Raw genomic sequence first — 72,089 nt, 5'->3', positions numbered from 1 at the left:
AAGTTTCTAGTGGACCTATTTTGAGTTCCTTCTAAAGAATTTCTATATTATTGACTTGCAGATCTTGTACCCTCCCCCTTTTTCCCTGTTGTGCCTAATTTTTAAAAGCAATAATTCCTACAGGAGGTAGAGAAGATAGAAGAATTGCCCATGGTAAAAAACTGTTCCTGTGTTTTCGATCATAAGGTTCATTTCTACCCTCTGCCCTACCTGTGATAATTTTCTTTCTCTTTTGCCATGAGCTCTCCTCTCAGGGTCCATGGCCTCCTACCATCTAGATGCCAGTTGCCCCATTCTCATAAGGCAGATGCTGTCCATGGAAGTACAACAGTCTCTCAGAGGTAGTGGTTTCTCTGAGCAACAACCCCCCTGCACAGTAAACCCATTTTAAGGACCTCATCTGCCATGACAGATTCTCTCTCTCCCTCCATGGTAGTGTTCTTCCATGGGATCTCCATCCATTAATGAATAATAGACATTTTCCCTTTTATTTACCCCATTTCAAACCTTCCCTTCACCACCTCACTTATTTTCCCATGCCTCTCTTCTTCCCAAGAGACCATACCAGTTCTTTTCCTTCCTTGTTTACCATTGATTTGATTAGAAAATAATCATGTTCTCCTCTGTGTATCCTGAGTGGGATGTGCAAGGTTTACCTGCAGGACAGTTAGTCACTTTTTCCTAATCACCAGTGGAGTGAAGCAGGGCTGTGTGCTTCCTCCCATGCTTTTTAACATGATGTTTTCTCTGATGTTGTCACACACCTTTAACAAGGATGAAAATGGCAACAAGGTCAGCTATTACACTGATGATAAACTATTTAACTTGAAAAGGCTACAAGCCAAGACTAAAGTGGAGGGAGACTTGGTGATGATTGTGCACTCGTTGCAGCCTCTGAGGCTGAGATGTAAAAAAGTATGCCACTTGTGTTAATTTTAGCCTGATAACCAACACTAAGAAAACAAATGTTCTCTACCAGCCAGCACTACACCATCCATACGTGGAACTATTAGTTACAGCAATGGAGAAAAAATTGAATGCTATGGATACATTCACTTATCTTGGCAGTATACTTTCCAGGGATGTTCACATAGACGATGAGGTTGACACACACATTGCCAGAGCTAGTGTAGCATTTGGGAGGCTCCAAAAGAAAATGCGGGAGAGAAGAGGTATTAGGCTTCATATCAAACTGCAGGTCTACAGAGCCATGGTGTATGCTTGAGAAACCTGGACAGTCTACTAGGGCCCGTGCCAGAAAATTGAACCATGCCCATTTGAATTGTCTTAGGAAGGTTCTGAAGGTTACCTGGCAAGAAAAGGTACTGGACACTTGAGGTCCTCTCTTGAGGTGAACTGACAAGCATTCAAACTCTACTACAGAGAGCGCAAATCCAGGCTGGCCATGTTAGCCCAAATACCAAATGTATATTTACCTGAAAGACTATTTTATGGAGAACTTGCACAAGGCAAGTACTCACACAGAAGTCAGAAGAAGTGATACAAGGGCACTCTTCAAGGTTTTTCTGGAGAATTTTAGTATCGACTGTGACACATGGAAGACACTAGTACATGACTGCCTAGAATGGCATGCCTGCATCAAAGAAGGAAGTGTTCTCGCTGAGCAAAGTAGAATGGCAGTAGCACAAAGGAGAGATGACACATACAGGTCTAGAGACCTCTCCGTCCTGAATGTTCAAATGGCCTATTTCATGTATATGGGACTGATCAGCCATAATAGAACGCACTGTACCTTGACCCCAATATTGTGATGTCTTGGTTCTCTTCCAGTCTGAAGGATGAACAATAACACGTTCTTTTCCCTTCCTTATTTACCATTGATTTGGTTAGGATGTAACACACGTTCCCCCGATCTTCTTTTTGTCCTCTCTTTTTTTTTTGGATAGTCACTTCCTTAGTTTCTTTTTTATTGTCATTTTGAATTTAACAAACACCAAATAAAACGAGCACTTCCATATCCAAAGTAGAACACTACATATATTTTTCCTTTTTTTTTAGCTATTGTTACTATTTTATTATTATTGTAGGAAACAATAAATATGACAAAGAAACACATGGAAATACTCATATGAACCCATGCAATTGAAATAAACAATTACTGAAACAATTTAAATGGAAAGACCACCAACAACAAAAGATTAGAAACCATGCTGAAAAATTATAATCACAAAGGCTCCAAAGAAGAGAGATGAAAAGACACTTCTTCCTGCTTCTTTGCAGAGAGAAGAAACTAGGGTGTCAAAGTTTTTCTATATGTTGGTTAGTTTTGCTGATTTTTTTTTCTTACTCTTTTAAAAATTCATTGTTATGAGGAATGGCTTTCTTTTCTTCTTTTTTTAATATAAATTTATTTGTTTTCAGTTTTCAATATTCACTTCCACAAGATTCCAAGTTCGAAATTTTCACCCCATCTCACCCCTCCCCCACCTCAAGATGGCATGCATTCTGAGTACCCCTTCCCCTAGTCTGTCCTCTCTTCTATCTCTTCCCCCCTTCTCTTATATGTATGCAGACCTATAAACATAGACATAGATATCTATAAACATATACATATACATATATATATACATATATACTCATACACATATATGTAAGACCATACTATGCTTATTTCCACTTGTAATCTATTTCTCTGAAGGTAGATAGCATCTTCCTTTATAAGTCCAAGTCATTCCATGTTTTTCTAAATCAACCTGTTCATCATTTCCTACACCTCAGCAATATTCCAACCTAATCACATCCTTTCTGAAAGATTGTCTACAAAAGTTTTCTCCCCAATTTTCTGCATTCCTTCTATTCTTGGCTGCATAGGTTTTATTTATGTAAGAAAATTTTAATTTAAGGTAATCAAAATTATCCATTTTACACTTCAACAATATTCTCACCTTATAATATAGTTTAAGGTCTAATACGACTGAGTTTGCTTCCTTTACATCTTTTTTCCCCAGGTTTCTTTGAAGTTCCTTACCTTTTGTTCTTCCAAATGAACTTTGTATTATTTTTTCTAACTCAGTAAAATATTTTTTTACTAATTTAATTGGGATAGTATTATAGAAATAGATTAGTTAGGTAAAATTGTCATTTTTTATTATATTGGCTTTACCTACTCATGAAGAACAAATATTACTTCAATTACTTAGACCTGGCTTTATTTGTATAAAAAGTGTTTTATGTTTATGTTCACATAGTTCCTGTGTCTATTTTGGCAGGTATCCTCTCAGGAATTTTATACTAAGTGGTTATTTTAAATGGTCTAAAACAGTATTGAACAATATTGCTGACACATAGTATAGTTTCCCTATTTTTCTGTTTTGATTAAATCTAATTTATCATTAGAGATCATGATTACTAATCTTGCTTTTTTACATAATAAATTATACTCCTGACCTTTATTTTATCTTTGTGTGTATCTCTCACTTTTAAAGCATTGCCTTAAAGCAACATATTGTTGAATTCAAATTTTTAGTCTGCTATCAGTTTCCATTTTATGGGTAAATTCATCCCATTCACATTCTAATGTACAATTACTTATTGTGTATTCTTCTCTTTCCTATTTTTCCTCATTATCCTTCTCACCTTATTCTTATCCTTCTTCACTCCTTTACTTCTTCAGGGTACCTTGCCGTCCTATTCCTTAACCTACCCACCGCTCTAAGAGTACCTCCCTTATCCTCTCCACCCCCCCCCACCCTATCCCCTTGTCCTCTTATTTCTTTCTGAATTTAGAAGACCTTTTTATCCTTTCAGATAAATATGTTGTTCCCTTTTTAACCCATTCCTACTGAGAGTAAGGTTTCAGCATTACCTGCGCTCCCCTGCCACTAGCTTCTTCTGTATCAATTTTTCCTTTTATGCTTCATTTGCATGAGATAATTATTCCTTTTTATCTCTCCCTACAGTTTTATTTTTTAGAATCACCCTCAGCTCAGCTGAAGACTTTCTTTCAAACTACTCAAATAATAATGACAGTCATAAAGGAAATGATAATATTTTCACATATAAGAATTAAACAATTTGACCTCATTGAGTCCCTTATAATTGGTCTTTAATGTTTACCTTATGTTTCTCCTGGATAGTATATTGCAAATTTTTCCTTAAGTTCTGTTTTAGTCACAAATACCTGAAAGTCTTTCAGTTTGTTAAATGTCCATTTTTTTTTTCATTCAGAATTATACTTAATTTTGCTGAGTAAGTTACCCTTGGTTGTAACCCCAGTTCTTTTGCTCTACAAAATATAGTATTCCAAATCCTATGGTCCTTCAACATAGTAGCTGCTAGGTCTTGTGTAATCCTTATTGTAGCTCCATGATATTTAAATTGTTTTTTTTTTCTTGTTGCCTCCAATATTTTCTCCGTAACCTGGGAGCTTTGAAACTTGCCTATGATATTCCTGTAAGTCTTTACTTCTGGAATCTCTTTCAGGTAGTGATTGGTGGATTTTTTGTTTGTTTGTTTCTGCTTTGACTTATTGTTCTAGAACTTTGTGGCAATTTCCTTGATAATTTCTTGTAATATTATATCAAGATTCCTTTTTTATTGTAATTTTCAGGTAGTCTGACTATTCTTATATTATTTCCTTGATCTATTCTCTAGATCAATGGTTTTAATGATGAGATGTTTCACATTCTCTTCTATTTTTTCATTCTTTTGATTTTATTTTATTATTTCTTGGCGTCTTAGAACATCATTAGCTTCCCTTTGCCCAATTCTAGTTTTCAAGCAATTATTTTCTTCCTTAAGTTTTTGAGTTGCTATTTCAAGTTGGTTGACTTTATTTTCATAACGTTCTTGACTCTCTTGCATTGCTATTTTTCCTATTTTTCCTCAATCTCTCTTATTTGATTTTTTAAATCCTTTTTAAGTTCTTACAAGAACTCTTTTTTGTGTGTGGGACCATTTGACATTTCTCATTGAAAAAGGAGTGGCTTTATTTTAGCTCCATTATCTTCCTCTGAATATGAATGAACCCAGATCTTCTCTATCCCTATAACAGCTACCTATGATTGGGCTTTTTCTCCTTTGCTTACTTACTTTCATTCATTCATTCATTTATAGCAGCCATTAGTGTAATTAAATTCTAATCGTGAGGTATGGGGAATAATGCCCCAAGCCTCAGGTCCTTCTTACTGTTATTTTCTCAGGTCTGTCTCAGGGCCCAATCTTGAGTTCTCCTCTCCACCCCTAAGCCACGAGTGGGGCCCCCAGCCACGATGTCCCACAATTGACCTTACTACCCTGGTGGCTATAAACTACATCTGTCTTCTCTGCCCTGGAACTGAAACCAGGGACTCTGCTCTCCTGCCAATGCCCACAGCCAGCAGGGTCCCTGCCCTGCCCTGCTACTGTACTCACCAGGTGTTTGCTAATTCCTTTTCCACAGTGGCAGCCCAGCCCAGGATGCATCTAGTCAGCACAGCTGTGCTCCGAGTCCCTCAACAGTGGAAGGTCCTTCAACCTTCTCCTTCTTACCTTCAGATCCCCACACTATACATGAAGTGAAAGTTTCTAAGGCTGAGCTTGCCCCTCCCCAACCCCAGCTGTCCCCAGGGCTTGATTTTGTTGATTCTGTAGAGTTGGCCTGGAGTTGTTTGCACTTCACTCAGGCAGAACCTCTGACCCTGAAGGTCAGGTCTTTCCTGGGGGTCTTCTCAAGTTATCTTAGGAGAACAACTGCTTTACCCTGACTTTTATTTCCACTGCTCTATGTTCCCTCTGAGGTGATATTGTCTTTTTTATGGAGGAAATTTAGACAGCTGAAAGTTTTCTGATCTACTCTGCCATTTTCCTAGAATCCTCTTAAACATCAGAGTTTCTATGCAGCTCTGGTTTTTCCATAAGGGATTCTTGGAAATCTTCTATTTCATTAAAATGCTTATTTTCCCCCCACCCAGCATAATGCTGACTCAGTAACATTACACTTAGTTTTACTGGGTAAATTATGTTTGGCCATAAACCCATCCTTTGCCTTCTGGAATACTGTTTTCCAAGTTCTCTTCTCCTTTATTTTGGTGGCTGCTAAATTTTGTGTGATCCTGACAGTGGCTTCTTGGTGCTTGAATTCTTCATTTTTTTTTTTTTCTGGCTGCTTGCAGTATTTTTCCTTTGACCTGGAAACTCTAGATTTGTCTGAGAGTTTTTTGTTTGGGGCTTCTTTCATGGACACCAGCGAATTCCTTCTATTTCCTTTTTGCTCTCTGGTTCTAAGAGATCTGGATGGCTTTCTTTTAAAATTTCCTGAAATATGATGTTGAGGCTTTTTTTTTCCCAGTCATGGTATTCAGATAGTCCAACGATTTGTAATTTTTTTCCCCTTGATTTCCAGGTCATTTGTTTTTGTTTTGAGATACTTTACCCTTTCTTCCATTTTTTAGCCTTTTGACTTTGTTTTAGCATTTCTTTCTTTTTTTTTTTTTTTAAAGATTTTTGTTTTGTTTTGTTTTGTTTTTATTGGTGAGCAATTGGGGTTAAGTGACTTGCCCAGAGTCACACAGCTAGTGTTATGTGTCTGAGGTTGGATTTGAACTTAGGTCATGACTCCAGGGCCAGTGCCCTATCCACTGTGCTACCTAGCTGCCCCTGTTTCAATATTTCTTGTTGTGTTATGAAGTTATTGGCTTCTCTTTGGTCTATTCAAATTTTCAGGGAATTTGTTCCTTGAATAAGGTTTTGTTCCTCTTCTGCCAAGTTGTTAATTCCCTTTCCAATTCTTTCTTCCATAATTATGATTTCTTTTCCAGTTTTTTTCTCAAGCACTCTCATTCCATTTGTAAAAATTAACTTAAAAAAATTCTTGTCTTATCTCTTCCAGAAGTTCTAGTCGAGTTTACATGTCCAAGCTGAGTTTTTCTTTGAGGTTTTACTTGTACATTTTTTTAAGAATCATTCTCTTCTGCGTTTGTGTCTTGGGCATCCCTGCCACCATAACGCTTAATGGTGGGATTCTTTTTTTGTTTGCTCATTTTTCCAGCCTATGTCCTGAGTAGGGCTGGGCTCTTTGGCACTTTCGGGGGAAGGTCTGTGCTAGTTCTGTGGCTGCTTTCTTGTGGTATTGAATGTTGTGCTATTCGAGGGTCTCAGGAATAGGCTGGGGATCTGCAAGCTTTCAGTGTTCCAAAAGTGGTCTGATCTATGGTAAACTCTGATTTCTACTCCCCTGGTCTGAGTTTTATAATTTCCTGACTTGGGTTTGTTTCTGGTGCCAGTCCGGGTATGCCACTTTTTCATGATTGGGTGAGGGTGGAGTAGATTTTCTGGGCAGAGTTCTACCACCTTGAGGTCCCTAACCTACCTCTCACCCTGGTCATGTTCCATTCCTGCCTATTGGACTTCTCCCTCCTTTTGTATGTACCTGAGCAGAGTTGAGATCCACTACTTGTTATAACAGAATGTTGAAGTAAAGACAGGTGATATTTGTTGGAACAGGTTGCAGTAGCAGGAAAATTTCTGACAGGGTCCCAGAATGTCTGACTGTGGGTCAGTATTTGTGCCCTGCTAGAATGTGGAGGCTGGTGGGGGTGTGGCACTGAGTAAGCACAAGAGGGATTATAATTCACCACTATTAATTCCTAAGGCTGTTACCTTGTTGGGTATCTTGATTTCTTGGCCTATGGTGACAGCTGCAATTTATCTTGTTAGTCACATTGGAAATAACTCTTAATCTTACATATTTATGTCAATTCCCTACAGATTCTTGATGTTAGACTTTTATCAGTTCTCCCTAATCTATATCTTTTCTTCTGATTTTACATGTATTGATTTTATTTCTACAATATTTTAATTTTGTATGATCAAAGTAGTCTATTTTGTCTTTCATGATGTTTTCTGTCTCTTGACTGGTTTCAAGTTTTCCCTCATCCATAATTGTAAAAGACATAATGTTCCATTCTCTAATGTTTTATGGAATAACTTTATATTTAGAAAGTTCTCCTAGCAATTATACTTGAAAAAATATTCTCAGATAAATATTCTCAGAAGTTTATCCTTTTTGGATTATACAATGCAATGTTGCTATGTACATTTGTTTTTAAATCTTGTTAATCTAATCTCTTTCTCTGACCTACTTTTTAAAAAAACAATCAGTACCAGGTAGTTTTGATTATTACTGCTCTGTGTATAGGTTAAGATTTCATAGTGCCATTTCTCCTTTTCACCTCCTTTTCCATTATATTGTTTGACATTGTTTATCTTCTATTTCTCCCAAAGTAATTTATAATTATCTCACTTAATTTTATAAAGTATCCTTTTGTTAATTTGATTAATATAACATGAAATCTGTGGAATAATTCAAATACTATCATCTTTTTTTGGGGGGGAGGGTGAGAAGGGCATCAGCATGATCCAGTGGAGAAAAGGCCAGTTTTTGAGTCAGGATGATGCTGGCTCAAATCCTGCCTCTGGCACATACTAGCTATATAATTCCAGGTAATTCACGTGTCAGTTCCCCTGGCCCCTCTCTATGACTGTAAGTTAAATTACCAATCTGTGCTGATGGGAGGAGTTTGCACATCTGGAAATCCACTACACTGATATCATAGTGCCTGACATGGGAAAAGTCATTTTTATTACATTGGCTTGACCTAGCCATGAGCATTGAATATTATTCCAAAAACTTAGTTTTAAAAAAATTTTTTGTAAATATTGTTTGAAGTTTTATAAATCCAGATGAATCTATAAGTAATTCTATCAAATCTTTAAAGAACTGATAATTCCTATGTAAATAAACTGATTAAAAAAATAGAGTCCAAAAAGGACCAAAATGAACAATTTTGTTGTTATTGTAAATTGGATTTCTTTTCCTGTATCCAACTGTTAGATTTTGTTCCTTTTTGGAATTATATAAACAACAAAAAAATTAAAATTGCACGATTATTTAATGACATAGAAAAGGCCTTTAACAATGCTAGCACTTATTTACATTACAAATATAAAGAATAAGGAAAAATTGTCTTTTCTTAATTTGATTAAAAGCATATTTCTATAAACAATATCTAGGATTCTTTGTTAACAGAGAAATATTAGAAGCTTTCTTGGTAAGAACGGTAGTAAATCATGGATTCCTAATGTTTTCCCAATTATTTGACATAGTGATGGAAATTCTAGCCATAGCAATAAAACAAGAAAAATAATTGAAAAGGCAAAGAAGAAGAAAAATGATCTCTTTTCAAATGATATGGTAATTGGCTTTAAAGCCTTAGAAAATGAATGAAAAAACTTGAAATAATTAATAGTAAGAATAATAGCAAAGTAGTAGGGTACCAAAAAAATACTTCAAAATTATCAGCCTTTCTCTATGTCATTAAATAATCATGCAATTTTATTTTTTTTGTTGTTTATATAATTTATTATGTTTATATTTTTTCCTAATGAGGAATTATTCTTGAATTCCTAGTTTAAATTAAATCTAGCCATAGTGAACAATTCTAGATATGTTGCTATAATTTCTTTGTTAATATATTATTTAATATTTTTGGACATTATTTGCTAGTGATACTGGTCTGTAAGTTTTTTTCTTCCTTATCCCTTCCTATTTGGGGCAGCAGAACCATATTTGTCTCACACAAGGAGTTTGGTAAGGTACCTTCTTTCTCTATATTGGTGATCAGTTTATTCACCAATTCTTTAAATATTTGATAGAACTATTTGTAAATCCAGATATGCCAACTTTTTTTTTTCTTTGGGAGTTTACTTCATTAGCTTTATACAATGATCATTGTTACAGCTCCTTCTCCATAGGTGAAGAAACAAAATTGCAGAGTCTTATAGCCAAGACCTATTCCAATCCCATTGTTTGAATGGGAGAAATGAAGTTCAGAGAGATTCTATTTGTCTGAAGTCACACAGCTAGTCGGTGACACAGACTAGAATTTATGACGTCCAACTCGCAGTCCAATATCTCTGAAAGCCAACAAGTCAATAACAGTTTACATTTCTAATATTTTAACATACATTCAATTCAACTGAATTCAACAAAAATTCATCAAGCTTCTATTTACTGCAAGGGTCTGTGTTATATACTTGAGAAATAAGGACAAATACAAAACAGTCCCTACTCCCAAGGAGTTTATTTTCCATCAGGAATACAACCCATACACAGCTAAGTAAATACAAGGTAATTTCTGGAGTGAGAGAACAAGGATACCTGGGGAGAAGAGTAAGGGGATCTAGGATGAATTCTGAAGGAATCTAAGGATTCTAAGAAGTGGAGATGATGCAGATGTACATTCAAGAAACTGGGAACACCTTATGCAGAGACTAAGAGACAAAAGATAGAATTATCTTGTTTGAGCCTTACAATAGCCCTCTTGGGTAGAGATGCAGAGGAATTATTAAACCCATTTTACACATGATATAACTGAGGGTCAGACATAGGTCTTGTCCGCCACCTCACACCTGATGATCCCTAATTTAAAATTGAAGGCTTTTGACCATAAGGCACTAGTACTAGATATTGGGGATACATAGATAAACAGAGCATCTCTCACTCATCTGTCTCTTCACTAACACTGATTCCTCCTCAGCTGCAAAAGACAGGAAACTTAAAAGGCAGAAGACAGCAATTCTCTCCGCACCTGAGTTTTCTCCCTCATATCCTTTAACTCAAGGTGAGGGAGTAGAACGAAATGCTTCCTAAGGTCCCTCTCAACTCCAAATCTTGTAATTTGAACATTGGCACAAGGGACAACAGAATCTCCCTTTCCTACCTCATTTCTTTCTGTCCATACCCAATAATTCTAGGCTTTCCTTGGTCCGGGACACTACATGATTGGGGAAATCCTGTTTGGGACATGGGATCATCCAAAGGGAGTGTGTTAGCAGGGTGTCAAAATGACTTGGGCAAAACTACTCTGGACAAACTCTCTAAACTTATCAATTGCAGAGCAGGTGGCAATCTGCCTTGATATTCATCCAGAATAGATAAAATTCCCAAAATACAATCAACAACCTTCTCTTTACATCATAAAAGGTGTCATTAAAGGAACTTGCTTAGAAACCAGCTCCTTTGGGGGTAATTGCCTTCTTAGGGTTATTTTGAGGCACATTGGTGAGTGCTTATAAATATTGCAGGAACACCCGCTGTGCACTTCACATGCCAGGGAAAATAACAGCTGTGGACTCTTTTGAACACCTCTGATAACACTGAAAGCCCCACAGGAGCACCGTGAACATTTGTTTCTCAGCAACGTGTACCTACTGGGTGTTGGCTCTGAAGGGATAGGGCGGGTATTTAGTGTGAGGAGGATTTAGTTTCAGACTACATTTAGGATTTAGTAAGCACCTAGACTTCCACTGTCCTAAGAACAGGTGGTCTGTAGTCTTGAGGGGAATGGGGGTAGGATAAGATAGGGCCTAGGTCTGGGATTTCATTGGTATAGCCATATGACACCTAAAAACCTTAAGCTCAACTTCATTGGTCAAGCACTCAGGAATCAAAATTTTAGAGTTGTAAGGGACTTAAAGACTAGTCAGCCAGGCCTCTTGGTTTTACAGATGGGGAAACTGAGGCCCATAGAGATAAGCTAACTTGCCCCAAATCACACAGGGTTGTAAGGGCTGGATCCTGGATTCAGAGATTGAGGCACAGAGACCAGAGCCAGAGAGACAGAGAGAGAAAGAAACAGAGATGGAAATACAGAGACATAGAGACAAAAAGGCAGACACAGAAAGAGACAGAAAGAAAAAGAGACAGAAACACTGAAAGAAGAGGTGGCCTTAATAGGTTTGGTGGGATTCATTCAAACTCAGTAGGTTGACTATAATTTTGGGGCTGTGGGCTGCAATAAGAAATGTCATTCTATTGAATTAGAACCAGCTAATGTAGTAACCAGGATATTCTACATTAGTGTTTAAAGGTATAGATAGATCTGCTTCCAAAGAATCAAAATACCTATTAAGCTTTTTCATTTATTAGAACACATGTAGAATAAGTCCAGGAAGAGGGCATGGAAGCTACTATACTCCCAAGGTCAGTTTTCAAGCTATGGACGCAAGGGAAGGAGGGAGATTAGCATTGATTACCCAACAACCTGAACAAGTTACACTGTCTGGGAAAGCTGGCTCCTTGATTCTCATAGTCTTGACCTTAGTTCATTTAAGCTAATCTATAGTATGTGGCTGTGATTAAAGATGAGGTGATCATAACACCACAGTAAGAGAAAAAATCAGTGGATAGCTTGTAGGTTCTCTTTCCTGTTGGTAGTCTCTTGAAATCAAGAGAATGTGAAGAAGGCCTTCAATACATTGGGAAGATTTCCTTTGGTGGACTCATAGGAGGACACAGATGGAAATTACACAGAATAGACAGACATGAGTGGGTTGCAACCTGCCTCAGTGGGAGTAATAGTCATGTGGATAAGATCACAGATCTACTGGAGTATAGGAATGCAGTGTGTTACTTTGATTAATCAATCACTAAACATTTGCCAGGCACTTTGCTAACCTCTGGGTATACAGAAAGAGACAAAAGATAGTTCCTACCCTCAAGGAGCTTACAATCTCACGGGGAAACAACACGCAAACACATATATACAAACAAGCTATATGAACAATATAAATGGGAAATACTTTACGAAGGGGAAGGCACTAGGATTGAGAGGCACTGGGAAAGTCTTCTTGTAAAAACTGGGATTTTAGTTGGGACTTAAGGGAAGCTATTACTTCCTCCGTTCTTAGCTTTGACATCTTGATGGTCCCTCTTTTCTTAGTTGTTGCCACATCGGAGTAGACCACTCCTTGCTTCGCTGATGCTGAGCAGTATTAAGGCCTCCATCCTATGGAGTCACATATATGTGACTTGTACCATTCAGTCTTGTACTTAGTTAAATACCATTGGCAACAATAGCCATGATCTTAAGGCAATAATAATCACAGAAGCCTATGCTTAGAGAATTTTAGAGCTAGAAACGCCTATAGTGTTAACTCCTTCCCTTTACAGATGAGGAAACTGAGGTCCAGAGTAGTTTTAACTTGCCCAAAAGTCACACAGTTGATGTCTCTGATCAATGCTTTTCAGTTTACTGTGTAAACATATTGGGTTACTTAGAATATCTATCTATCTATCATGGACCATTAAAGAGATGGTTTTTTAATATCTAGAAAGAGAAGGGGTAATAACAAAACCCACTTGGCCTTGTCAAGAACAGCTTATGTCAGACTGATGTTATTTCCATTTTTGACAAGGTTACTAAACTGGTAGATGAGGGAAATGTGGAAGATGTATTTTACCTAGATTTCAGCAAAGTTTTTGATAAAAAAATCTTATACTATTCTTATGGAGAAGATAGAAGGGGAATAGATGATAATATAATTAGATAGAGATTCTTAGCTTTTTTTTTTTTGTCAGGGATCTCTTTGGAAATTTATTTCCCACCAGCTATTATTTCCCACTACCAGACTAGTTCCCACCAATCCTTGCACACGACACAACCACGGGCCTAAGAAACCTTATCACCAGGAAATGCAGCATCCTTTGAGTTGCACTGGCTTTGTTACTCACACCTCATCAGTATCCTTAGTAGCTCTGCAATTCTAATTGGAAGCTTGAAGGGAAGAACAAAGAACTCCTTGGAAAGCATCTATATAAAGAGGGCTCTCAGGCTAGGCTTTGACCAAATGTACTCCTCTGGGTTGGACTCCCTCATTTTGCTACACTAGGTACCTCTTCTTCCCCCACTCTTCAGCTTTCTTTAGTGTGTTATCTTCACCCATTAGATTGTAAGTGCCTTGAAAGAAGGACCTTTCTTTTTTTCATATTTGTATTCCCAGGGCTTAGCACTGTGCCTAGCACATAGAAAGTACTTAATGAATGTCTCTTGACTGACTGAATGACTGGAAATCTGGCAAAGCCTGTGAACTCTTTCTCACAAGAATATTTTTAAAATCATAAAATAAACTACATAGGGTTACAAAGGAAACTAATTATATTGAAATAAAGATGCAATTTTTTTGCCCATCTAAGTTTGTGGATCACCTGAAATCTACCCAAGGACTCCTTGGCAGTCCATGGACCCCAGTTAAGAACCCCTAAATTAAATGGATTTAGAATTGATTAGGTGACTGGTCTCAAAAAGTATTCGCTCAATGTCAAATTGGCAGGAGGCCTCCAGTGGAGTTCCTAAGAGGTCTGTGCTTGGCCTTGTGCTTTATAACATACGGGATGATGGAGTTAGGATCCGAAAAGATCTTGATAAGCTAGAACAACGGGCTGAATCTAATGAAATGAAGAGTACAGATAAATGTGAAGTTTTGAACTTAGGTACAAAAAGTCAGCTTCGCATATATAAGATGGAGGTGGCATGGTTAGATAGCAGCTTGTGTGAAAAATATCTAGGCATTTTAGTGGACTGAAAACTCAATAAGAATGATCAATATAATATGGCAGACAAACAAAATTATGTGATCTCAGGTCGTATTAAGAGAGACATAGCTTCAAGGAATGGTAAGTCCCACTCTTACCAGCCTTTGTCTGGTATATTATGTTCATATATTATGGACACCACAGTTTAAGAAGGCCATTGATAAGCTGAAGAACTTCCAGATGAGGGCAACCAAGAGGGTGAAGTGTCTCAGATCCATGTCATAAAATAATCACTGGAAGGAACTGGGTATGGTTAGCCTGGAGAAGAGAAGACATAAGCAATGAGGTGGGAGTGAGGAATGGAAAGGGAAGTAGGATAACCGTGCTCAAATATTTGAAGGGATGTGTCATATGGAAGATGGCTCAATTTTGTTCTACTGGACCCCAGAGGACAGAACCAAGAAATGAATGGAAGCAGCAAAGAAGGAAATCTAGATCTGATGTTAGCAAAAACTTTCTAACAATTAGAGTCTGTGCATGTTGGACTGGATGACTTCTGAGCTACCTTCCAACTCACAGATTCTGAGATTCTGAATTTCTTTCAGCAAATACTTGTTCTCTAGCTTCCTCTTAGGTTTTCTTGCCTGAGGTAGGGGAAGATCTACAGTAAAAAGTCTCTTTTATGCTTTTCTGGACATTGAGTTGGGGTGGAAGCAATATAACAAAAATTGGAAAAGTATGAATTATAGGAAATTGAATTATCTAAGATTTAAGCAGCTAGGTGGCACAGTGGATACAGCACTGGGCTTGGGAGTCATGAAGACCTGAATTCAAGCCTGGCCTCAGACATTTATTAGCTGTGTGACCTTGGGCAAGTCACTTAACCTCTGTCTGCCTCAGTGTCCTCAACTGGAAAATGGGGAGTACGTAGCTCCCCAGAGTTGTGGTAAGGATCAAATGACATGAAATTTATAAAGTTACTTGTTCTGGTGCTTGATAGTTAGTTTATACATACATACATATACATGTACATGTATATGTATATGTATATGTATGTATATATGTATGCACATATACACACATATATGTACACTGACACACATAGCATATACATATGTATATACATATGTGTATGTGTATATGTCTGCATGTGTATACACACACACATATACATTTGCTTTAATATCAACAGTAGTAAAGCATTTACAAAAACTAATATTAGCAGCATTCCATGGTAGAAGAATTCTGGACTTGAAGTCAGGAAGAACAGAGTTCAAATCCTGTCTCTGACACCTAATATCTGATATGGGTATCATGATAACATCATGGGCAAATCATTTCCCTCTCTAAGTCTCAGACAGCTATCTGAGACTACACATTTTAGCTTGGTTTCAAGCTGCCATAGCTGAATTGATGACATATGGGATCCCTTTAGCAAGACAACAAATGGGGCTTTCTTTTTTTAAGGTATTGCTTGTCATAGGACACATTTAAAGATGTTAATCATTTATTAATTAACGTCTTGTCTTGGGAACTCTTTCTGAGATTGCTATAGGGAAATCCTAAATATTTACTGGTAAACTTGTTTCTCTGAAGATATATATTTGTTTAATTTAAAAAATTATTTCTCCCAATTACAATTATAAACAATTTTTAACATTCATTTGAAAAAAGTTGCCCCAAATTCTCTTCCTCTCTCCCTATCCTTCCCCCTCATGGAGAAGACAAACAATCTGATGTTATATATGTGCAGTAATGCAAAACATTTCTATATTAGTCATGTTGTAAAAGAAAACAGAGACCACAAAAAACCCCCAAAACAAACCAAGAAAAATAAAGTTTAAGAAGCATGCTTTGATCTTCCTTCAGAGTCCATCAGTTCCTTCTCTGGAGGTAGACAGCATTTTCATTGTAAGTTCTCCAAAATTGTCTTGGACCATGGCATTGCTGAGAACAGCCAAGTCATTCATAGCTGATCATCATATAGTATTACTGTTACTACGTATGCTCTTCTCCTGGTTCTACTCTCTTTACTCTGTATCAGTTCACGTAAGTCTTTCCAGGTTTTTCTGAAATCATCCTGCTCATCATTTCTTTTTCTTTTTTTCTTTTTCTGTGGCTAGGTAATGGGGTTAAGTGACTTTCCCAGGGTCACACAGTTAGAAAGTGTTATGTGTCTGAGGCTGGATTTGAACTCAGGTCCTGCTGAATCCAGGGCCAGTGCTCTATCCACTGTGCCACCTCACTGCCCCGTGTTCATCATTTCTTTTTTTCCCCCCACTTTTAATATAATTTATTTTTAGTTTTCAACATTCACTTCCACAAGTTTTTGAGTTCCAAATTTTCACCCCATCTCACCCCTCCCCCCACCCCAAGATGGCATGCATTCTGAATATCCCTTCCCCTAGTCTGTCCTCTCTTCTATATTTCCACACCCTTCCTTCTTATCACCTTCCCCTTCTATTTTCCTGTAGGGCAGGATAGACTTCTGTACCCCATTTCCTGTATTTCTTATTTCCCAGTAGCATGTGAAAACATTTTTTTTAAACATATGCTTTTAAAACTTTAGGTTTTAGATTTTCTCTCTTCCTCCCTCCCCACCCACCCTCATTGAAAAGGCAAGCAACTCAATATAGGTTGTGCAAGTGCAGTTATGCAAAACACTTCCATAGTAGACATGTTGTGAAAAACTAACTCTATTTCCCTTAATCCTATCCTGCCCTCCCATTTATTCTATTCTTTCTTTTGACCCTGTCCCTCCTCAGAAGTATTTACTTCTGATTGCCCCCTTTCCCAATCTGCCCTCCTCTCTATCATCCCCCTGCTCTCTTGTCCCCTTCTCCCCCTATTTTCCTGTAGGGTAAGACAGATTTCCATACCCAATTGAATGTGTATGTTATTCCCTCCTTAAGCCAAATCCTATGAGAATAAGATTCACTCATTCCCTCTTACCTTCCCCAATTTCCCCTCCACTGTAAGAGACTTTTCTTTTCCTTTTTTTTGTGAGATAATTTACCCCATTCTACCTCTCCCTTTCTTCTTCTCCGAGTATAATCCACCCTCATCCCTTAATTTTATTCTCCAGATAAGACCCTTAATCTTCAACTCACCCTGTGCCCTCTATCTATCTATCTATACATACATATAATTTTTTTCCTCCAACTACCCTAATACTGACAAAGGTCTCATGAGTTATAAATATCATCTTTCCATGCAGGAATGTAAACAGTTCAACCTTAATAAGTCTCTTATGATTTCTCTTTCCTGTTTACCTCTTCATGTTCCACTTGAGTCATGTATTTGAAAGTCAAATTTTCTATTCAGCTCTGGTCTTTTCATCAGGAATGCTTGAAAGTCCTCTATTTCACTGAATGACTATTTTTTCCCCTGAAGGATTATACTCAGTTTTGCTGGGTAGCTGATTCTTGGTTGCAATCCTATCTCCTTCGCCCTCTGGAATATTATATTCCATGCCTTGCAGTCCCTTAATGTAGAAGCTGCTAAATCTTGTGTTATCCTGATTGTGTTTCCACAGTACTTGAATTGTTTCCTTCTGGCAGCTTGTAATATTTTCTCCTTGACCTGGGAAGTCTGGAATTTGGCTATAATATTCCTAGGAGTTTTCCTTTGGGGATCTCTTTCAGGAGGAGATCTGTGGATTCTTTCAATTTCTATTTTGGCCTCTGGTTCTAATATATTAGGGCAATTTTCCTTGATGATTTCTTGAAAGATGATGTCTAGGCTCTTTTTTTGATCATGGCTTTCAGATAGTCCAATAATTTTTAAATGCTCTCTCCTGGATCTATTTTCCAGGTCAGTTGTTTTTCCAATGAGATATTTCACATTGTTTTCTAATTTTTCATTCTTTTGGATTTGTTTTACAATGTCTTGATGTCTCATAAAGTCATCGGCTTCCAATTGCTCTATTCTAATTTTTTTTAGTTTTTATTTTATTTTATTTTATTTTATTTTATTTTATTTTATTTTATTTTTTTAATTTTTTTTCCCATATGCTTTTGAGTTGAAAATTTTTTCTCCCTTTTTCTCCTGCCCCCACCCTCCCCAAGACAGCGCACAATCTGACATAGGCTTTACATTTACATACCCATTAAACATATTTTCACATTAGTGAAGTTGTAAGTAAAAATTAAAACCAATAGGAGGAACCATCAGAAAGATGAAACAAAATTCAACTTAAGGTAAAAATAAGTGAGAGCGATTCGACTTCCATAGTTCTTTCTTTGGATGTGGACAGCATTTTCCATCCCGAGGCCTCTGGAGATGTCTTAGATCCTCGTAATGCTGAGAAGGGTTCAGTTTAACATTCTTAGTCATTGCATAATGTGGCTGTTATTGTGTACAAAGTCCTCTTGGTTCTGCTCACTTCACTCAGCATCAGACCATATAAGTCTTTCCAGGTTTTTCTGAAGTCAGCCTGTTCATCATTTCTTATAGCACAATAGTATTCCATTACATTCATATACCACAACTTGCTCAGCCATTCCCCAATTGATGGGCATCCTCTCAATTTCCAATTCTTTGCCACCACAAAAAGAGCTGCTATGAATATTTTTGTACATGTGGGTCCTTTTCCCATTTGTTTGATCTCTTTGGGATATAGCCCTAGAAGTGCTATTGCTGGATCAAAGGGTATGCACATTTTTGTAGCCCTTTGGGCATAGTTCCAAATTGTTCTCCAAAATGGTTGGATCATTTCACAACTCCACCAACAATGTATTAGCGTTCCAATTTTCCCACATCTCTCCAACATTTATCATTTTCCTGTTTTGTCATGTTGGCCAATCTGATAGGTGTGATGTGGTACCTCAGAGTTGTTTTGATTTGCATTTCTCTAATCAATAATGATTTAGACCATTTTTTCCTATCACTATAGATGTCTTTAATTTCTTCATCTGAGAACTGTCTGTTCATATCCTTTGACCATTTATCAATTGGGGAATGGCTTGTGTTCTTATAAATTTGTCTTAATTCTCTATATATTTTAGAAATGAGGCCTTTATCAGAGAGACTGGTTGTAAAAATTCTTTCCCAATTTTCTACCTTCCTTCTAATCTTAGTTGCATTGGCTTTGTTTGTGCAAAAACTTTTCAATTTAATGTAATCAAAATTATCCATTTTGCTTTTCATAATGTTCTCTATCTCCTGTTTGGTCATGAATTCTTCTGTTCTCCATAGATCTGATAGGTAAACTATTCCTTGTTCTCCCAGTTTACTTATGGTATCAGCCTTTATATCTAAGTCTGAACCCATTTTGACTTTATTTTGGTATAGTGTGGATGTGAGATTTGGGTCTATGCCTAGTTTCTGCCATACTCTTTTCCAGTTTTCCCAGCAGTTTTTTTCAAAGAGTGGGTTCTTATCCCAGAAGCTGGGGTCTTTGGGTTTATCAAATAATAGATTACTATAGTCATTGACTACTGTGTCTTGCATATTTAACCTATTCCACTGATCCACCTCCCTATTTCTTAGCCAGTACCAAGCAGTTTTGATGATTGCTGCTTTATAATACAATTTAAGATCTGGAATTGCTAGGCCACCTTCCCCTGCATTTCTTTTCATTAGTTCCTTTGATATTCTGGACCTTTTTTTTTCCAAATGAATCTTGTTATTATTTTTTCTAACTCTATGAAATAATTTTTGGTAGTTTGATTGGTATGGCACTGAATAGGTAAATTAGCTTAGGTAGGATTGTCATTTTTATTATATTAGCTCAGCCTACCCATGAGCAACTGATGTTTTTCCAATTATTTAGATCTGATTTTATTTGTGTGAAAAGTGTTTTGTAATTGTGTTCATAGAGTTCCTGGGTTTGTTTCAGGAGGTAGACTCCTAAATATTTTATAATGTCTACAGTAAGTTTAAATGGGATTTCTCTTTCTATCTCTTGCTGTTGGGCTTTGTTGGTAATATATAGAAATGCTGATGATTTATGTGGGTTTATTTTATAGCCTGCAACTTTGCTAAAGTTGTTTATTATTTCAAGTAGTTTTTTACTTGATTCTCTAGGATTCTCTAAGTATATCATCATGTCATCTGCAAAGAGTGATAGCTTTGTTTCTTCTTTGCCTATTCTAATGCCTTCAATTTCTTTTTCTTCTCTTATTGCTAAAGCTAAGGTTTCCAGTACAATATTGAATAATGTGGTGATAATGGACATCCTTGTTTCATCCCCAATCTTATTGGAAATGCTTCTAGCCTGTCCCCATTACATATAATGCTTGCTGAAGGTTTTAGATATATGCTATTTATTATTTTAAGGAAGACTCCATTTATACCTATGCTTTCTAGTGTTTTTAATAGGAATGGGTGTTGTATTTTATCAAAAGCTTTTTCTGCATCTATTGAGATGATCATGTGGTTTCTGTTGGTTTTGTTGTTGATATGCTCAATGATGCTGATAGTTTTCCTAATATTGAACCAACCCTGCATTCCTGGTATAAATCCTACCTGGTCATAGTGTATTATTCTTGTGATAAGTTGCTGTAATCTACTTGCTAATATTTTGTTTAAAATTTTTGCATCTATATTCATTAGAGAAATTGGTCTATAATTTTCTTTCTCTATTTTGACTCTTCCTGGTTTAGGTATCAACACCATATTTGTATCATAAAAAGAATTTGGTAAGACTCCTTCTTCACCTATTTTCCCAAATAGTCTATATAGTATTGGAATTAATTGTTCTTTAAATGTTTGATAGAATTCACATGTAAATCCATCTGGCCCTGGAGATTTTTTCCTAGGGAGTTCATCAATGGCTTGTTCAATTTCTTTTTCTGAGATGGGGTTATTTAAGTATTTTACTTCCTCTTCGGTTAATCTGGGCAATTATATTTTTGTAAATATGTATCCATTTCACTAAGATTGTCAAATTTGTTGGCATATAGTTGGGCAAAATAATTCCTAATTATTGTTTTAATTTCCTCTTCTTGGTGGTAGCTTCGCCCTTTCATTCTTGATACTAGTAATTTGGTTTTCTTCTTTCTTTTTTTAATTAAATTAACCAAAGGCTTATCTATTTTATTGTTTTTTCATAAAACCAGCTCTTAGTTTTATTTATTAGTTCAACAGTTTTCTTTTAAATTTCAATTTTATTAATTTTTCCTTTGGTTTTCAATATTTCCAATTTGGTGTTTAGTTGAGGATTTTTAATTTGTTCTTTTTCTAGTTTTTTTAGTTGTATGCCCAATTCATTAATCTCCTCTTTTTCTATTTTATTTATGTAAGCATTTAGAGATATAAAACTTCCCCTAAGAACTGCTTTTGCTGCATCCCATAGGTTTTGGTATGTTGTCTCATTATTGTCATTCTCTTGAATGAAATTATTGATTGTTTCTATGATTTGTTGTTTGACCCAATCATTTTTTAGGATTAGATTATTTAGTTTCCAATTATTTTTTAGTCTATCTTTCCATGGCCCTTTATTACATATAATTTTTATTGCATCATGATCTGAAAAGGATGCATTTAATATTTCTGCCTTTCTGCATTGGATTGTGAGGTTTTTCTGCCCTAGTACATGGTCAATTTTTGTGTATGTGCCGTGTACTGACGAGAAAAAAGTATATTCCTTTCTATCCCCATTCATTTTTCTCCAGAGGTCTATCATACCTAACTTTTCTAATCTTCTATTCACCTCCTTAACTTCTTTCTTGTTTATTTTGTGGTTAGACTTATCTAGTGCCGAGAAGGGGAGGTTCAGGTCCCCCACTAGTATAGTTTTGCTGTGTATTTCTTCCTGTAACTCCCTGAACTTCTCCTGTAAGAATTTGGGTGCTATACCATTTGGTGCATATATATTTAGTAATGATATTACTTCATTGTCTATGGTGCCTTTTAGCAGGATGTAGTTTCCTTCCTTATCTCTTTTGATTAGATGTATTTTTGCTTTTGCTTTGTCTGAGATCAGGATTTCTATTCTAATTTTTAAGGAAGTATTTTCTTCAGTAAGTTTTTGGACTTCCTTTTCCATTTGGCCAATTTTGCTTTTTTAGGGCATTTTTCTCCTCATTGGCTTTTTTGGACTTCTTTTGCCATTTGGGTTAGGCTATTTTTTAAGCTGTTATTTTCTTCAGTATTTTTTGGGTCTCCTTTAGCAAGCTGTTGACTTGTGTTTCATGATTTTATTGCATCACTCTCATTTCTCTTCCCAGTTTTTTCTCTACTTCTCTTACTTGCTTCTCAAAATCCCTTTTGAGCTGTTCCAAGGCCTGGGACTGATTCATATTTTTCTTGGAGGCTTTGGATGTAGGAGCTCTGACTTTGTTGTCTTCTTCTGGTTGTATATTTTGATGTTGTCACCAAAGTAAGATAATATAGTCTGACTCTTTTTGCACTGCTTGCTTATGATCCCAGCCAATTACTTGAGTTTTAAACTCTTTGTTAAGGTAAGAGTCTGCTTGCAATGTAGAGAATGTACTGTCCCAAGCTTCAGGGGTTTGTACAGCTGTTTTCAGAGATACTTATAGGGACCTGTAAATTTTCATTTCTTTCAAGGTGGTATGATAAGGGGCGAGGTATTTACTCCTTTCCTGGCCTGTGATCACAAGTACTTTTTTCTGTCCTGTAACTGTGAGGAGGGGTTCCTCTCCACAGCCACTACAAGCTCCTCCACACCAGTGCTCCTCCTCACCCCAGCACTGCCACCCAGAACTGTGACCCAGATCCAAATACGGGCAAAGCAACAGATTCCTGCCTCAGCACTGGCAAAGAGATCCCTGCAATTCCTCTCTGATCAGCCACTGGATTCCCCCTAAGTCTGTGGGCTGGAAGCTTGGGAAGCAGCTGACACCCCCCCCCCCCCACCAGGGCCATGCTCTTGGGGAATGGAGCTGAGGCCCCGCCTTGCTCTCTCAGCACCAACACAAACAGACTTTTCCCACTGACCTTTTAAGTTGTCTTTGGCATTCGTGGATTGAGCAATCTGGAAACCTCCACAGCTGCCTACTGATTCACCACTCTATTTTTAAGCCAGTACCATCTTGTTTTGATGATTACCACTTTATAATAGTTTGAGATCTGATACAGCTGGCCCACCTTCAATTTTTTTTTCACTGATCTTCTTGATATTCCTGACCTTTTGTTCTTTCAGATGAATTTTGTTATGATTTTTTTCTAGTTTTATAAAATATTTTTTTTGGCAATTTGATCAGTATGACACTGAATAAGTAGATTAATTTAGGCAGAATTGTCATTTTTATTATATTGGTGTGGTCTACCCATGAGTCATTATTATTCTCCAATTGTTTAGATCTGACTTTATTTGCATGAAAATTGTTTTGTAATTGTGTTCATATGTTTTTGGGTTTCTCTTGGCAGGTAGACTCCTGAATATTTTATATTGTCTACAGTCCTTTTAAATGGAATTTCTTTTTCTATCTCTCACTCCTGGACTTTGTTGGTAATACATAGAAATGCTAATGATTTATGTGAGTTTATTTTATATCCTGCAACTTTGCTAAAGTTGTTAATTATTTCAAGTAGTTTTTTAGTTGATTCTCTAGGAATCTCTAAGTATACCATCATATTACTTCCAAAGAGTGATAGTTTTGTTTCCTCATTGCCTATTCTAATTTCTTCAATTTTTCTTATTTTTATAGCTAGCATTTCTAGTGCAATATTTTATAATAGTGATGATAATGGGTATCCTTGCTTCACTCCTGATCTTATTGGGAGGGCTTACAGCTTATCCCCATTACAGATTATGCTTGCTGATGGTTTTAGATAGATATTGCTTATTATTTAAAGGAAAGCTGCATTTATTCCTATCTATCTAGTGTTTTTTTTTTTAATAGAAATGGGTATTGTGTCAAAGGGTTTTTCTGCATCTATTGAGATAATCTACGATTTCTGTAGGTCTTGTCACTGATATGATCAATTGTACTGATAGTTTGTCTTATATTGAACGAGCCCTGCATTCCTGGTATAAATCCCATGTAGTCATAGGCATGATCCTTGTTTTATATTGCTTCAATCTCCTTGCTACTACTTTATTTAAAATTTTTGGATCAATATTCATTGGGAAAATTGGTTGATATTTTCTTTCTCTGTTTTAGCTCTTCCTGGTTTAGGCATCAGCACTATATTTATGTCATAAAAGGAATTCGGTAGGACTCCACTTATTTCTCAAAATAGTTTATATAGTATCGGGATTAGTTATTCTTTACATATTTGTTAGAATTTGCTTGTGAATTTATTTGGCCCTGGGGATTTTTTCTTAGGAAGTTCATTGATGGCTTGCTCAATTTCTTTTTCTAAGATAGCATTATTTAAGTATCTATTTCCTTTTCTGTTAAGCTGGGCAATTTAAATTTTTATAAATATTAATCTATTTTGCTTAGTCTAATTTATTAGCATATGATTGGGCAAAATAGCTCCTAATAATTGCTTTGCTTTCCTCTTTGTTGGTGGTGAATTCATCTCTTTCATCTTTTGATACTGGTCATTTGGTTTTCTTTTCTCCTTTTTAAAATCAATTAACCAATGATTTATCTATTTTATTGTCCCCCTCTCCCCACAAAACCAGGTTCTAGTTTTATTTAGTAGTTCAATGGTTTTCTTATGTTCAACTTTATTAATCTCTCCTATGATTTTCAGGATTTTCAACTTAGTGTTTAATTGGGGATTTTTAATTTGTTCTTTCTAGTTTTTTTTTAGTTATGTGCAATTCATTAATCTGCTGTTTTTCTGTTTTACTGATGTAAGTGTTTAGAGATAAATTTTTTTTTTCCTCAAGTACTGCTTTGACTGCATCCCATAAATTTTGGTATGTTGTATTGTTGTCATTCTCTTTAGTGAAATTATTGTTTCTATGATTTTTTCTTTGACTTACTTATTCTTTAGGATTAGGTTATTTAATTTCTAACCAATTTTTAATATTGTCCACTGCCCTTTATTGAATGTAATTTTATTGCATTATGATTTAAAAAGGATATATTTACTATTTCTGCTTTTCTGCATTTGGTTGTGAGGTTTTAATGCCCTAATATGTGGTGAGTTTTTGTGTAGGTGTCATGTACTACAGAGAAAAGAAATTCCTTTTCTATTCCCATTCAATTTTCTCCAGAGGTCTTTCATATCTAACTTTTCTAAAATTCTATTCCCCTGCTTGAACTTTTTTCTTGTTTGTTTTGTGGTTAGATTTATCTAGTTCTGAGAGGGGAAAGTTGATAGTGTACATTTCCTCCTATAAGTCTCTTCTTTAAAATTTGGTGCATGTATGTTTAACATTGATATTACTTCATTGTCTATGGTACCTTTTAGCAAGATATAATTTCCTTCCTTATCTCTTCTAATTAGATCTATTTTTGCTTTTGCTTTGTCTGAGATCATGATTGCTACCACTGTTTTTTAACTTCCACTGAAGCATAACAGATTCTGCTGTGGCCCCTTAGCTTTATTCTGTGTGTCTCTCTGCTTCAAGTGAGTTTCTTGTAAACAACATATTGTCAGATACCATTCTTTAATCCCGTCTGCTATCTGCTTCTGTCTCTGAAGATGTTTTGTTTCTGCCAACCGATAGAGATTTTCTACTTTCTCCTCAACTTTGACTCTTTGCCTGTTACTTGAGTAAGAATGGAAATTAAATAATTGGTTCACTTGAAGTTGTCAGTCATTTGTTCTGGGAACATAAGTCCTTCTTTGAATAAGTCATGGTCTATAAAAATTCACATAAACTTTTCCAGAATTCCTGGTCACGTTATATAAACATGTCTTCTGTAGAGTTTGTTTAGAGCAATTTCTTTCTTTCTTTAGAAAAAATTGCATCTACATCTCTAAGCAAAGCACTGAATATTTATTCCATATATACATATATGTGAAACTGTTCTTTTTGTTGCTAATTTCTTTGTAAACAATGCATATATTTACAAAGCATTTAAGAGAAATTAGTGTAAATTGTGGGAATTTAAAGTTAGCAACAAAGAAAATATGATGAGGTCAAGAAAATGGTAAAAGCTGAGGAAGGTATAAATTCTGATAATTTTAACAAAGGATTTCAATGCCTGAATTTTGTATCCTCTATATTTCTTACTGTAATTTCAGGCAGGCTCCTTAAGATTAGTTACTTAAATTATTCTAAAAATACTCCCTGAAGTACATTCCTAAATAGAATTATACAGTAAAACTAATATTCATTACGAATAGTAGAGTCTATTTTTTCATAACCTTGGACGAATATTTAATATTCAATTTGGCGTTTCACTAATAAATGTCTGTTTTCCATCATTAGTCAGGAATGAGACACCAAGGATTACCTTTTACAATAGGCTACATACACTTGTTGAATTGAGGCATATATAAATGCTTAAGTTTTTTTTTTTTTGCTGTAGTTTTAGCGTTCGATGGGATGCACTAATATGAAAGTGATTCATATTATATAATTTCTTTAACCCTTGCTATATGGCCTCTTCTCTGGTGAGCTTTGATTGGCAGCTTAGTCTGCAAGGGCTCAAATGGTACATTAGCAAACAATAAGTGGTTACTAAGGAAGATGCTAGAGAAGCTTCAATTTTTTTTTTAAAAACAGAAACTGTCATCATTTCTGATTTTTTAACATGATACATTTTCAAATATCTTATATTACTCTTCCAAAAACAAGAGGGTCATTTCTATCTTTTTCTACAAACATGTTTATCCTCAAAATGTGCATTTCTCTGATTTCAACTCTTTTAAGCACTTTGTAATGTTTTGATAAAAAGTGATTAAAAAGATCAGACAAATAAAAAAAGCATTTTTTTTTTTGTCAGTCTTTCTTGTTTTCCTAGCACCAAGGGCTGGTGTGGAGGCAGTAATCCAGTTTCTAAAACTGATTTAGTTCTCCTTTGGTGCAAACAGCATTTAAGAGCCAGAAACTTACAAAGGTGTCTATTGAATCCCTCAGTATGAAATTTGGACCTCATGGAAGCACCCCCTGTTGTGGCCTTGTAGCAGAAACTAAACAAAGGGGCCATGTGCCCATCTCTCATTACCACTGCTACAGAGAGGGGCTCAGGGAAATCAAAGGGGAGTAGGGGAGGCAGATAATTCCTATAATGAGAGGGTAGATAAAATTCACATGTCTGTTCAGTCAGCAAAGGCTGACAGGAGAGACTTACACTGTAGCACATGAGAAGAAATTTTCTTGGAAAGGAAAAAAAGAGGATGAAAGGAATAAAAGGGAAGAGGAAAATGGTCTTTAAGTGTCTGGATACAATCCAAATAATCTTTTCTTCCATCAACACTATTAAAATGGTGCTGAGTAGAACATGTAAGCAGAGAGGACTCCAGTGGAATTGAGGGGAGGGTCATGATATCATATTAGAATTTGTTGTTGTTCAGTTGTTTCCAATTCTTTGTGACCCTATTTGAGCTTCTCTTGGCAAAGATACTGGAGTGGTTTGCCATTTCCTTCTCCAGCTCATTTTACAGATGGGGAAACTGAGGCAAACAGGTTTAAGTGATTTGCTCAGGGTCACACAGCTAGTGTCTGAGGCCAGATTTGAACTCAGGATGATGAGACTTCATGACTTCAGGCCTGGCACTCTGTCCACTGTGCCACCTAGCTGTCCCTATTAGTAGAGTTTAAGTGGACTAAAAGAATGTTGGAATTTACCTTGCTATCCATAGTCCCAGTGTTTACCTTATCCAGATCAATAAAATACTTCTCAAAAGTCAATTCATTTCAACTAACACCACTTAGTATGTGCTCACTACATGTATGCAAGGCACTGTGTCATATTCTGCAAAGATGATGGTGAACAAGGAACTCAGTATTTATCTTTGACAAGATTACAATTTAAGGAGGGAAGAAGCAATGTATTAGTCTTATAGTTAGCAGACCTATGTTTGAATCGTGCTTTGGACATTTATTACCTATGTGACCTTAAGCTAAGTAACTTAACCTTTCAGAACCTCAATTTCTTAATCTGTAAAACTGAGATAATACTTTAGTACCTCATCTGGGGTCACTTATCCAACTCCCACTCACTTTGGTAGGCCAGATTTCTAGACTTAAATGCTGCTTTTACTGCCAGTTCTGTGGGAAATATTGAAGGGCCAAGATTCCTAATATTCATGCTCAGAAGCCCCCATTGGTATGTTCCCCATGAATAATGAGACAGTCAGACTTAATTAAATTTTAGAAAAGACATCTCCTGAGCCAGTCCAACAAGAAGAATAGTTACAAAAACATTCTTCAAACTGGGTGAGCACACTCCCCTCACACATACAACGTAGCTAGGGATAGTGGGCTCAAACTTAACATACAAAGGTAGTGAGGCACAGGTATAGAGAACACATATAACAGTGGGTACTCACAACTCCTTGCTTACTAGAAGTTCTTTTCTCTCTTTGTGAAGTGCCCTCAAAATTCCTCTTAGGTGCAGCTCTCTGCTGGACCCTGAAGACGAATGCCTTTTCAGGGTCCTTAGCACGTTCATGCTGGAGCCAGCTCATACTGGCTTTCAAAAGCCAATTGTTAATTTTTCAGCATGAGCATTTACACCTCAGGAATCAGCAAATTCTACAAATCAGGGCTTGATTTAAGGTTTTGTTGATTGTCTAGACCAGTGGAATCAAATTAAAAAAGAAAGAGATCACTGGTGACTTAGAAAGCCACCGATTAATACTATCTGTTATATTTTTATTTATTTTTGTTTAATATTTCCCAATTATATTTTTATCTGGTTTTGTCACTGGGAGATTTGAAGCAGCTTGTGCCATCTGGTCTAGACTTCAAAAAAAGTAATGGAGAAAATGTTAATAATGTAGATTAAACTTAAAAATGTGTTACCCATTTTTGGTGACGAGCACATACCTGGTCTATAGTCAATATTCTCCTCTGGTGCAAAAGGCTACAGTATTTGAAGCTACTTCCTCCTTGTTCCATCCATGTTTGTCAATGGTTTGTCTCTCTATTCCTAGGTACATCCTGACCTTTCTTGGGTGACTATTTGCTTTTGGCATATCTCTGCTCTTGGCTGAATGCTTTCTTTCCAATGAGAGAGAGAGAGAGAGAGAGAGAGAGAGAGAGAGAGAGAGAGAGAGAGAGAGAGAGAGAGAGAGAGAGACAGAGAGAGAGAGAGAGAGAGAGAGAGAGAGAGAGAGAGAGAGAGACAGAGAGAGAGACAGAGAGAGAGAGAGAGAGAGAGAGAGAGAGAGAGAGAGAGAGAAACAAGGGAAAAAGAGATGAGGAGAGGGAGAAAAGGAGAGGAAGGAGAGGGAAACAAATGGAGGTGAATGGGAGAGACAGTATAGCTTACTCTTTTGATTAATTTACATTTGGTTCATTGAAAGTGTCTATATCTTATATGATTACATTAACTGGGGTGGAAACTCCTACCTTTGCAAAACTAGCACTGCCTACCTTGCAGGGTTGTTGTAGAAAAAGAATTTTGCATATTTTATAGTGACATATAAATGTGAATTATTAATACACAGGTATGATCTAATGATATAAGGGCAAAAGAGAGGCGTAGGTTAAATGGGAGAGATTACAACCAATTAAGCAATTATTACATTAGTCCAAGTGAAAGTTGTTGGGGGCCTGAACTAGGGTGAATGACAGTATAAATAGAGATTGGCAAGAAATATTTCAGAGGTGGAATTGACAGGACTTGATAACTCTTTGGATATGGTGGGGCAAGGGAGTATAGAATGACACAGAGATGTTATTTTCTCCCTCCAGTTTCTCTCTACTTTATTCCCGTATGTTGCCTTTTCCCATTCAATACTATGGTATCTACAAAGAGCAATGAAATGTCATAAGGCTTCAAAGCAAACTCCCCTCCACCCTAAGGAGGTATCTTTAGACATAGTTATTTAGTCTTAAAAATTGAAATGGATGAAAATTTTAATTTATCTGTCTGTCTGTCTAACCGTCTCAGATTGAATTCTTCCTATTTAAAGTCAGCCAAACAAAATTAGACCCAACCAAACTGGATTGCTCTCTATTCCCTGTTCTTATTCTCAAAAATGTCCTCCTCTGGTTAGCGGTCTTTGCTATTCTCTCTGTTAGGCATGTACCCATGAACACCATCCCAACCCCTGTCTCCATCTATTGAGGAACTTTTCCTTCCCTTACGACAGTGACTGGTGCCAGTATCACTTTGAAGTCTATCCTCTCCTCTCCCGAAAGCAGTCTCTCCTTCCTCTGATTTTATTACCGGCATTCATATTTGGCATTTCTCTTACTTGCTCTTTTCCATTAGTTATTTATGTCTGTGTCTTTTCCAACGATGACTGTAAGCTCCTTGAGAACAAAGTCTGTGTTAGGTCTATCTTTGTACAATTAGTCTAGTTGAGTGCCTTACCCACAACAGAGACTGAGTAAACTTTTGTTGAATTGCCTCATGGTTAAGTTGAAACACCTGGAAAACTTCTGACAGGACACTTATACTAAGTTCAACCACTTTCCAAAACTACAATAATCAGAACGATTCTGTCCAATTTGAAATTATCTTCTGGCAGCCCTGACAGTTTTCCTAGGAGGCAATCTTTTTGTGTTGTTACATCAGTGCCAAGCAAAATGGTTTCTGTGCACAGTAAATATTTATTTTGTATTTATAACATCCCATGTTCCCAATTTATTAATTGGTAAACATATGACATCAGAGAAATGATAGTAATGGGTTGAACTAGGAGATGAGTGTCAACTGACAATTTTTTCCCTTCTTTCTACATCCCTAATCTATCAACAATATTTTCCTTTATTTCACCTTAAGTAGAGATGGGTAGTCATAAATACATGTGAAGCCAAGCGTCGTGGGCTTTAGACATAGCTGTATGTTTTTAAAGTCTCTGGCCTCAGTTTCTTCATCTGTCAGAGGGGAGTACTGGACTAATTGCCCTCGCCCTATTTCCTTCACAGGTACTATATAGTAGTCATTGTGAGGAACTGCCTATAAGATTAAGGCACTCACTATATGACTTTAGGTCTTAAGACAGAGGTCTAAGGATTTTTCCAGCACTGTAATTTTATATGACTCTGAAATATACATTTTCCTACATCAAAATGCAATTTTATCAAATTTGGGGCATTCCTAACAACATTGTACTATGGGTTAAAATCAAGTATACATTTTACAGCTAGTGGTGTGCCCAAGCATTTTCCTGAGTTCTTGTTGGCCTACTGATTCTACCTCTGTTTTGGCTGATGGTGTTTCTCTTAAGTTGAGGTGTAAAGTTCTCATGAGGTTACAAGGACCTGACAGTGCCTACGCACCCCTACAAGGTCAAGTTTTTATTGTTCTGAATTAACATCACCTTCTAAAATAGTTGAGGGAGAAAACTAAAAATGACCTTGATCTTAGTTATTTTCTCTGATCTGATTTTTTTCTTTTTTACAGTTTTTTATAAAAAAAAACCCGAGATTTTATTGGTATTTTTTGTTTTAATATTACTTACCTTTCCTGTTATATCCCTCTCCCTTCCAGAGAACCATTCCTTATAACAAAGAATATGAATAAAAAAGAAAAGGAAAAGAAAAATTCAATCAACACATGAAAAAGAATCTGACATTATATTCAATGTTCCACATATACAAACCCCCAACTACGCAGAAGAAACAGGAAGAGCTACCTTTTCATATATCTTCTTTGGGGTCAAGCTTATTCTTGTAATTTCACAACATTCCATTTCAATTGTTTTTTGGCTCTATTTATTTCGCTGTAATTATTTTTTATTTTGTCTTCCTAGTTCAACTTACTTTCCATTGAACCAGTTCATTTGGTCTCCCCTTATCTTTCTGTATTCATGAAATCCATTATTTCTTAGAGCACAGTAATTTTCCATTATGTTCACACACCACAATTTGTTCAGCCAATTCTCAAGCGATGAGCATCTAGTTTGTTTGGAGTTCTTTGAAACTACAAAAAATGCTGCAATAAATATTTTGAAGAGTTTATATTTTTTTCTTAACTGCTATTTTCTGCTTTACTCCCCATCTTTGTATCTAGTTATAGCTCTTAAGCTTGTTTTCCCTCAATGCTGATTTGAAGCAGTAATAATTACTTTCCGCCCTCTATTTTACTGGTTGTATTTTTCTTGTTCTCATTCAACTATCTACTTACCTCACTTGGGGTACAGTTAATGGCAGCAGTTATGGAATTTCTTGGATCACTTCAGGAGAAAGATGATTCTCCAAACACAAACAATGCTCAAATTTATCCTTTTGGGTAACTCACATGCAGTTTTCAAACTGCCCTTTCCATAGCTATAATTATTTCAGGGCAACCTTGTCCCAAGGCATCAACAAAGGTCTGTGCTTTCTCCCTGCTTCTTTCAGAGATCAACTGCCTACTCATGTCTCCTTATTGTCATTATACTATAAGACTCGGTCTTGAACACTTTTCTCTTCCCTTTACACACTCTCATTTGGTGACCTCAACAGCTCCCATGGATTGAATTATCATCTTTATGTAGATGACTCCCAGATCTATACACCCACTCCTAGCCCTAATTTGGCTTTTGAAGTTTGTAACCTGATCTCCTTCTACCCTTAGAATTGGTCAGTCAACAAACATTTATTAAGCACCTACCCTGTGCAAAAATATTTATAGCAGCTCTTTTTGTGGTAGTAAAGAACTTGGAAACTGAGGGGATGCCCATCAATTGGGGAATGACTGAAGAAACTGTGGTATATGATTGTGATGGAATAGTATTGTGCTATAAGAAACAATGAGCAGGATGATTTAAAAAAACCTGGAAAGACTTATATGAATTGATACAGAGTGAAGTGAGTAGAACCAGGAAAACATTGCACACAGTAACAGCAATACTATACAATAAACAACTGTGAATGACTTAGCTATTCTCAGCAACACAATGATCCAAGATAATCCCAAAGGATTCATGATGAAAAATGCTATCCACCACTAGAGAAAGAACAGATAGTGTCTGAATACAGATCGAAGCATTCTTTCTATCTCCTGTCCTTCCTTCTTCTTTCTTCCTTTTGTTTTCTTCCACAAAATGACTAATATGGAAATATATTTTACATGACTGCGTGTGTGTAACCTATATCAGCTTGCTTATAGTCACAAGGAGAGAGGAATAGAATTTGGAACTCAAAACTTAAAAAAAACCCACTAAATGTTAAGAATTGTTTTTTACATATAATTTGGGAAAAAATAAAACATTATTTAAAAAAACAGCCCAGGTATGAAGTGATGAGGGCCTGCATTAGGATGGAAGTAGTATCAAAGGAGAAAAGAGGGTGTACTCAAGAGATGTTATGAAGGTAAAATCTAAAGGATTTGGCAATAGATTGGAAATGAAGGGATGGGAGAGAGTGGGGAGTCAAGGATGACAGCTAGGTTGAAAGCCTGGGTGACTGGAAGTACAGTGGTGTCCTTGACAGTAACAGAGGAGTTTGGAAGCAGGGAGGGTTTAAGAGAAAAGATAACAAATTCAATCTTTGACATACTGAATTTAAGATTTAACAAGATATCCAGTTCAAAATGTCCAATAAGCAGTTGAAAACTTGAGATCAGCAGACAAGTTAGAGCTGGATATATAGATTTGAGAATCATCAGCATAGAGATGGTAATTGAATCCATGGTAATGCTGGTGAGATCACCAAGTTGAAGCAGTAAAGAGAGAGGAGAGGAATAAGGACAAAGTCCTGTGGGATAACCACAGTTAGCAGGTGTGACCCAGATGAAGATCCAGCAAAGGAGACTGAAGTAGGTAGGAGTATGGTCATGAAAACCTAGAAGGAAGGGAGAATTAAGAAAAGGGAGTGATTGACATTATCATAGGCTGCCAACAGGTTAAGAATGAAGATTGAGAACAGGTCATCAGATTTGGTAAGTGATTGTTAGTAATTCTAGAGAGAGTTGAGTGATGGGATAAGAAGCCAGATGAGTGATGAGATAAGAAGGCAGACTGTAAAGAGTTAAGATCAGAGTAAGAAGAAAGGAAGTAGAGGCACCTCTTGTAAGTGGCCTTCTCAAGGAGTTTAGCCACCAAAGGCAAGAGAGATATAGGACAACAGTTTGTGAGAATGGATAGATGGAGGATGGGGCAGACATGAGTATGTCTCTTACGCTTTACTCTCCTCACCTATACTGTGATCCAGTGATTTTGTCTTCTTGACTGTTCTTCACATCACATTGAATCCCTTGAATTCATGAAATTTCACTGGCTGTTGCTCATGCCTAAAATGCTCTCCCACCTCCTCTCCATCTCCTGGCTTCCTTGGTTTCCTTCAAGTCTCAGATGAAATCTCACTTTCTACAAAAAGCCTTCCCTGGTCTACCTTAATGCTTCTACCTTCCTTTTGTGATTATTGTTATCTCTAAGTTGTCCTAGATACATACATATGTAGCCCTATATAGATATCCATATGTAGACAGAGATAGACAAATATCTATACATACATACCTTGTTGGTACATAGCTCTTTGCATATTGCCTCCCCATTAGAATGTAAGCTCTTTGAGTACAGATCCTATTTTTGCCCTTTTTTTCACCCTTAGTGCTTAGCATAGTGACTGGAACATAGTAGGCACTTAAATGTTTATTGACGACTCTTAAGTTCCAGTTTTATTTCACCAATTGACTATTGGAAATACTATACTGGATGGCCCATCTCAAACTCCACATTTCCAAATTGAACCATTATTCTGTTTCCTATTCCTTCTTCAACACCAAATCCACTTGAATGCACTGCCATCTTTCCAGGTAACCAACTTTGCAATCTTTGCATTATTTTGGATTCCTTACTCTCTTTCATTTTATATAGCTAATCAGCTGCTAAGTTATTATGTGGTAGGCCTCCATAACATTTCACATGTCTATTTCCACTTCTCTACTCATTTAGCTCAGGTCCTCATCCCCGGACCATTTACAATAATTTTCTCATTGATTTCCTCACCTCAAATTTCTTCTCCCACCCTCCAGTGCATCTACACAGTAGCCAAAGCGATTTTTCTAAAGTGGTCTGACCATGTCACTCTCCTACTTGACAAACTTCAATGGCTCTCTATTGGGCCTAGGATAAAGGACTGCTTTGGCATTTAAAGCCCTTCAGAAGCAGTCCCAATTTACCTTTTCAATCTTAATATATATAATTATGTATATATTATAATTAGCTGTATATGTGTATATGTATGTGTGTATAATATTAATATTTTATATAGTAATAACACATGATGATATATTTATTATAGAATGTGGAAAGGATATTACATATATAACATATACATATATACATGAACATCTATATCTAGATGGATGGATACTTGTATATTTCCCCTTTCCCACATTCTGTAATACAGTCAGACCAGCCTTCTTCCTACTTCTCAAACAGACTCTCCACTTTGCTTTGTACAGGCTGTCCTCCATGTGTGGAATGATTCTCTCTTCCCTATCACCTCTTAAAATCTCATTTCCTTCAAAGCTTAGCTCAGACATCACCTTCTACACGGTCTTTCCTTTTGCTGCTCTTCTCCCTGTGCAAGTGACCTTGTATTTATTTATTTTGTTGTCTAACTCTTCATGCCCCTTTGGACCACAGTATGCAGCTCTTCCTATCCTCCACTATCTCTTGAAGTCTGTCCATGCTCATGTTCATTGCTTCCACGACACTATCTATCCATAGCATCCTCTGTCATCCCCTTTTCTTTTTGCCTTCGATCTTTTCTAACATCAGGGTCTTTTCGTATGCCCATCTTCTTGTTATGTGGCCAAAGTATTTAAGTTTGAGCTTTTGTATTTGACCTGCCAGTGAACAGCCTGAATTAATTTCTTTAAGTACTGACTGATTTGATCTCTTTATCGTCCAAAGAACTCTCAAAAGTCATTTAATAGCTAACATTTCTATAGTATTTCAGGTTTACAAAGCACTTTAGCCAATACTAATAATAATGATGAATAATAACTAACAGTTATATAGCACATAATATATGCCAGACACTGCACTAAGCACTTCACAATGATCTCATTTGTTTCTCACCCCAACCCTGGGAGGGGAGGTGCTTTATTACCCTCATTTTACAGATGAGGAAAATGAGGCAGAAAAGTTAAGTGACTTGCCCAGTGATCATACAGCTACTACGTGTCTGATTCCCAATTAGGTCCAGCGCTCTATCCACTCTGCCACCTAGTTCATTTGATCCTTGAAACAGTCTAAAGAAGTAGGTGCTACCCTTACAACACTGTAACCTCTCCCCTCCCAACTTAACAAGAATTCCCTGCTACACCACACCTGTAATATAGATTTCTTTAAAAACTTTTTTGTATTACACCCACCACCCTCTGTCATTTTGGATTACAAGGGGCAAGACCTTTTGCCATACTTGGGAGAGCTAGGGATTTGTCACTGTATTCACTTTCCTAATGACTGGGAATAGTTTCTCACTTTTTGGGGGCTTTCATTCTTTCCAGTATTCCTTTCCTCCTTCCTCCAACCATCTCACAATCCCTTTCCTCTTTCCTGCTAAGTTATAGAAACATGCCAGAGAAATAGCTCCCAGAAGTGAGTGGGATAGCCCCCAAAGAGTAATCTGTAGCCATTTTTGCTCTACTTGGGGGTGATCCGGGAGTGCGGAGAAAGGTAATTCTAAGAAGCAGCAGTCTGCAAGCTTTCCTAACACAGCCCACTGGGCTACTACCTCATTAACACTCATCTTTCTCAGGACACATACTCATCTTCCCCTCTGTGCTGTCTTCTGGTGAGTTGCGGACCTTGGCATGTTAGTTCAGTGAGCTAGAAACATGTTTAATTCTTTGAGGAGGTCAACAGCCCAGCCTCATGATAACTCACCTTGGTACAGCACTTCACAAAGGGCTATCCTCATAACAACCTGGCCACAGAGATAGCAGAATAATTGTCACCCTTCTCCCCACTCCAGATGAGAAAACTGAGGCTCATAGAGACTGATTGACTTATCAGGCAGACTTGCTTTCCCTCAGCTGCCTCTCCTATATTAAATGGCAGTTCCTCTAGATTGATTACACTCATTAATCTGGGCTTTTTCAGCTCACGAGTGTCTTCAGATTCCATTTGAGACCACTATTTTTCTGAAGGCCAGTCATCTTTCCTACTGGAAACATGAGATCTTGTTCTCTGGCTTTTTCATTTTCTCCTCATCCACTTAAATAAGCTAACGGATGGAAACCACCCCAAGGGTCACCTAGCAGAACTAACACCTAACCATGAACATCTATAAGGAGTCAAGAGGCCTCTGCTAGAAAACCTCTGGAGGCAGCCCATTCCACGTTTAGACTGCTCTAATTTTTTATTAAAAGAAAGTTTTACCTTCCATGAAGCCTTAAATCTGCTCGTCCCATCTTTTTTTATTTTTGTCCCCCATTTTTTTTTTAACTCTAGCTTTGCTGTGCCTGCGGGGGATTATAAACTACTCATATGGTTCTTATTGTAGGGACTAATTAGCTACTTTGAAACATTTTGTGCTACTCCTCTGAAAACAGCTACATGCACAATCTGGTTCTTGGGATGTGCCATAGACAAAAATTGTGGCTTTGCAAAACAGATCCCGTGAAAGATAACTGCCCTGTAATCACAGTCAGCAAATCGGAATCTGTCCAGCCTAATTCTGCTGAACAAGAAGGGACTTTTGCAGTGATGTGATTAAAATGGTAATGTGAGCCGACAACCCTGATCAAAGAAATGATCTTGGTCTTTTCAAAGAACATGAAAAACATGCCTTAAAATTTAATTTGGGAGCAAGCTGCAAGTTTAGATAAAATTATTCCTAGCAAAGACCATTAAGGCCCTTTTCTAAATTGAACACTTAAGCTGTTGGGGGGAAAAAAAGGAAAACAGGGAACCAGGAAGAGAAAGATTTGCCCCGAGTTGGGGCTCCCCGTCTATTCCCTTAAAGTGTTTCTTGCTTTCTATCATCTTTCTTAAACACCAACACACACCACTGATTTCCTTCATCTACCAAAGCATAAAATTGCCGGTCCTTTGACCTAACTTATATCAAGGAAGTAGCAATGTTAGACTTAATTAAAAACAGCAAATATTTGTACAGCTGCCCATGGGTTCGCAGCATAGAAATGGATTTAGCATCAAATCTTGCTGTCGTAAGTCCTTTGGGAACTTCTTACAAAAACGTATAGGATCCCCTGGCTTACTCTTTGGTGCCAGGAATGCTTCTTCTAGAGTTAGTTCAGGTGCGGCTCTTTCCCCTTTCAGATTTCCAACTTCTTTCCTCCTCAAACCTACGTCTTTCCTTAAACTCCCGATTACCACTGCGGCGCGGATGTGGCTTTGAGTTGCAAATGGAGCATGAAACCCCAAAGAGAACCCAGTGAAAGCCCATTTATTGGAAACAAGCAAACAAGTTGTAGCAATGTTGCATTGCTGCAAATGATTTCCTTAAAAAAAAAAACCCAAAAAACTTCTGTAGCTAGGAGAGAAATGATAGCCTTTTGGTTTAGATTTCCAGATTCGCTTCTGAGTTTCCCTTCTGCCCTTTGGCGCTCTATTTTACACTCCACAGGGCCTTATAAATTCTCCCGAAGGAGAAGATTTCCTTTTCATTGCGCATCCCCAAAGACGTGTACAAATAACATAGGGCGCACAACTACCTATTTCTTAAGGAAAGAGGAGGAAAGAAACGCTTTCCACTGCACGGGCTTTTAGGTCTTCGCGGAGGAGCTCAAACCAACAAGTGATTGATTACACGTCGAGGGGGCGGGGCTGCGGCCCCAAGCACGTAGAAAAGGAGCGCACTCGGAGGGTGCAGGGCAAGGCTGGCAGGAAGGAAACGGGCGGAAAATGTGACCCTGTTGACCTCAATCATCCCCTCCGCCTCTCCTTCCTCACCTGCGCGAGAAATAGAGCAGAAAAAACGCGGGCAGCCATGAACAGCGCGACGCACTTCCAGGCCTCCATCAGCCACCAGATAATGGCCCTGCAGATCCTGCGGCTCTTGAAGCAGCAGAGGGACAGAGAAGACGGCCAGCCTTCCCCCCAGCACATGGCTGCAGCCCCTGGGCAGCCAGGCCCGGGAGAGGACCGAGAGAAGGCCGAGGGCTCAGCCGAGGCGAAGCCGGGAGATGAGGGGGGCGCCGAATCCGCGCCCCGGAACCCCGGTCAGTGCTCGCTGGCCCGCGTGGCCGTGCGCATCGTGCTGGCCCGCGTGGTCGAGTCCACTTCGCAGCTTCTCCAGGTGGAGCAGACGATCCTGAATAACCTGCATCAAGAGCTGAGCTTCCCCATCTACTTAAAAGTAAGTTCCCCTCGCCCCACTTCCCGCTTCTTTCCAGCCACGGCCGCACCCAGAGAGGCATCCACGACCTGTCCCCCGGAGCCAAGGCTGGGCTGACCGGGGCCGAGGGGCAGCGCTGGCGTGAAGTGGGGGACTGAGGTTAAGCCACAGTAGAGAAGGAAGGCAGTGACAGGTTTGGAATTTTCATTGCAAAAGCATTCTGGAGGAAGAGTAGAGAAAAGATGCACGGGAAAAGTGTGCGTATGTGCGTGCATGTGTTTGTGCATATGTAGGTGTGTGTGTGCTAGAGGGAAGAGGGTATCCTGCCCAGGCTGGTCCTCTTTTTCCTGCTGTATGAACCATCCTTCACAATACAGTTGGACCTCCAGAGCAGAGGGGAATTGATCCCATAATCAACCTTGTTGCTTTTTTGCCATCTGGGTGTAAATCATCACTTCTGCTGTGTTCTTCTGGTTATGAAAACAGTTGGCCAAACTTATCACATAATGGTAAAATATTAATCAACATTTACATAGCGCTTACTATCTTTGTGGTGGATTGGAAAGGGCCTTTAATAATAGTAATTTGTATTTGTGCCAGGCACTTAATTTTGTGGTGGATTAGAAAGGGTCCTGGGTTAAAATTTTGAAATCAACACCCTTGCTTTATGTACTTCTGAATATGAAAATGGCCAGTCATAACTTAATAATAATTAACATTTATAAAGCACTTAATTTTCTGGGGGTCCTAGGTTCAAATTTTGAAATCATCACTCCTTTTATATGTTTCTGGGTATGAAAACAGTTGGCCAACCTGATCATTTAATAATAAAAAAAAGACAAAAATAATGACGATAATTAACATTGATATAGCCCTTGCTGAGTGCCAAGCACTGAATTTTGTGGTGGATTGGAAAGGTCCCTGGGTTCAGGTTTTGAGATCGTCACCCCTATTGTGTGCTTTTGGAAATAGTTGATCAAGGTCATCACTTAATATCATAATAAAACCATTTATATAGCACTTAAATGCCAGGCATTAAATTTTCTGGTGAGTTGGAAAGGGCATTTGTTTTAAGTTTTGATTCTGCTAATTTAAACTGTGTGATCTTGGGCAAGAGGCTTACTTTTACTTTGCCTCAGTTTCCTCATTTTCCAGGACACAAGGTTGGCCTCTGATCTCAAAGGCCTCTTTCAACTTCACCTTTCTGTGATTTAATAAGTGCTTTCCTGTGGTACAGGTGGGATTAGTAAATCACCTGAATGTTTTCCCGCACTAAATTATCTTTATTTCTTTAAAGTTTTTTCACACCCATGAATTACATTTATTTTCACTACTTGTCTGGTTCACTCCTGGGCTCAGGGGCCTACTGAGTCAATAATCTAAATGCTTATTGAGCAGTCTTAGAAGGGCTGAGCCAAATGTGTTGAAGTGTGAATATTAATATTAAATGCCTGCTAAGTAAAAGAGCTTGTCTTTGTATGGCACCTGTTCCCTCTCAGGGTTGCAAACTGCTTAACCAAATATTGCTGAGCAGAGCAGCTACATAGCACAGCAATATCTCCATAAAGGAAAGAATTCTAGTTTAGGAGTCACTCTGGGTCCTGCCACTAATTCACTTTGAGGCTTTGTTTAGGCCTTGGTTTCCCTACCTGGAAAATGAAAGGCTTCAGCTAAAATAAAAGGCTTCGGCTAAATAATTCCAGGGTATCTTCTAGCTTGTAGATTTTAAGTACAGTATTGCTTCAAATGTCTTGGTTGTCAAACGTGCCCAAAGGGCTTTTTAAATAATACATGTGACAACAGGAAGCCAAGTGATAGCATGAGAAGAATTTTGTAATACCCAGGGTTTGCTGCTCTTATACTTTAGAAGGAAGGCATCTGACAGATCTTTTAAAATTCTATTTTATTCCATAAATTAAAAATGAAATAAAATATAAATAAATAATGATATATAAATATAAAAGTAAAAATAAAAAACAATAAAATAAATTAGAAATCAAACACCAAACTTAAATATCCAGATAAGTATTATGAGAGATCCTTGTGTTATGGGAAAAGTCCTGATTTTAGGGGTCTAGATCTGATTCCAGGCCCAGCTTTGTCACTTTAGTATTAACTGTTGACCATGGCAAGTCACTAAATATCTCTGGGCCTCGATTTCCATACCTGCATTTTAGGTAAAATAATGAGAGATGGCCAAGTTTAGTAGGAGTGGGTTTGAAGTCAGAAAATCTGGGTTTAAATTCTGAATCTACTACTTGTGTGACCTTCAGCAAGTAACTTAACCCCATCTTGGCTTTAGTGACCTCCTTTATAAAATAGGAAGGTTGGACAAGATGATGTCTGAAGTCCTTTCTATCTCTAAATCTATTCTCCTGTGATCCCAATACCCAGACTGTCTGCTTTTTGGAATTAAATTGGACTTTATAGAGCAAGGCTATGAGTTATTTAACAAATAACCATCAATTATGTTATTACATAAAAGAGTAATTATGTATGATAAATATATTAGTTATTATATAAGCAATAATAATAAAAGTGAGTTATTTTATTATTTGCAAAGTCATCTTGGGAAGATGTATGCTTTTTCTAACAGTGTGACTGTGGCGTAACTTCCCTCTCTTGGAATTGTCTTCAGGGCCAGCTACAGGAGATAATAGGCCTTGTTTATTTTACCGTTGCATCTTGTTGGAAAGAAGTTCACGTTCCTCTAAATTGCACTTGCTCAGCTTCATTACCCACCCTGTTTATCAGATTGGACTCCAAATGACCCTGCTTTGGTCAGACCAATCACGAGAAATTGGAATATCCTACTCTGTTCTGGAAGGGCACTGAAAATTTGGGGCTCTTTTAAAGGGTAGTAGGGGGACAAGAATAGTTGAAAGAACTGAAGACAAGCATGAGAAAGAGACTTGAGGTGATAGAAATAACAATCTTTAAAAGAGAAGCTATATGATATAGTGGAAAGAGAGCTACCTTCAATTCAGAGGCCCCAGGTTGGAATCTCACTGGTGTTGTTATGACTTTGAGCAAGTCACTTGGGATCAAAGAATCATAGACAAAGCTGGAAGGGACCTCAGAAGCTGTGGAGTCCAACCGTCTGACTTTTACAGATGAGGAAACTGAGGCACAGAAATTTAGTGACTCAGCCGGAGTCATGTAGCTAGTAAAATTTTAAAATTGGGATTTTAACCCTGGTTCAGTGCTGTCCTCTTCACTGCACCATACTGCCTTTCTTAAAACTAAGGTATAGAGGGGTTATGACTTCAAGGTCACATTTGTCTCAGGTGGAAGAACTAAAATTTATACCCAGGTTCTCTGATTTCAAATCCATCTTGCTTTTGCCCACTCCTACCCCATGCCGTCTGTAATTTCCCTGGCCCTTGGTTTTCTCATCTTTATGATAGGGAGGTAGACTAGAGGATCTCTTGTTATTGTTTGTCCTCAAAGAGGACCACGACATCAGAATGGCTTGCAAATGAGCTGGATTTAAGGGAGGCAGGGCTGTGCAAAGTCACCAGCCTCACTCTCTCCTCTGGAGCTGTCTGGGACCAGTGGCAAGATATAAATCAGGATGACTGGAGATGACCCCAAGATAATTTCTTAGCTTATATTCTAAGAGGGAAAATCTGGAGTTCCTTAACTGGCTGGAGTAACCACCACCACAACGAATGAGAGAGGACCTTGTCTCTGGCCCAGTGCTTTTTATTTAAAAAGGCAAAGGCTTGTTGAGGGCACATGCAGTTAACTGAGCTGTGAGTATTACCTGATGGGTGACTGGCATTGAAATGCCAGTCATTTCAATATGGTATACTATATAACATTAATCAATCCTGCTATTTGCCAGGCATTGTGCTAAAGTATTGGGGGTGGGGTATAAATCAAAAGAATGAAATAGTCTTTATTCCTAATAAGTTTACATTCTGTTGGAGGAGTCTGCGAGATAGAAAAGAACGCATATATGGAACATACATGTATATCTATATAATTCACTTCTGTTAAATTAACACTTTAATGCTTTAATTATCCAACTTCTGACTCTTTGATTCTGAAATGTTTCATCTTGGCCACCAGGAAGTCTCCCCCTGGAGTTTCATCATGATGTATCTTAATGCATTCGCCCCCTACCCCGAAGACTGAAGCTGCAGTGGCCAAGTTTAATTAATTGATGCTACTCCAAGTCCTTCCTCTTCATTCATAGCCTAGTCTCCTCCACACCACCACTACCCTGAGTTAGGTGTTGTTACCTGGACTATTGTAGTAATTAGCCTCCTAATTAGTCTCCTAGCATTCAGTCTTTCCTTTCTCCAATCCACTGTTCACACAGCTACCAAAATAATCTCCCTGAGACACAGGGTTCTGTCAGACTGGTCCACCATCCATGCTCTCCAGATTGTGGGAGACTGTATATTCAGTTACTATTGAGAAACCTGTGGTCCTAAATGATTGGTGTTAATCACCTCTTTCATACCACTTAGCTACTTACTCTGCTCTTAGGAAGCGGGATAAGAAAGAGACGGGAACCCTTGGGCCCCACTTATATTACAGAAATGAGGGGAAATGTTCAGAGAATCACACATACAGAGCTGGAAGGGACCTTGGAGGCTATTAAGTGAATCCCCTAATTGCACAGATGAGGAAGCTGAGACACATGCCCAGGATCACACAGCAAGTAAGCATCTGAAATAGGATTTGACGCTAGTCTTCCTGCATTTCAGGGTGTGCTGGAGCCAGCTGTATATTGGCTCTGGAGAGTTGATTGTTAACATTTTCAGTGTGAACATTTACACCTTAGAAATTGGCAGATGCTATAAATCGGGTCTTGAATGACTGTTTTGTTGTTTGTCTAGACCAGTGCTTCTTAAACTGTGGGTCTTGACCCAATATGGGGTTGAGAAAAATTCGGCAACAGTAAAAGGTTCTGAATTCGCATTGACCAAAAATTAATTAAAAATCGAATGGGTAACGAATGCGAAGGTGTTTCTGGCAGTGCTTGCCCTGTGTTGCATCAGGAAAGTTCACTGTAGCCTTGGTTCTGAACACAAAACATGCTCACATTGCACTTCGAATGCCCTCAAGCCACCCAGTTCCAGTGAACACTGCCAAAACTTGAAAAGGGATCCTGAGTGGAAAAAGTTTAAGAAGTCCTGGCTCTAGACTTATAAAAACGATAGAGAAAATGTTAATGATGCAGATTAAATTTAAAAGCAGACATCCCCCCCTTCCTCTGAGAGCTGGTTATTAAATATTTACCAGCACTTTCTTGACACTACCTCTCCTGTACCATACTCCCTTTCAAGACCGTACTACTTATTGTGATGGGACAAAGGACAAAGACACAGCCTTTATGTCAGGGGAAATGCTAAACAATGACAAAAGAGATTAGAATTGTGTTTTCAACCTTAGCAAAGTGAGTAGAGGTTGAGGGGAAGTGGGTAAACAAAGGGGCAGCCAAACACAATGACTGGGTCAGTGTCCCTTGATGATGGTCCATATGTGAGGCAAGGCTTTCTACTTGGAGGGTCATAGCTTCCAGTAATTCCCTAGTATTATTTATGCATTTAAAAAATTTAATTCCAAGTTCTTTCCTTTTCTTCACCCCCTCTCCCACTTATCGAGAAGGCAAGAAATATGATACCCATTATACATATGAAGTCATAGCTTTATTATTTAATGGAATACCAGACTAAGGTTGAATCTGGTGATAGTTCTACTGGCCAATTTAGGTCTGGGGAAGTGAGACTGTACATAGTAAGGCATTCTAACAGACCTAGGATTCAGTAGATTCAATTGAAATCATAAATTTAGGAGATCTTCACTAGCTTTGATGTTGGATTTCCATCTTTATCAGGAAGACTGGTATGAAAGGAAGATTTATGGAACCAAGAGTTGAGAGACTTGGGTCTTAATTCTTATTAACCATATGACTGTGTGCAGGTCATTTAACCCCTTTGAAACAGTCCTGTCATTGGTCTCTTGGAGATAATATATGCCCTATCTACAGGGTTGTGACAAGTCTTTTGTAAACTGTAAAGTGCTTTTGAAATAGAAATGTGAGCCATCCATCCTTGTTTTATGAGTGATGTTTGACCCTAGAATTGAGTTTTTTTTTTCCCAGTGGTATTCTGAACTCCAGTGAGTTAGAACTGTATGTTTATGTTGGGGAAGAAAGGGGGACAAGGATCATCGGCAGGGTTATTGATGCAAGCGAGGGCATTCTTGGGAAGCAAGGAGGAACCTGCCTGTAATTTGGATTTGACCATGGGCTCAGCTTGCAGCTGTTGGAAGCACATTGGGCCAAGGCTTTCTTTTCCTTTACCGCTGAGTGAGGATGATTGTGACCTCTCGAGTGCCAAATATCTGTCTTGGCTCTTGGCTTTTGTCATTCTCTCCTATTCAGAGCTCTGCCCCCCCTTCAATCTCAGAACTGCTGTACCCTTTAAAGAGGATGGATGCATTTAATGCCTCTCTGATTGGCCCCTGGTAGGAGCCTCCTTGCCAGTATTTGTCATTGTTCACAGTTACTTCGATAAATTCTAGCTTTTTGGAAAGGGAGCCTAATATACAGTACGAGGGCTATAAAAATAGGTTTGGTTTTTTAAAGGGGGGAAATCCAGCCATGTTGCTGAATCAGAGAGACAGTTTCTATTAATAACACTGAAACTGCTTGATTCAAAATTTTCCTGCACCTTTAAAGTGAGGGCAGCATCCCTGATGACTATGAAATTGGCATAGAGCATCAGTGTCAGAGGTGCAGTTCTTCCCTAACTCCCAGGGGAAGCTGAGGATCAGTTCTAGTAGATGTTAGTATTGGGGTGCTTAATCTTTTTTGTGTCCTGAACCCCTTCTCAGAATAAGGTTTTTAAAAAACAGAAAATAAAATGTACAGGATTACAAAGGAAATACAGTTACTGAAATATTAATTTTAAAGAGCTTAAAATACTAATTTTAAAAACTGAGTTCATGGACCCCAGATTTAAGAACACTTTCTCCAGTTAAGAGAGCAGGCTGTCGGGATGACCCCCACAGGACTTCTCTTGCTCTTTTGGTGGCCAATCCAGGAGCTAGCTGCATTGGTGCTGTTTTTTCTGGCTGCCTCCCAGAGGCCAGAGCATTCTGTTTTTCTTTAGACCTCTCTTTTTCTTAGCGGGCAGAGGCAGCATCTCACTCCTAGATCTTCTCTATTTATTTTTTCCTCTCTATGGTATTTTCTCTTTTGGAGGGCAGAGCCCCAGCCTGGCAGCATCTATAGTATCTCCCAGGCTCTCTTGTAGTGAGCCTTCTGCTAGCAAGGTTCTATTCTCTTTCCTTCTCTAAAATAAAGTCAACCAAATTTCCTCCTAAGAGGTTATTTATGGGTGAAAAAAGGCTTCTATAACATCATACTTTTGCTCATGTTGTCTCTATTGCCCAAAATGTCTTTCCACTTCTTTCCTATTGCATTCCTACTTGGTCTTTTAAAGCCAGTTAATTTTCCACGTCTTCTATGAAGCCTTCCTGGATACTTCCCAAAGTGGGTAATGATGCATTATAGTTTTTTTTTTAAATCCAAACAAAATTCTTTGGCCCAGTAGATAGAAAGCTTGGCTTACAATCAGGAAGAGCTAGGTTCAAGTCCTATCCGTCACACACAATGTCTGTGTCATTCAAACCAAGCCATTTAAATTCTCAATACTCTAGGTCAGGGCTTCTTACACTTTTCTCACTCGACACCCCTTCAGCACTTCTTAAACTGTAGGTCAAAAACCCCCTGTAGGTCTTGACCCACAGTTTAGGAAGTGCTGCCTAGGTAATTCTCTTAATACCCTGAGTTTGCAGACCAGGTACTGACCTATGTGGGTTGTGGGCATTTCTCACCAGGGCTTTTATACCAATGAAAGACCCAGATCCAAGAAGAAAAAGGAAAACTGATTTATTTAGTAACTGGTAAACCTGTTTACTAAGGATTTACAAAGTTACAGGTAGCCCAGAAGTGTGCAAGATGATAGAAGGAAGCTAATTTGTTTTTTGAAAATTGCCCCCGGTGACAAATCTATGTAGTGGACAAGTAATTGGGGCAGCTATGTGGCACAGTGGATGGAGCACTGGGCTTGGAGTCTGGAAGATTCCTCTTCATGAGTTCAAATCTGGCCTCAGATACTTACTAGCTGTATGACCCTGGGCAAGTCACTTAACCCTGTTTGGTTCCATTTCCTCATCTTGTTTACCTCAGTTTTCTCATCTGTAAAATGAGTTGGAGAAGGAAACGGCAAACCACTCCAAGAACACCACAAATGGGGTCATGGAAAGTTGGACATGACTTGAAGAACTCAACAACAGCAGAAGATAAGAGTCGATCGTAAAATCATTTTAAGAAGAATTTCTCTTTGTAATATGTATACCCTTTCCCAATCCCAAAACTTCTAAGTGTTCTGAAGACAGATTTATGAAAGAGCTAAAGAAGTTGTCACTAGTAGGCAGAAGAGTTTTAATTTTTCATTGTATATCACCATCCTCTATGATCCCAAGTATCTCAGTCATCCATCCATCCATCCATCCATCTATCCATCCATCCTTGGTAGTTTTTGCTTGCTTTGTGCTTCAGTTTGAGTATCAGGTCTGGACCCTGGCTTCCAAACTCACTGCTGATGTTATTTGCACATTGTAAGCGTGAACCTCCTGTTGCCTGGAGAAATTTAGACATTGATAACAAGTGTGGTAAGTTTTTACTTCTGAGGAGCAAGGCCAATTTCTGTAAACTTGGGAACTGTGTCTCTGAAAAATCATTATGAAGCTATGGAGGAAATCTACGCTCATGGTTACGCTATCTGAACCCTCTCTGTACCCTGAGGACTGCTCTGTACTTGGGACAAACTTGTGTTTTCTGTATTAGAAAGAGGCTCAGTGGCTCACCACAGACTGCCTGGTGTGTTTTTTCCATGTGTGCACTGACTTTTACAAGAAACTCGTTTATAGCTCTATAATTCCCTGTGACATGAATGATATGAAAAGCAGTACAAAAAAATTAAAAAAAAAAACCCACCAGCTTTCCAAAATACAAATGATTGGAAAAGGCTATTATGAGAAAACCCTAAAAAACCTTTCTGTCAGCTGGATCTTGGTGGGAATGCTACAGCAGTGTATTCTAGGAGTGGTCATGCTACCCAGTCAGCATCCCTGAATAGGGGGTAGTTGTCATCATGCAGACACCCATCACAGACTGCTTTTTTCATTGGGCTTTTTAAGTTAAAAATAATACCGTTCCCTAAGCAAGTACATGGAAACACAGAGAATATGGGGAGTTTGCATTGCATGTATCCCAAAGTAAAAATGTTTAATTTCCTGTGGACAATGATTTTTTTTTTATGGTGACTGGCAGATTTTTGGGGAGTTCTTCATTGGGTGTTTTATTAACGCACTGCTGCTTATCTATATAGGACTGACCTTGGGTTCAAGGAACACAACTGACGACCACTTTGTGCTCTGTGAAGTTCCGATCCCATGAAAATTTTATGAATTATGCAAGGTTATAGTGTAATATGGCTGGGAGCATGATTTGTTTCAGTTGTCCCTCTAAGCATTCTTTCCATTTTATGTACTCCCACATCACATGAGGGATTCTAGTGTGTCTTACCTCAGCCCAGGATTATTTTTAACTTTGCTAAGGAGCTTCAGAGAAGTCTTTCTAATGAATATGTTGCTGCTTAGTACAACCAAGTACCATTACTGAAACGTGGGGGAGAGTTTCCTTTTTCTACTGCTGATCCTCTGATTATCAGCTTTGAGAGATGCTCTGGGGAGAGTAGCTGGGCCTATGGGTGGAAGATAAGGAGCTCTGAAACAGCAAAAGAATAAAAATTGGGATATGATCATTTCTGGAAGAAAATTTATCTGCTTTCTAAGAAAGTACAAACTAATAGAGTCTGATAAGGTGAAGGAGTGAGAAATTGTGATGAGCTCACTGCAGCCTCTGTCGTGTGAATGAAATAAAATGCCAAATACTTAAGATAAATTAAAAGGAGAGGAGCAACCCCAGAACCCCCAAAAAGAAAGCCTCAAAGATAAGGAAAGGACAAGGACATGAGCAAACATAAGGAAAAAAAACTCCCCCAAATGATGAGTAAATACTATGTATTCTATAAGAAGTCAAGTGAATAAGCATTTATTAAGTGCTTACTAATTGCCAGGCACTTTGTTAAATGCTAGGGACACAAATAAAGGCAAAAAAAAAAATCCCCTGCTCTCAAGAAGTTCACCCTCCAATGAAAGAGACAACATAGAAGCAAATAGTACAAACAAGTTATATACAGGATAAATTGTCGATGGTCCGGGGGTGGGGCACGGGCATTAGCATTAATACCTTCTTGTAGGCTTCTTGTTGAAGGTGGGACTTGAAAGAAGCTAGAAGGCAGAGATGAGGAGGGAGAGAATTCGAGGAATGGAGGGAAAATAACAAATTAACTGTATCAGTCCAAGAAATGAAGCTGGGCCTAACAACATACGACACATGAACTTGGATGATAAACGCTTTAAATGTAATGACATCAGTGAAGAGGGATCTGGCATCTATAATGGTATCGTCGTTTGTCATCAGTAAAAATAGAATAAAACAAAATGATAAAAGTCAATAACATGGAGAAAGTGATGGAAAATTTGAATAAAGGAATAGAATGAATGGGAAATAAAATTTTCAAACTGGAACGCCAGTTGGCAAAAATGGCAGAAAATCAGACCAAAAAACAACTCGGCTGGAAAAAGAGTTGAAAACCTTACAAGCATTGATGATGGAGCTAGAAGATAGAACTTGGAAAGAGAAGTGAAGGATCATTGGATCACTGAAGAAATGTGAAGAAAATCTAACCACTTTTTTCTTCTTCTACAAGAAACTGCTCCCAGAGTAAGCTCAAGGGATAGATAGGTAGAAGGAATCCACTGGACTCCCTCAGAGAGTAATGTGAATCGTGCAGGATTCTCACCCATCCCAAGAAAATGGAGGGGGAAAAAAAGCTGTTCATGATATATGGAAGTCAAGGGAAATCATTTCCTCTCCAGAATGTTTTGCTCAGCCATACCTTGGATGATATATGATGACAAAAAAGAAATTTCAGTTCCCCACAACATTTTTGACAAAAATGACTTGGCTTGAGCCTTTGATACACTTTTTGGGGAAACCACATTTGGGCACATTTGATATGCACATCAATGAGGAATATCATCAAATTGAAGCCAGTTAAGTTTACCTGGAGGTTGACTTCAGCCAGTTCAGTGGGTTAATTTGCTGTACCCAGTTATATCATGCCTCTTTGGGAGAAATATTTTAGAATGTTATATGCCTTTTCCATCTCTGGTTTGTAGCTTTTCCCTGTATGATGGTATGGGTAGTAGTTTTAAATGTGATGCTGTTATTAGACATTGTTTGTCAATATCAGCCTCTAATGTGGACCAGTTTAGCTCATATCAGTGGCCTACGTGATTGAGAAAATTTTGCCTTCCGACTTTGTGAATCAAGTCACAAATCTTAGTTTCCTCATTCATAAAGGGTGTGGGCTAGATCTTACCCCAAAGTTAAATGGTTCTATCTATGGTAGGAAACTAATTGAATTCTTTGGAATTCCAAATGGGATAAAATAGTCATGTGCAAGAGAGACTCTAAATTCCAGGGAAATAGGAAGTGTGTGTTATGTCTGTTTGTTTGTATCCTCCAGCACCTAGCATAGTACTTGGTATTTAATAGGTTCTCAATAAATGTTTACTGAATTGAGTTGTTAAAAAAACAAAAAGGAAGTACAGACTGATTTGTAATTTAGGCAGATCAAGGAATGATTTTAAAAATGGATCAAGAGTAGAGGGGGGGAAGGCTTGTAAATTCCTCAACTTATGTGTGAATATTTGTACAAAATATTTGAATAATGTTATACATTGATATAATTTGAGATGTATTCCAAAGAAGGTTGTGTTTTTTTTGTGTGGTGTTTTTTTTTTTTTTACTCCAATACAAAGTCAAAATCAAACTGTGAAATCCTAAAATTAACTTCAATGAGAATTCTGCCTTTGTCAACATGTGGTCTTTATACATTTAATTCTCCCTTCTGATCTTTTCAAGATGTTGGTCAGACAGATGATCTTTCACTTTCACTCTACCTGACACAAAATGAATTAAAAATTTACTACTTAAAGTATAGTACACCTCTTTTTTTTCTTCTTTTTCTTTTTTAAAATCATGGAGGCCCTCTCTGAGTCCATGGGATTTGGATGTTAATTAAGCAGTCACATTAGCTGTGCTATTATTCTAGGGTTATAATGAAACTGTCTAGCTGGAAGTGTCAAACTAGATCTTTAAAGCTTTTTAAAAAATTAATAGACTATGCGTTTGATTTTTTCTTTAAGAGTTAGTATTCCCTGTCCTTTGAGATGGAGTTATTCTCCTAACCTACCCAGAAAACTTCTACCCTAATGACTAAAAGATTTCTGATTCTTAAGATTTTTTTTTAAAGTGCTTTTGGAATTGAATAAGACATTAACTAAATTTTACTTCATTGACATTAACTAAATTTTACTTCATTGACATTAACTAAATTTTACTTCATTGACAATCTAGCCTTGTTCCTTTTGGGAGGGACAGGGCGGGGGAGGAGTTGCAAAAATATCCTCAAGATCCAGAAGAGATACATGAGGCCATTGCACAGAAAAAGTCAGCTAGCTAATATTTGAAATAACCCTAACAGGTATTAGTATTAATTATAGGTTACTTTTACCCATGTGAGCTTCTTGCTTGAGGTGCCCTCTTGACCCAGAGGGTTCCAGCTGATTCTGACTTTTCTGGTCCACGGTACCATCTTGAGAATTTGGAAACCTGCTTAACTATTCCTGTCTCCCCTTCCAGCATGCATATCACCAAGTTAAAGAAGGATGTTTTATTTACAGATCAAAGAAAATGAAATAGAACCTCCGACACACCAGTGTGAAGGACACTCCAATGAGCAGCTTCTCCCTAGTGGCTGTGTAGAGTCCCCATTCTGAATAGGCAGATTCCTCTCTTTGCTGGTCTCAGTCACTGTCCCTGGGCAGGGTTTTCTCCTTGTGGTTTGCTGCTGCCCCAGTGGGCAGTATCATGGGGCCCTGCAGGCTGTTCTCTCACATGGCCATAGCCCACTCTTGAGGCAGACCTTTCTCAGGCACAGCCTTCACTCCCATGGAAGGGGAATGTCAAAAGATCCAGGCTTCAGAGCTATAAATGACCTTAGTGGCTAGCTAGTCTAATATTCTCATGTTGTATGTAAGGAAACAAACTTGAGGAGGGACAGTTTTAAACGGAGTTGGGATTCAAACCCAGGCCCTGTGACTCAGGACAGTTCACCATAGTTGGACTTTTCCAGCCCTAGTGTTGATGTGCCTGACTTTGGCCTCTCTTCTAATCAAGTTTAGGTTCAGATATGCCGATTACAGATTCCGTCACCTGAGGGAGACTTCTGGAATTCATATTTAGTAGCTGATTTAAAAATAATTTTTTCCTCATTATTTCTGTCTCTCTCTTTTTCTTTTTTGTTTAGGCAATTGGGGTTGACTTGCCCAGAGTCACACAGCTAGTGTCACATGTTTGGTCTGAGGCCGGCTTTGAACTCAGGTCCTCCTGACTTCAGGGCTGGTGCTCTATCCACTGCACCACCTAGCTGCCCCCATTATTTCTCTTTGACAATAGAGGGTGGTGACTTTGGTCATCATAGGGTGCTGTAGAAGAAATTCTGCATTCTTTAAGTTTCCCAGAATATGTTCCTAGATGGGGTAGCATTCATTTTGAGAGAGGAAAAGGTCATGATGTTAGCTATCTAGTCTAACTCCTTTAGAGGTGAGTAAACTGAGGCACCGGGAGATTAAGGACAAACAGGTTGCACGGTGGTTAGAGAGCTGGGCCTGAAGTCAAGAGGACCTGAGTTCAAATGTGGCCTCAGTGACCCTAGGCAAGTCACTTAACCCCTGTTTGCCTCAGTTTCCTCATCTGTAAAATGGGGGTGATAATAGTACCTACCTCCCAAGGCTCTTGTGAGGATCAAAAGAGATAATAACTGTTAACCACTTAGCACAGTGCCTAGCAGATATTATGCAGTATATAAATGTTAGCTATCATTAAGTAAATGCCTTGTCCTCTGATTCAGATCGTGAGTGTCAGAAGTGGGATTTGAACCTACGTCCCTTTACTCCAGGGTCACGTGCCATCTCCATGGATTATTTAGATGGATTCATGATCATAATGTGGGTTTCTCACTCTGAATTGAAAATCACAGTCTACTTCTGCCCTTTTATCCTGTGCGTTCTTGTCTGTGTTTTCCATATAACTTTCGTAATCAGCAGGTACTTATTAAATACTTATGTGCCAGACATTGGAAATGCAAAGGCAAAAATGAAATGGTTCCTGTCTTCAGGGAGCTTACATTCTATGGAGAGGATCTATCCAAGATCTGGGGGTGGTGTGTGTGTGTGTGTGTGTGTGTGTGTGTGTGTATGTTTTAATATAATATATATACATATAATAAACACACACATACATATATAATGTTTTGCTGCACATGAATTCTAGGAGTACCTTTCTCTCATAAAACATGGGGATCAGGCTACAGAAGTATCAACCTATTTAAGAAATGTCCTGGGAATCCACATAAACTTACATGTAAAATAGGTGCCTAGAAAAATTCATCCAGAAGCGGGGGCTCATTTAGGCCTGTGACTTCAAACTGGGAGGTCTCTCAGATTGGGTGAGTTTTCATGGGGCTTTGCTTCTGTGGATGCCTATCATTTAAGTTCTTTCAACTAACCAAGCCCTTTTAAATTATGCTGAAAAGATAAAGTGTTGGCCCATATACTGACTGTTAAATTTGGGTGATATTTCATTATGGTTCAGACTCCATAATTTATATGATAGTTTCTTAGCGTTGGGGGGGGGAAACGGTCAAGAAGAAAGGAATTTGAACCCTTATTGGCTTTTAGGCTTTTGTTTTCTCCATTTAAAAAAAAAAGTTTAAACTATTAATGACCTCTGAAGCTCATTGGCGATAGATAAAACGACTGTGGGTTCCCTGCATTTTTAATCCCTCCTAGGACTGGGTGGATAGAGCATAGCCGGGGTCATCCATATGTACACCTGGGTTAAACATGGAATTATATTTAGGCAAGGTCAACTCTGTAGTCACTGTTGGTGTAGAGTTATCCAGCTGGCTGATCTTGTGGCATATTCACCATGCAGTTTAGAGGAAATGGGGCGGGGGGCAAATGGGCAGCAGGTAAGACTCTCTGAGAGTTTAAATAGCTTTACTCAAATAGTTTGATGCCTTTTCTTGTTTCTTTCTTTGGTTGGTGTGGGCCTGTCTTTCAGCCTGTCAGAGCTGGTATAGCACGTCTGTTATCTTTTGGGTATGTGTGTTGGAGTCTACGGTCAGGTCCTCTTATCTCAGAGCTGAGAACCTAGGCAAAGAATGCATGAAAGAGGGGATTTGATCGATCATTACTTGGATTCCATATTTGGTTTGAGGTCATGTATTGGATTGTAAGTGAGTGAGCTCATTGTTCAAAATTCCCAGAGAAGTGTGCCTAGTAGCGGGCAGTGAGCATCAGGCTTGGACACCTCGATTTAAAATCCATAGAGATGGGTTATAGTGAGAGAAACAGATTGTTATCAGAATAGGGTTTGGTTTATTTATTTAAAAAACAAAAAAAACCTGTGTGCTAATTTGATTAGGATGTAAATGCCAGTGGTTTTTTTTTTTTTAAAGACAAGGTCTGCTATCCTGGCACCTAATACAGTTCTAGGGCTGTCTTTAAAATAAATGTAGAATGAGCTCCCAGAGTGGTGGTTTTCACAATGGAGTGGAAAAGATTTTGATAGATAGACCAGAACTTAGGTCCACCAGATAACATTGCCTTTGAAATAGGCAGCTAGAAATATACACATATACATATGCACATACTATATATATCTAGGAAATATAGAAGCATACAGCTACATATCTTATATGTGTTCACTTACATTTACATAATGCCATAGGGTTTGCGAAGTGCTTTACAAATAATGTATCAGTTGATTCCCACAAATAACTCTGGGAGGTAGGTGCTGTTTTTAAACCCCCATTTTACAGAGAGGGAAATTGTGGCAGCCCATTTCAAAGGCAGGCTTCCAGTGTGTGTGTGTGTGTGTGTGTGTGTGTGTGTGTGTGTGTGTGTGTTTATGTACACATATATTCTTTTCATGGGCATTTGAGGTATTAAATTCCTGAAAGTCTACACAACTTACACAGTGATGGACCAACAGGGCAGAGCCAGCTTATGGTATACCTACAGTTTTGTCGGCTTCTTTTTACTCCCATCTCATCTTGAGTTCTGATTAAGTAGCCTTAGCTGAGTATATTTATTTCCTAAGGAATTTCTGTCCTAAAGGGTTGGAAGCCAAATTGGTCAGGACCATACGTTGGATCAGTAAAGTATGAGTGGAGGGTTTGTATTAAGAAAGAAAATGGAGCTGGCTGGTGTGGGAGGCTTAAGAAGAAGTGTGAAATCATAGGCTTTGTAAGGAATTCCATAGAGGGCCAATCATGGCAGTGAAGGCCCAGGTGAAATTAGGTAACGTAAGTTTGTAGTGGACTCGTCAGTGTGCTTTCTCCAGTTGAGGCTGCTGGTGGGGATGGTTCAGGGTTGGGACAACCAGAAGGACAAGTAGGCAGGGGTTAGAGAGCAGAGGGTGGTCAGAACTTGAACTGATTGATAGATGAGACAGGGTTGGGAAGGGAGGACAGTGAAGTCAGAGCCCCTTTTAGAAGACCAATTAGAAGTCGTGGTGAGAAAATATTTGGAGGATTCCCTTTGCCTATAGCATGCAGACTCCTTAGCCTGGCATTTAAGACTCCCTAGAGTTCACCTACTTTGTCAGCTTTATTTCGTGATTGTTTACTCATTTTACAGCCCAGCCAAGTAGGATAGTCATTTCTTGATCTCTCATACCCATGTCTCTGCTGGGCACGTAGGTTGTTCTCTGTGCCTTGAAGACATTCCTTCATCTACACTGTTTGCCAAGATTCTTCTCATCAAGCTCTAGCTTAGGTGTCACCTCCAGGAAGTCTTTCCTGATCCTCTCAGCTGAAAGTAATCTATCCCTTCTCACATTTTCCTAGAGCAGAGGGGCCAAATACAAAGCTCCTGGCCAACACCCGGCCCGTGACACTTCCCAGCATTGTCCAAACCAGGTTACAGTGGGTTGGGGAATAGGGAACACAGTAAACAAAAATGACAGCAGAACAGAGATAATGCTGCATTTTAAAAATTAATAAGGGTCCCTATATAGATTGGTGACCCAGATGTTTGAGTTGGACTCTCTTAGAGTACTTTGCTTGATTCTTTTATTTCCTAACATTAAACCTATCTGTGTATATGCCGTATCCCTATAGAATAGAGGTTCTTAGCCTGGAGGCTGTGAACTCATTTAAAAATATTTTGATGCCTGTATTTCAGTATAATTGGTTTCCTTCTTCATGCTATTTATTTTGTTGTACACAATTAAAAATATTCTGAGAAGACTGTAGGTTTCATCAGCCTGTCAGGAGGGGTCTATGACGCACAAAAGGTTAAGAATCCATGCAGTTGAATAGTTGAAGCTCATTGAGACAGGGCCTGTTGCAGTTTTCCGGCTTTGTGTCCCTAGCATCTCATGTTCAGGAGTTTGGCATCATGTCTGACTCTGTGACCTCATTTGGGGTTTTCTTGGCAAGGATACTGGAGTGATTTGCCATTTTCTTCTCCAGCTTATTTTTCAGATGAGGAACTGAGGCACACAGGGTTAAGTGACTTGCCCAGGGTCACATAGCAACTATATGTCTGAGGCCAGATTTGAACTCGAGAAGATGAGTCTTCAGGGCCAACACTCTATGTGCCGTGCCACCCAACTGCCCTAGTATCCTAGTATGATGCTTTTATGTTTGCTGAATTGAACACATTCATGAAGCCATATTCTTCTCTTCCTGCCATGAGTCGCACTATGCAGCGGTCCCTTCTCCCCATCCTGTCCTTTCCCTCGTTAGAATGGAAACTCCCTGAAGGCAGGGTCTGACTAGCTTACTTCAATTTGTATGTCCAATAGGGGGCACCCTTTTCCTACTATTGGGTTCTTGCTTTGGGCTCACATAATGGGTTCCCTTAGGGAACTGACTCCAAAATGTTCTTGGGCTCTTCTCAGTAGTCCATCTAGGGCTCTCATCTGGAGTTGTTCCAGGAAAACCTCCTCAAACAAAACTTGGCCAGAGTCTAGGTTCTACCTCAAAGGGATTAATAATAGGACCTCTTTTAGACCGAGCAGCTCGGTTCAGGTCCGTTTCTTCTGGGCAGCTAGGCATGGGCTGCACTGCCTGTTGCTGGTGGTGATCTCCTCTGAGAAAGACAGGGTTGCAGGAAGCACTCCCATTGGACAGCCAGCCCCTAGACCTCTCAGTGACCTCTTATCTTCATGAGTTAGCTGCCAAGGCTGGGAACATCTATCTCAGGATTGCTGTATAAGTTACTAGGGAAAGAAATACAAAGCAGAAGAAGAGGGAGCTGGAGATTTAAGATGGATCTGAGATCCATTAGAGGCATCTAGGTGGCACAGTGGATAGAGCATTGGGCCTGGAGTCTGGAAGGCCTGAGTTCAAATCGAGCCACAGACTGGCAAAATATCCATTCTTCTTGCTTGCAATATTCAGCCTCTTCTCTCCTTTTCCGTATGCCTCTTGACATCCATAGCATATCAGAACCAGCTGTAGGCAGATGATTTTCCTCTCAGTCTGTTGGTTTCCCCATCTGTAAAGTGGGACTGTTTTACCTTTTGTAAGTCCCTCATTTCATCTCAACATCAGACCTGACTTGAGAGGGTGCTGGCTTGAGAGCCTGTGTCTGTGATGGGGATGATCTGAGAATTGGTCTGCAGGCCGGGATCTGGGGCTTATGCCCATGGGCTAACATTTATGTTGAAAGGGGCGAATGATTCACAGTTTTGCAGTGCCGTGTTTGTTGGCACCGGCCACAGCGGCTCTTCTTAGCTACTCCTGATCAGCTCACCAAAGGTGTCATATTTGTGGCCTGCTTCAGAAGGTAGAGTCAGTGTTACAAAAAGTCATTAGCCCTGCCAGGCATACGCCTCAGCAGGCTCAGTGATGAAAAGCAGGGTCTTCATGTATCCCAGAATTTTACAGAGGCACTTTTTTTTGTAATTGTAAAGAATAGGAAGCGAAGTAGATGCCTGTGATTGGGGAATAGTTAAACAAATGTAATAGAATATTAACCAGGTTAGAAGAAATGAATATAGTAAATACAAAGAAGCATAGTAAAACTGTATGTGAACTGATGCCAAGTGAAATAAGTAGAATCAGGAAAATAATATACACGATGAGTAACAAGATAATTGAAACTGGATGTTGTGAAATAATAATCAAGTTTGGTCCCAGAGAAGGAATAGCAGAAGATGTCCCTCCCTACATTTTGCAGAGATGGGATACTGTGGGTATGGAATGATACATGGAAATGTGAAATTAACTATCTTGGTTAATTTTGCTAGTTGCTTCTCATAAGGGTTGCATGTTAGGGAGGTAGAGAAGGGAGGGGTAGTATATTGGGGAAATGTGTGTGATATAAAACAAAAGATAACAAAAATGCAATGAGAAAAAAAAAAGAAAAGAAAAACAGAAGTCTTCTGAGATCGACATTGAGGATTTACTTCCTTGTACCAAAAAGATTAGCTGGAGGAGACGTCAGGAAGAACACCTTTTCAGCTCACCATGTTTTATCAAGGGTGGCTGTGTGTTAGGGTTCTCATGGCTCAACATCTCATAATCAGTCTCAGAAATTTTCATCAACATTTGGATGTTTTGAACCCAGGTTTTAGATTGATCAAAATGGGGGGGAAAAGCCAGGGAGTTCTAATTTTGGCAAGGGGTTCTCATCACCATCTAGGATATTAACTTGCCTGGGTGAACATATGGGATTTGACAAACAAAAGCTGTTGGGAGGGATATGCTCCTGGGCTGAATGGAAAACACTTTAAATGAAATCATCACAAATATTTATTATGTGAGTCTCTAACAGAAGAGTATGGGCCAGTTAATACTCTGGTTCCTTCAGTGATTTCTCTGTGGACTTCCATTGTTCTGCAATGAAAACAGTAGGGGTTTCATCTTGAGGTCATTTCTGACTCCCGGGGCCCCCACCGTGGCTTTTCTCGATTATGGAAAGGAAGAGAGACAATCACCTGTTTTTCTTTTTCTGTCTTGGGTCCTAATAGTCCCACAGAAAGGCATCCCTTGTTAATTTGTTTTCTTTGACCTTTAATATATTTTAGACAGAATTGGAAGGAAATACCAAAATAGTAAAATAAAGAGTCTTGCAGAATTCAACAGAGACCCAAAGTTTCCCCAGGGCATGAGGGGCCAATACAGTTCAGCAGCTGAATTTTGTGGTGTGTGTGTGTGTGTGTGTGTGTGTGTGTGTGTGTGTGTGTGTGTGTGTGCTGACTTCCCCAAAGATGCTTTCTCTGAGGTTCTCTAAATAAAACTTAGAATTGTGTTAGGAGCTCGGTATCTATTTTTAAAGGCATTTTAGTCTTATTTGGGTGATGAATGCTATTGGAGCCTGGCTATTAGGCACATGTTAGCTACACATTTCATCATTTGGCTCTGTTCTGAAAGTCCACTTACTTACCAAAGTCTTGGACTCCCATTTCCTTTTGTTTGGAGGTTTGGTCTGCTTCTCAGATTCAGATTGGTGAAATTGTCAAATTCAGTCAAAAAGCACATTTAATAAGTGCTTATTTTGTGGTTGAGTATGGAGGGAGACAAATTTTTGTGCTCTTGGGTCATGGGACAGAAGCAGCAAATGAAGCCACTGCCATGTCTATATTTCCCCCTTCTCCCAAGCTCTAAAATTATAGTTACCCTATGATGAAGCATACTTCCCACCTCTTGGCAGAGAAGTGATAGACAGGCTATAGGTGCAGAATGAGACAAATTTCCAGACAGTCAGGAATGTGTTTATCTTTTTCTTAAGTATACCCTTTGTTGGAAGGGGGAGGATTTGGGGTGGGAGATTAGGGAGGTATTGTGGGTTTGTAATAGTGATACAAACAAAAAAAAAAGAAAAGAAGGAAAGTTGATGTCAATGAAACATTTAAAAATACTCAGAAGTGAGCATCAGACAGTTGAGAAGGGGATGCTACCAACAGCTGTTTTTCTGTTACCTTGTTAAAATTAATACATATTTAAAAACAAGTTGTATATAATAGAAGTCCGTAGTCTTTATCCATCCCTATTTTCTGTTATTTATATCTTGAGATAGTATTTGAAATATTCATAATAAATTTTAAAAATATTTTATTTTCCCCCAATTACATGTAAAAAAAATTTTCAACTTTTTTTTTTTATGAGGCAATTGTAGTTAAGTGACTTGCCCATAGTCACACAGCTAGTGAGCGCTATGTGTCTGAGGCCGGATTTGAACTCTGGTCCTCCTGACTCCAGGGCCAGTGCTCTATCCACTGCACCACCTAGCTGCCCCAATTTTTAACATTTTTAAAAAAGTTTCGAGTTCCAGATTTTATCCTTCCCTCTCTCCTCTTCTTTGTCCATGAGACGGTAAGCAATCTGATATAGGTTATACATGTGCAGTCACATAAAACCTATTTCATCTTAGTAATTTTGTGGAAGAAAACGCGAATTTAAAAAAAGTGAAAAATAGTATGCTTTGGTCTGTATTCAGATGCTATCCACTCTTTCTCTCAGGATGGGTATCATTTTTCACCACAAGTGCTTTGGGGGTTGTCTTGGATCATTGTCTCTCTGAGAACAGCCAAGCCATTCACAGTTGTTCATTGTACAATATTGCTTTTACTATATGTAATGTTCTCTTGGTTCTGCTCATTTCACTCTGTATCAGTTCTGAAATCATCCTGCTTGTCATTTCTTATAGTATAATATTTCATTACAAAATTATACCACAACTTGTTCAGCCATTCCCCAATTGATGGGCATCCCTAGAATACATTTTTAAAAAATTTAGGAGTATAAATTGTCCCATAAGGCCCCTGAAGAAATACACTATTTGTCATGGATTGTTAACCTTTTTTGTGTCATGGACACCCTTGGCAATCTGGTGAATCTTATGAACCCTTCTAAGAAAACTGTTTTTAAAGACATAAAATAAAATACATAGGATTACAAAGGAAGCCCATTATATTGAAATACAATTATTAAACAAAAATACAAGTTCGCACCCTCTTCCCTCCCTGCCCAAAGTTGAGAACCCTTCTCCTGGTCAGTATGTGAATTTGGTAGAGTCCATTTTCACGTCATTGCCTTGCATGTATTTCTTACCTTTGGTTTTTCTTTCTTTAATTGTTTTTAAAGGACAGTATTGAGTTTAGAAACATCTGCAGTCGTATGGCCCGGCAACAAGAGGGACAGAGTTTTGACCAAGACCTGAATGCAGCCTACCAGTGCCTGAAGACCATCATCAAGAAGCTGATCCGTTCAGTGCTGAGCCTCCCGGCCGATGTCCGTGCTTTGGCCTGTGTTGCTCTGAGGCAGGTTCTCCAGAATCTTCTGGATCTGTGAATGTTATTGATATGTGAATTGAAGCCAGTCTGGCTGTAAGCTTTAGCCAAGCAGTTATTGTATGTAGGCCTTAACAGCAAAATGAGCCTTTGAGCATCAGACAGAATTGAGGGCTGTCTTCCAGACCCTTCAGAATTCTTTTCACGTTTATAACAATCAGTAACAGGTAGCTAGAGTTTTCAGGGATTTTTGTCATTTTTCTGACTTGCTGTGGTTAGGAATATCATTTGCTTTGGTTACATAATTGGATTAAGTACATTAATTTCCCCATCAGATATTTCTATCGACCTGTTACATATTTTTTTTTCCATAGAGGCCTCGTTGTTAGTGCTGTTTGGTGGCTGAAGCTCTATTATTAATAAAAGTCTGAGCCATAAATGTGATATTTGATAATTGATATGTGTTTCTGTTGCTGTGTATAAAAGAGAAAATGTCCATTTATTTCATTTCCTAGTGAAATTTCTCTAGAAATTTGAAGACTCTGTTAATACTTCTGATTCTTGTTCCTGGTGTAGTAAATTTACTGCTTCACAGCTGCTAAATGGCTTTCAAGTTTTCTGCCTTCAGTGCCTTGGTTTGGAAATTGGAAGTGATGATAATCCCATTTAAAGTACTTGGAATAAAAGATGCTAAATAAAATATAAAGTATTGTGTTATTACAGCCTGAGATGAAAATTTCCAGATTCCTTTTAAAATTGTCTTTATACATCCTACTTCAAATAGGAAATCGTGTGGAAAAAAGCGGAGAGAGAAGTGGGTGCATTGGCCAGCCTCCCTTAAGCATTTGCAGCTGAGAAGAGAGGGAAGGTGACTGTGGATTTTTGGTAGCTCAGATGGGCACATAGCTAATCTTTCCTAGGTTTCCTGAAGTTTTCATGCAGATTGTACCCAGAACAGAGGTCAATTAAACCTCTAATGTTCCCCATAATACTTTACTAGAAGCAGTATCAGATTTAGGAGATAGGAATGAACTACAGAGTGTGACCTGTTTCCTAAAAAAATTAGGAAACTGTGTGTGATTGGGAGGGTCAGGAGTGGGGGAAAATGCTTTGTACTCTCACTAATAACATAAATAGCCAGGGTCCTAGATTTTCTGTTGATTTTGGCTCTGGAAGTATGGACAGCTCATTTAAACTCCAGCAGGTATATCTAACACGCAGAAATGTTTCCCGGATTTCTCTCTCCTTACGGTGATCCAAGATAAGCATCCTGGTTCATACTCCCCCCCCCCCCCCTTGCGGATAACCACACATCTGCCGAAAATAATATTTGTGTAAAACTAAGTTCTAAGAGAAAGATGGAGACAAAACAAAGTATGGAGATGGGGCAGAAAGGGACAGGATTTCTTGGTACTTCTTGAGATGTATCCCTACACCTCTGATATTCAAGTCAGGCTTGATCAGTTGATCCGCAAACATTTGTTAAGGGCCTAGGCCTACTGTGTGTCAGACCCTTGTGCTAAATATTGGGGATGCAAAGAAAGGCAAAAGCAGTTTCTTCCCTCAAGGAGCTTACATTCTAATGGGGGAGAGAATATAAAAACTAAATACATGCAAGATACATATATATGGGAAGTAATATTATTCTGGGGGAAATGATCTGTATTTCACAGGTATGTGTGGGGCCTGTTGCATTTTTTTTCCTACCTACATGTTTTAATTTTTCTAGTATTTTGATTTTTCAGAAAATTAGACCCAATTAAATAGAGAAAGGACTACTTTCTCAATTCCGAAGCTTCATCTCCTGGGGTTAAAAATCCAGTTCCACAGATATTTATTAAAATATAATTATCACAAAACAGTCAGAAACGGGTATTAAAGTATTTCTGACAAAGTCAGAAGTCTGCTGGAAATGTATAGATGCTCACACTCTTGAGTTATTCAAGGAAGAGTTTCATTCAGGCGACGATCACACCATTCTTGGGGTGATGAGATTGAACAATGTCAGTTGGTTAGCACTTTCGGGCAACGTGGCAGTATGTTTCCATCACCAAACTAGCTTGTGACCATGGGCAAGTTGTGGTCTGAGTCTCGGGCAACTAAGAAGTCTTGGGCTGTGATTTGTTTGTGTGGAGGGAGTTTCCACAGCAAGGACATCACGGGTCCCTGATTGCTCATACTTCAAGGAACCTCCATGTTCAAGTGATGTAGAAGTAGACTGGACTACAACCAACAATTTCTGGATGGGTCTCGTTTTTCTTTAGGTTTTTGCCTCTTCCTCCCTCATTTTTCCAAAGGCAATGTGGTGCAGTGGGTAAGCTGCTGGATTTAGCCCCAGAAAACCTGGGTTAACTCTGTGTTCCTGGGCTTGGTTTCCTCGTCTTTAAAATATAAGGATTCTACATTGTATGTTCAGAGTTTCTTTCCATTTTGGACACCTGCCATCTTCTGATGCCTCCTGCCTTCATTCCCTTCTCCCTCCAGCCCAACAGACCGCATAAAGGAGTTTTAAATGGAAAAACAAACAAAATCACTTTAAAGGAAGTCAAATGTCAAAGCTTTGTAGTTGTTGGCTATCCATGTCTATATTCAATAAAAGCGCAGGACTCTAGCCACAGTGGTGCTGGTGATTTCTTTTAGAATTTAGGAAGAGTGACGGCAGAGAGACTATCTTTGATTCAGCATGCTGTAGTTGGTGAACCATTGGCTCACAGAGCTAGAGCTCAGATATCCACAGTTACCTTTTCATTTTTCATATGAGGAAACTGAGTTTCATGAGAGTTCAACAACTTTTACAAAGTCATAACAGTGGGCTCAATTAAATGAGCATTTGTTAAGTGCCTGCTGTGTATTAGTAGCTGGGCGGATCAGAAGAGCCTTCATGTAAGAAGATGGAGACTGAAGGGAGTTTTTGGGGGGAAAACCTGAGCATTCTAAGGAGGATGGAGAGTGAGGAGTGGACTGCATTCCAGGCATGGGGAATAGCCCAGTTGCTAATGCAAGGAGATGGAAGAGCTATGGATGAGGAAAAGAAAGGAGGCAGGCTGTTTTGGCTGAACGATGGAGTACATGCATGGGAGTGATGTTTAGTAAGGCTGGACCAGATTACAAAGATGCTGATTGGAGGAATTTTTATTTGATTCCAGAGGCAATAGGGAACCACTGATATCTCCCAAGGAGGGGAGTGACAGGGTTTGGGAAAATCACTTTCTTTGGTCCTGAGCAATGACTCCTATCAGAAAACAGAAGTACTGACAAAAAGGCCAGGTCCCTGGGATTTCTTTTTCTTCTCATCTTTTCCTCTCTTATCTTTCTCTCCCCTCCATTTCCTTCTTGTCCTGCATGCTACAAGGAAGGGTCTTTAGAGGGTTATAAGTGGCGCCAGAGGACTGCGAGGTGGGCCTGGAGTCAGGAAGATCTGAGATCAAGTGCAGCCTCAGACACTTAATTATATATGTGACCCCGGAAATATCACCTAACCTGTCCCTCAGTTTCCACAACTGTAAAATGGGGAGAATAATAGTACCTACCTCCCAGAGTTATTGAGAGGATCAAATGAGGCATTCATAAAGCTGCTTAGCGCAGTACCCGGCACATAGTAGGCACTTAATAAATGCTTGTTTCTTTCCTTTAATTTCCCCTGGACAGACAAATCCCCTGAACCTCTGGTTTAGGGAGGATGTCCTAAATATTTGCCTTATTTAAAATTTCTCATAATGGGGGCAGCTAGTTGGCACAGTGGATAGAGTGCCAGTCTTGGAGTCAGGAGGACCTGAGTTCAAATGCGGCCTCAGACACGTGGCACTTACTAGCTGTGTAACCCTGAGCAAGTCACTTCACCCTTATTGCCTCACCGAAAGGCAAAAAAAAAAAATTTCTCATAATCTCTTTCACTTTGTTGAAAGCTTTGGGTACTTTCAAACTAACTTATCATCAGTCTTTTTTAGCAAGTTAATTTATGTTGAAATAGACTGTCCCTGTAAGTCCTGGAATGACATGGTTATTAACTAGCTTCTCATATTCTTTCTTCCCCACTACAATAAATTAATTCAATAAACATCTATTAAATGCCTACTATATGCCAGGCAGCGTGCTAAGGAAGGGGGAGGTGGAGTATCAAGAAATTAGGAAATCTTTATTAAACATTGAAGATACAAATGCAGTCTCTGCACTTAAGGTTTGCATTTGAACGGACGGGACAACATTCAAATAACTAAACATGTACAGAGTAGAGGAAGGCACAGTGTTCCAACAGACTGATGCTTTATACTTCCTCTGGCTTTGATTAGCAGCATGGTGTAGTGGGAAAACACTTTTGGAGTGAGAAGACCGAAGTTTGAGTCCACTCTACCAGCATGTTTGTAATCTTGGGCAAATCATTTCCTCTTTTCTGGGTCTCTTTCCTTTTCTGTAATAGGAGGAGATTGAATTAGATGGCTTCTGCAAGAGAAGGCCCCCTTCTGTCCCTAATGTTATTTTCTTATTTTAGCCCCATATCATTTTTTATTAATTAAATTTTCTTTTTATTGCAATTATTTAAAAATTATTTCTATATCTTTAGGGGTTTTTTTTTTGCATTAAATTCATTTCCATATAGATCCCTAACCTTCCCTGTTCCCACCAACTCACATCATATGAGAAAGAATTGAAAAGGGTGGAGGAGGAAGTCTTTTGGCAAAATCAAATATCGCATCAATCTGTGAGGATAGTATATTCAGTGTTCCACATGCATGTCTTCCACCTCTGCCAAGAATGGACAGTAGTACCCTATCACATCTCTCCTTTGGGGCCAGCAGTTCAGTTCTTGCTGTTTTCATGTATGCTGTTGTTGTCATCGATGGAGTTCCTTGATTCTCCTTACTCCCCTCTGCATCAGCACATAGAAGACTTCTGTGCTTCCCTGAATTTTTATATTCTTCATTTCTTACAGTTGAGTCATATTTCGTGATGTTCTGGACTCGGTATCAGGTGAGCCTGAGTTTTAATTTTGTCTCAGATGCCGGCTGGGTGACTGTACACAGGTCACTTAGGTGTGGTGAGTCCCAGTTTTCTCCTCTATAAAATCAGTAAAATTATTATCTATTAATCCGTAAAATTATAAAAATAAATGATAATTATTAACATTATCCTCTTATAAAATGGGGATAATAATACCTATCTCAAATGTTGTGATAAGCAGAATGCCTGTAGAGCTCTTTTGCAAGATTTAGAGTGCTCTATAAATGTTAGCTATTTGGTATCATAGGGGTGTGTGTGTGTGGGTGTGTGTTATTTGGTATCATAGGGATATGTGTGTGTGTGTTCTCATCATCTGCTTTTTCAGTTCTTTGCTGACACAAAATGTACCTGATCCTGTCTCCATAGATCGGCTTCCCTGGTTTAAGAACCCTTTTCAGCTTCCTTTTATGTATTGTCTTTCTCTATTAGAATGGAAGCCTCTTGAGGACAACAACTATTTTCTTACTTGTATTTGTATCCCCTAGCATAGCACTGTGCCTGGCCCACGGGAAGCACTTAATAAACAATTTGTCTTTTGCCTTGCTTCAGACACTTCCTAGTTGGGGACCGTGGGCAAATTGCTTTTCTCAGACTCTGTTTTCCATTCTGTAGAATGGAGATTAGAATAGGACTTCCTTTATAGGATTGTTGTGAGGATCAGCTGAGACAATGTGTTTTGCAGGCCTGAAAGTGCTTTTATCATTTATCGTTATTAATAGTGAAGGCATTGTACCAGATAATCTCTAAGACTCTTCCAGCTCGGAAACCCTTGGATCCCCTTCTTTCTGTTGTTCTGCTTCCTTTTTCTCTAATTGTTTCATGTGAGGTCAATAAGATTCTAAGGTCCTGGGAGGTCATGGTGCTAAATACCTGACTCTTCTTCCCCCACAGTACCTAGCACAAATATAGGGACGGGTAAATATTTATTGATTGTGCGTGTTCCCTAACTACATATTGCTTCCTTCTGTTGACCCCTACCTTAACCAACAGGCAGAACTAGGGCCTGGAGGTTTGCCCTGCTTCCTTGTGTGTGGCAATCAATCCCTCTCTTTTAGGGGTTGGTAACCAAATCAGCATTACTTTTGCTCCAGTAAAGGGCATGAGAATCTCCTATCTTAAGGCTCTGCTCAGTATCTCTGTGATTCTTAGTTGACTGGGGCAAAGCCAAAGTTCCCTTCTCTTACCACCTCCCCCTTTTGTCTAGGAGCAGTTAGATGGCTCAGTGACTCAGAGTGCTGGACCTGAGGTCAGGAAGACCTGAGTTCAAATCCATCCACGGACACTTAACCACTCTTTGCTTCAGTTTCCTCATCTGTAAAATGAGGGTAATAATAACACCCCAGGGTTGTTGTGAGGACCAATTGAGATAAAATTTGTAAAGTGTCTTGCCTAGCGCATGGCACATAGTAGCCTCTATGTAAATGCTGGTTGTTATTGTTATTATCCTCATATATGTCAACCCTAATCCTCTGTTTTCTCTATTCCACTCTTCTCTACTTTTCTGGTGTGCTTTCTAGAACTCCTATTCTATTGTTAACACACTTCTCTTTACATTAGACCTTTGTCCTGGGTTATTTTATAGAAAATTTCTACTTTCTTTTAATTATACATGTTGACTCCCAATAGAATGTAAGCTCCTTGAGGACAGGGACAATTTTTTATCTTTTTATCCTCAGAACAATGTCTTTCATACGGTGGGCACTTAATAGATACTTACTGAATTATTGAATCTGGGATATCCTTTGCATTGATGCACACCTAAACATTACTAATCATTCAAGGCTTCAAGTCTTACCTCCACTAGAAAACTTCTTTGACCTTCCACTCTCACAGTGTTCTCAGGGTCCTCTGAAATAGTGTTGATCTTGACTGTCCAGCTCACCCGAAACTTAATCCTACATTGGTTTAGATCTCTAATTATCACTCTATGTGCATGCTTTTTCAGATTGCACATTTCTTGAAGGTAGAGACCATGTCTTGTATGTTTTTGTATTGTCTTCCCCTAGAGATTGCTTGACAAATCTTTGCGACTGTGGATATCCCGAAAATTGAGAGGCAGTGGAAAGGGCACTGGAGAGGTAGTCAGAAGACTTGGGTTCTAGGTCTTGTTCTTTAACTTGACTCTATGGGTCTGAGCAAAGCCTAACCTGGATCTCTAGTTCCTTTGTCAAATGAGTGGGTTAGCCTAGAATCTAGAATCTAGCCTAGATCATCTGTAAGGCCCTTTCCAGCTCTTACATTCTGTGAGTCTGTAATGCTTATGCTAGTTAGACATAGTGGAAGGAAGCTGCATAGGAGAGAGCCCGTCCCCTCTTAGGTGTTTATCGTGGAGAAAAAAACCCCACTTTCATAGATCCCTGGCTGATTCCTTCAGCTTCTCTCCCTAGGTCCAAATCCCTTTCCTAGCTTCTTCTTTCTCTCACTGTGTAGTCACTATGCTTATATTTTCGATCAGTGCCAACTCTAGTATGGGAACCTAGAAAACACAGAGGACTTTCCTCTTCTTCAGTTCTCCATAAGGCATGGAGCAGCGAGGTAGCACCGTAGAGTGCCTGGCTTAGAGTCAGGAACATCTGGGTTAATATCTGATCTCTGACACTTATAGCTGTATGACCCTGGGCAAGTCACTTAAGCTCTCTTTGCTTCAAAGGGGAATCAAAATAGCATCCCACCTCCCAGGGTTATTGTGAGGATCAAATAAGAAAATAATGATAAAGCTCCCAGCATAGTGGCTAGCACACAGTAAGTGCTGTGTAAATGTTAGCTGTTTTTATTACTTTCAAAACTCTCTGAGTTCACATCTGGCCTCAGATGCTTACTAGCCCTGGGCAAATCTCTTAGACCTGTTTGCCTCAGTTTGCTCATCTGTAAAATGAGCTGGAAAAGGAAATGACAAATCACTCCAGTATCTTTGCCAAGAAAACCCCAAATGAGGTCATGAACAGTCAGACATGATTGAAAAATGGTCAAATAACAAATTATCATTATTGTTATTATTATTGTTGTTATTACCATCATCACAGCTCCAGTGCTTGACTGAGAAAGAAGTCTGTGGTTTTTTTGGCAGCCCGCAAATGGTATATTATTACCTAACCCTCCACTGTTTCCAAATTGCAAATGTTCATATTATACTTCTATTTTGTACCTGAGATAAGATGTTTCTTAGTCTCCATACCTCTGCTTCTGTTTATTTGGAAATCTAAATGTTGGCAACTTAGGGCAGTCTTCCTTCTTGGGTCCCATTGCTTGGAGGAAGGAAACGTAATGTGAGGAAGCTGTCATATATGATCTCTGTGATTCCTTCCAAACTAAGAATTTGATGCATCTCTGAACTGCTTCCAGATTATTCTCTGGGAGGAAGGGAGATAGACTAGCCCTACAAAATTGTTGAAAGTAAGACCTTCCTCCCTCCTTTTCTTTTACCCACTTCTGTTTGTCTCTCCCTCCCTCCCCTTTTGCTGCTTTGTGAGTACCAGATTTAATAAGACCATTAGTTGCATTACAGTATACCTTTTTTATTAACTTTCCCAAGTCTTGGTTACAAGGTTTTAATCTATCTTTCAATATTCCAGACTTATTATCCTGAGTTAAAACAGTGTGAGGTGATGATCTGATCCTTTTTTTAGAATTATATCCCCCCTGTAACTAACTCTAGTTCAACTGAATGTCGTCTTTAGCAGGAATGTGGTGGGCAGCCACAGACTTAACACTACTTTTCCATCCAGCTTTCTAGCTGGTAATCCCTGGAAGACGATGATGACAATATTTTTGATGCAGTTGAACTAGCTCTTCAGCTTCAATTAAATTTAAATTGCCTTTGTAGTGCCTCAGTGACACTTTATTATGGGATTTCACAATTCTTGCAGCAGCCCCAGAAATATTTCCAGGTCCCTCAATTAAGCACATAGTTCACTGTTTCTCCCTTAGCCTGGTTGTTGAATTTTCCATGAAAAACTGTGGGCAAGCTCATTATTCAGTGGTATTGTGGCCTTTAAAGTAAATGGGGATGGATTGGAGTTGATTATGTTCCTAATCCTGCTTACCACCCTGAATTTTACTGTAGAATGTTACAGCATCCCAGGCCAAGTGTGTTCACAGCCCTAAGCTTAGTGTCACGCCGAACAATTCTCAGCGTTTAGGGGGATGGATGCCTATAGGCTGAGTCAGAGAATCTGTGAACCCACAAAACTAACCTCCAGGGCCATGTCTGACAAGGCCAGCCATTCATTGGCGCTATGTAACAACAACAACAAAAAAAAACTGGCTGGAAAAATTATTGCAACTGATCTATTAATTCCAGTTATCTTGCTCACCTAATCCTATCAGTTTCTTGAAGTAATTAAGGTGATATTTTAGGTAAATTAAAGTGCTGAGGAATAACTGACAAAAAAATCCAGTTGCTTCAAAGGTACAGAGATTCCTGATTTTAATAAGAGGGTCACTATAAATAAATATGTGGTTCCTAAGATATATTTTGTTATCTCCTTTTAATTTATGGTGACCACGTTTTCCAAATCCCAAACCAAAACATGTATTTAAGTAAGGATATTCCTTTCATAAAGAAAGCATATTTTTTTTCTTGAATCTTCTTTCCTGGAAAATCTGACATATATCATCACCATATTTCTACTCTCCCCCCTCCCCATAGTATTTCCATCAGGGTATCATTGTACTGCTGTGGGAATAGCATATTGCTGAGTGGAACAGAAGGAATTCTGGAGATGACTTTGGGTGCCCCCTCTAACAGAATATTAGTATGATACCCTAGGATTGTGCTTAGCACAGTTCATGTCGACCAACTGATTGGTTATCATAGGATTTTCCTTTGGTTCACCCACAACTTTGGGCAGCAATCCACGAATCCAGTGATTCACAAACAGAGCACTGCCATGAAAACCCTTAGAAGAAGAGTGGATTTTAATGTCAAAAAAGCATCCTGGGAGCATCTGCCCAGACATTTCACTTGTCTTCTTCTATACGCTTTTGGAGTGGGTTCATTGTAAAGATGAAAGGATGCCAAATAAATAATTAAACCACCACTTTTGGTAAGCAGTTGACTCAGTAAAATA

At 38.7% G+C, this 72,089-nt stretch overlaps 1 protein-coding gene across 1 annotated transcript; it reads left to right on the top strand.

The window, feature by feature from the left end:
- Window positions 1–38,928: 38,928 nt before the first annotated feature.
- Window positions 38,929–62,739, top strand: DLEU7 (deleted in lymphocytic leukemia 7). The gene is made up of 2 exons (XM_020969987.2): window positions 38,929–39,512; window positions 61,877–62,739. Exons 1-2 carry the CDS (start codon window positions 39,144–39,146, stop codon window positions 62,081–62,083), a joined length of 576 nt encoding a protein of 191 aa, XP_020825646.1. The 5' UTR covers window positions 38,929–39,143; the 3' UTR covers window positions 62,084–62,739.
- The last annotated feature ends 9,350 nt before the right edge of the window (window positions 62,740–72,089 follow it).

This window comes from Phascolarctos cinereus, unplaced genomic scaffold, assembly GCF_003287225.1.
Source record: "Phascolarctos cinereus isolate Bilbo 61053 unplaced genomic scaffold, phaCin_HiC Scaffold_726;HRSCAF=1367, whole genome shotgun sequence".
Lineage (NCBI taxonomy): Eukaryota > Metazoa > Chordata > Mammalia > Diprotodontia > Phascolarctidae > Phascolarctos > Phascolarctos cinereus.
Note: the sequence above shows the minus strand (reverse complement) of the source record. Positions and strands in the feature narration are given on the sequence as shown.

Coding starts and splice junctions, on each gene's coding strand:
- DLEU7 (XM_020969987.2), top strand. CDS start 39,144: ATGAACAGCGCGACGCACTTCCAGGCCTCCATCAGCCACCAGATAATG. Junction 39,513..61,876: donor GCTTCCCCATCTACTTAAAA/GTAAGTTCCCCT, acceptor TTGTTTTTAAAG/GACAGTATTGAGTTTAGAAA.